At 44.0% G+C, this 60,948-nt stretch overlaps 3 protein-coding genes, 1 long non-coding RNA gene and 1 pseudogene across 12 annotated transcripts; 2 read left to right on the top strand and 3 right to left on the bottom strand.

Annotated features, from left to right (window-relative positions):
• Positions 1 to 1,096: 1,096 nt before the first annotated feature.
• On the top strand, positions 1,097 to 20,248 carry ZDHHC1 (zDHHC palmitoyltransferase 1). Of its 7 annotated transcripts, none has more exons than XM_039888979.1 (12): positions 1,099 to 1,380; positions 7,066 to 7,112; positions 8,489 to 8,731; positions 13,233 to 13,408; positions 15,002 to 15,103; positions 15,511 to 15,635; positions 15,735 to 15,893; positions 16,153 to 16,265; positions 19,045 to 19,127; positions 19,371 to 19,464; positions 19,597 to 19,675; positions 19,776 to 20,248. In XM_039888979.1, exons 2-12 carry the CDS (start codon positions 7,104 to 7,106, stop codon positions 20,057 to 20,059), a joined length of 1,467 nt encoding a protein of 488 aa, XP_039744913.1. In that variant the 5' UTR covers positions 1,099 to 1,380; positions 7,066 to 7,103; the 3' UTR covers positions 20,060 to 20,248. The 7 variants fall into 7 exon arrangements, with proteins under 7 accessions (XP_039744915.1, XP_039744918.1, XP_039744917.1 ...); XM_039888978.1 differs by having other exon boundaries at positions 15,717 to 15,893; XM_039888984.1 differs by lacking the exon at positions 19,371 to 19,464 and having other exon boundaries at positions 1,098 to 1,380.
• On the bottom strand, positions 16,259 to 21,027 carry LOC120623069 (uncharacterized). 2 transcript variants are annotated; one of them, XR_005658672.1, is made up of 3 exons: positions 20,877 to 21,027; positions 20,254 to 20,651; positions 16,259 to 18,440 (listed from the first exon to the last, which is right to left on the bottom strand). It is a non-coding gene; the product is annotated as an uncharacterized LOC120623069 (long non-coding RNA). The 2 variants fall into 2 exon arrangements; XR_005658671.1 differs by lacking the exon at positions 16,259 to 18,440 and having other exon boundaries at positions 20,250 to 20,651; positions 20,877 to 21,025.
• A 78-nt stretch (positions 21,028 to 21,105) lies between these two features.
• On the top strand, positions 21,106 to 24,896 carry TPPP3 (tubulin polymerization promoting protein family member 3). Of its 2 annotated transcripts, none has more exons than XM_039888986.1 (4): positions 21,106 to 21,312; positions 23,771 to 23,964; positions 24,079 to 24,232; positions 24,348 to 24,896. In XM_039888986.1, exons 2-4 carry the CDS (start codon positions 23,777 to 23,779, stop codon positions 24,534 to 24,536), a joined length of 531 nt encoding a protein of 176 aa, XP_039744920.1. In that variant the 5' UTR covers positions 21,106 to 21,312; positions 23,771 to 23,776; the 3' UTR covers positions 24,537 to 24,896. The 2 variants fall into 2 exon arrangements, with proteins under 2 accessions (XP_039744920.1, XP_039744919.1); XM_039888985.1 differs by having other exon boundaries at positions 21,162 to 21,302.
• Positions 24,897 to 28,898: 4,002 nt separating this feature from the next.
• LRRC36 (leucine rich repeat containing 36) lies at positions 28,899 to 54,843 on the bottom strand. The gene is given in 12 exon segments (XM_039888977.1): positions 28,899 to 29,259; positions 31,188 to 31,302; positions 33,484 to 33,607; positions 34,393 to 34,538; positions 35,480 to 35,645; positions 38,417 to 38,544; positions 38,547 to 38,705; positions 41,205 to 41,645; positions 44,516 to 44,567; positions 46,223 to 46,350; positions 51,770 to 51,858; positions 54,310 to 54,843. Coding segments are annotated over 12 exon segments (1,899 nt in total). The 5' UTR covers positions 54,435 to 54,843; the 3' UTR covers positions 28,899 to 29,033.
• On the bottom strand, positions 52,048 to 52,166 carry LOC120581132 (uncharacterized; annotated as a pseudogene).
• Positions 54,844 to 60,948: the final 6,105 nt, after the last annotated feature.

Below are 60,948 nucleotides of genomic sequence, written 5' to 3'. Positions count from 1 at the left end.
ATGAAAGAGATAAAGTCACTTGCACAAGACTCCCAACTGGCATGTGACAAAGCAGTTGTTATGTTACTTTAATTGGATGCTTGCAAGCATATATTTTAGAGATGGGGTGTTTTCTGTCCAGTCTTTTCTAAACAGGTAACCAGCCAGCTGCTTACCATTATAGAGCCTTGGAGATATGGATAGGACAGCGGGCAGAAGACGAAGTCTCTTCTTGTCTTTCAAGAAAGCCCGAGCTCATAAGAGCGTCTATTCTGAGTGTCCCCAAGGAGAAGGGGAGAGGGAATTTTCAGGGAAGCCAGGTTCGCAGGGAGGCTCCCCAGGCAGGGATCGAGAAGCGAGTCTACAGGTTCTGGAACAGAGGAAGCAGATGCCTGTCCTGTGGCAGCCCTGGAGCAGCAGGTTTAGCCCCATAAAGCCTAAAACTGAAAGTCCCTATGGATGGGACAATAGTTATGGCCTCGTTGCCAGAGAGGACCCATGGCCTGAGGGTGTTTCTCAGACTATTTGTTGCCGTAGGAGATCCTGGTCCTTGGAATAACCTGAGAAAGAGAAGCCCCGTGGAGACCACGATTGAATTTTCCACCAGCCTGGAAGATGCGGTCTCCAGGTAGGATTTATGCTTGATTTAAAGAAAATAAAGAGGGGAGTTATTTTGTGCTACGTATTTTAAGCTCTTATACTTCACATTTTTATATTATGGGGCACCTGCATATTTATTTGTGTACTTATTTCTCTAGCCGTCTTCCTCCTTAGCCTGGGATCTCCCTGAAGAGCAGGGATCTCCTGGGTGTTCCCCACAGTATGTCGAGTACACACTCTCATTACAGTGTGCAGGGGTCTCCCTGAGCTTCCTGAGAGTAGTGGTCTCGGGAGAAACTGGGAGGGGGCGCTTTTGAAACAAGTTAATTTCGAGAAGAGAAGCTGTGGATTGGGGTGGGGCGAGGTTTCTAGGAGAAGGGTTGTAAAGGAAAGGGAAATGGGCCGGCTGAGGCTCCAGGGGGTCCTTAGCGGAACCCACCTCAGCTGCGGTGCCCGCGCGAAGTGACGCAGCGCGGTTTGGCCGCTGTGGGGCGCCGTAGCCCGCGCCGTTGCCAGGGGAACGGGTCCAGCGCGGGACGAGGCCCAGCCCGCCACGGCCTGGCCCGTCTATACAGCCAGCCCTCTGGAGCGGGAGCCCGAGGACTCGCCGGCCTAATCGCTGCGCGGCCCGGGATGGGGCCTCGCTCCGGGGTGCGCCGCTGCCCAGTCCCGGGGGCCCTCTCCGCCGCTGGGATCTGAAGCGCGGCCGCTCCTGGGAGGGTGGACGGCCAGGCGCTGGGGGTGGTGAACCGCTGGGTGACCTTGGCAGGGCCGATCTGGCTCGGCCGTCACGACGCGCAGGTGAGGAGCCCCCGCCGCGGTTCTCACCTCGAAGCCTGGCCTGAGCCACCGGGTTGTGTCTGCCGCCGCCTAGCCGGGTTCTGGAGCCCGCAGCCTGAGCTCCAGGGATTGGGCAGAGCGCGGAGCTTCTTTCTAGTATTTATCAGGTTCACAAATCTGCATCAAGCGCTTACTGTGACAGTGTGCCAGGCGCGGGGCCTCCAAACACGCGGCCAGTCTCCAAAACCCACAGAGTGTTCAGAGGGGACCGGGGCGGGTGGTGGTGTTGGTGGTCGTGGTGGAGTGGGACAGGCACCAAATACAGGACTAAAGTAATTTTAGGCGGGAATAAGTGCTCTGGAGATGAAATGGAGGGAGGTGGTCAGGGAAGGTCTGCTGTCGAAGGCCACTCTGAAGCTAAGACCTGAAGGTTGAAAAGGAGCCAGCATTGTGAAGCAGGGAAAGGATACTTCTGGAAGAGGGAAAAACAAATGCAAAGGTCTGGGGGCAGCAAAGTACAATTAAAGAACAGAAAGAGTGAAAGGGTGAGGAAGCCTTGAAGGATGTGGTGGGAGTTTCAACTTTATTCTAGTAGGAAGAGGAAACCATTGAAGAGCTTTGATTAATTTCAAGTTTTGAAAAGCTCACCTCACTCTGGCTTCTATGGGCAACGCGGTGGTGACAGAGCACACCAGGAAGTCGGCTGAGGGTCATTCTAGTTCTGCCAGTCTAGTTGTGCCTCTTAGATGAGCTTACTTAGTCTCTCTGAGCCTCAGTATCCTGTGACATGCGGATGTTGTTCTGCATGTTGTTTATGAGAGAGAAAGTGAGGGGCCCTCCGCCTTTGAGACCAATGACTGGAGAAGTCTATGAGAATAGTTTGAAATGATAGGACCTAACTCAGAGAGTTGTGAAGATTTAATAAGTGAATTTCGTCAAAACACTTTGAGCAGTGTCTGGCACAGAAGTGCCCTCTAAGTGCTAGTGATAGTTATTATTGAAACACTGTAGGGGAGCAATGATGGAGGCTTGGATCAGGGTGATGGCATCAAAGACAGTAAGAAGTGGCTTAATTTCTCTTATTGAAGGAGAGCTGGGTTTAGAAATGGGTGAGGGGTGGTGGAGTTTCTAAACAGATAATCACCATGAGATGGAATAAAAGCAACATTGGTGCTTAACTAGTCAGTTTCTTTTCTTTTCTTTTTTTTTTAAACTTTGTTCTGTCACAACTTTGTTCTTAATGACTGCTTCTTAGTGGGTGTTCCTCAAGGCTTGCTCCTGTAGTCATGTGAGTTGATTTCCTGGTTAAAATCAACAACCCTTGCCTCTGCTCATTGGCCTTATTTCTTCTGCTCCATGTTGCTCACTCCTTCTTGTCCCTTTTCCTTGCCTTAACTTGAATTTGTTTGTAGCAGTTGCTTCAGGAGGGGAATGGCACAGAAAATGTTTGCAGACCACATCAACTCAGGAATGACTGAGATTACAAGCTTTTCTTGCCTGAGCATGAGACCTCTGCATGCTGTTTATGTGAGGAGCTCAGCCGCACCTGAAACCAGTGGCTGGGGAGGTCTAGGGGAACTGCTTGAAATTCCAGTTGGTTTTCTGGGAATTGTGATGTGTATCTTCTAGTCAAACTATAGCCACTTCCCGGAATTTTAAGGCCAGAGACTTCTCTGGCACCTGTGAAGAATTTTAATAAAGTACTTGCCCCCTAAGAGTTCTTTTTTAAAATGACTTTTTGTACTGTAAAGCAGTATGCACCATGTAACATTTCTTTCCAGCCTTCCTTTCAGTGGTTACATTGAGCATCTGTTAAATCTTGGTGAAAGTTATTTTAAAAGCAGATCCTGGGACAAAGCAGATAACTTATTTAGAAATATCCATAGAAAATCACTTAAATCCTCTAGCCAAAAGAAAAGATGTTTGGGAGCAAAACCTCCCTGTGGCGTGCACCTTCCCTTTGGGTTTGAGAGTCATGAGGAACTGAACTGGCCCTTTGCCAAGGACTGGAACAAGGTCCTGCCTAGCAACACCTCTGTTTTGCTGTCTGGTTGTCTGATTTTGGCTTGGACAAGACCCCCAGCAGCTTGTAGGGAGCTCTGCGGCTCTTCACAGCTTTGCAGCTGAACGAGTCAAAATTGTGTTCGAGAGTGAGGAAGCACTGAGCTAAAACCGAGCACTCTTGTTGCACGGTTGTTAGGCAGGAGTTCCTTGTTTGTCTGGTGTGGTACAGGGTTCTGGATCACATGAGCACATTTTGTCCACATGGCAGCCCAACGGCGCCAGGAGGGCAAGAAATGACACCACTCAATTACTTATTATTTGACATAAATTTTTTTTCAAAAGCAGTACATGCACATGGTAAAAAAAAAAAAAAATTCAAACAACACCAAGGAATATACAGTAAAAGCAAATCTCTGTCTTACCCTCAGCCACTAGATCTTCCCTAAGGCTGCCCTGTTTGCTTCCTTGCATTTCCTTCTAGAGAGAATCTGTGTATATAGATGTTTGTTCATCTGCCTTTGTCTTTACTCACTTGGTAGCGCTTTCTACAGCAATTGCACATCTTGCTTTTCTACCTAATGGTCATTTTTTTTTTTTATGTTGTATAGCATTGTTTTTTTATGTTGTTTTTGATGTTGTATAGCATTCCATTGTGTGGATGTGCCATAGTCTGTTTATATTGCTTTTTGTCCTTTATTATTACGAACAAGACTTCAATGTATCTCTGTTATACTTTGTGAGTATATGTATAAGATAAATATCTAGAAATGGAATGTGGCCCTAAGGGTATATGTGTTTTAAAGTTTGGTAGACATTGCCAAATTGCCTTCCAGCTAATTTTTTTGAAAGATGAGTAAAGGAGAGACCCAAAGAGGTGGCTGTATGAAATTTGCTCCCCCACCCCAGCTGGGTTCCTCAATCTGTGAGAGGCAGTGCAGGAACTGGAATCAGGCTCTTATCTCTGGGTCAACCCTCGTCCTTGGCTCCAACCTGTCTCTCCTTGTTGGTGGCTCAGGTCCCCGGGCCCTCCAATCCCTGATGGAGCCCCGTTACCTCTCCTCTGACCTTATCACTCTACCCTCCCAGTTCTGTGTCTCTCTCTACAAACCTTCTTTAATAACTGAGTTGATTCTTTCCCGAATCAACAGGAATCCAGGAATGCCCACAGCCTCTCTAGGGCTGGTACTTTTTACCTCGTTCTGGTTCTTTTGACAACCATGCATGAATCGCAGAACCACATTCCGAAATATTTTTTTTTTTTGGTGGGAGCAGAGATGAGCAAGAGGGAAGTGGATCAGTCATGCAACTATTCTAGAGTTCATACTGATAACTTGAAATGTAAGATTTCCCTCATTTAAATTAGGCTTATAAATCAAGGTAGCTTAACCTTATTTTGAAAATGCTATTTTAGGCATTTAGCAAGTAAATAGTAACATGAACACTTTCACCTTGCTGGGACAAAGGAGGGGCATACACAGTCCTTCCAACCTGCCTCAGAAGCCAGATGGGTTTGTGGCTTACCAAGGTAGCAGTTACCTTTGATTCTAACACTCCAGGGGGCCTCTTCCCTCTTGTGTTTGTCTCCACAAGCTTATCTCTGTGGGTTGTTCTGTGGCAGCAGAAGGTACATGAAGAATCTTTTATCAAGGCCCACATAGCTCTCAGCCCACCAAAGATGCAGCGGGGGACATTGGGTAGGCAGCGGGGAACTTGTAGGCTTGACCTCCACTTCCCTACCAACTCCTCCCAAAGTATAGGTCTGTTGCTATGGTGTCACCTCCCCCCAAGCCCTTTCTCATATCCTCCTCCTCTCTGTGACTGGAAAGCTTTCCAAAACCCCAATCAGTTCCTGGCACTTTCCTGCTTTAAACTTCCTGTGACTCACTGTGGCTCTCTCAGCATTGCCCAAACTTCCCCACCTGGCCTCCTAGGTCCCCTGTCATCTAACTCTGCAGCTCCCCAGGGCTCCTCTCTCTCTCCTTCTGTACTCTGCCCACCCCACCCTCCAAGCTCATCTACCCTGTGTTCTGAGTGGTTAGCCCTTTCAAGGCTGCCCAAATACGCATTCACGCACTGTCCTGATATCTGTCTAAGTCTGTCTGGGTCCCTAGAAAGCAAGCTCCTAAGGTCAGTAGCTCGGTCTCATTTGTCTTTCCATCCTCAGTGCACACGAGGGGCTGGGTCCCAATAAGTGCTGACTGGGCCAAGGTGTGCGTGCATAAGCTGGCCACGGTGTCCAGGGGCAGAGCCATGCATCTTTCCATCTATTCTAGAGAAGCGCTGAGAAGGAGAGATGGCCAGAAAAGTCCCTGGGTTTGGTGACAATGCTTAGTTCCATCTGTGCTTAAGGCCCTATCTTAGATTCTCTCATCTTAGGTTTTCTCTGCAAGGGAAAATGTCATCAGTTAAGAGTTGGCTGGCCCAGGCTTTGGGACAGGTGACATGCCTCCTGACCAGCTCGGGTATCTAACTCTAGAATACTACACTGCTGCAGGGGAGTTCGACCTAACTAACAGCACTGTCCCCTCATCCACGGTCTCATACAGTGGTACCTCTCTGGACCAAAGGTGCCCTGGTTTAGAGTCAGTGCCCCCCAAGGCTATTTGTATAGGCCTATGGTGACCCCTCTCACCTCAGGTATCTGGGCTGCAGCAGCACTGGGGGTGCTTGCGGCCACTGCTAGCCCCCTCCAGGCAGCAGGTACATAACAGGTACCTCTGCTTCTTTAGAAACTCCCTCAAGGTGTAGCTCTGTTAAGGTGTGAGGATGGCAAACAGAAAGCCAGAACTCAGGGATCCCAATTCATGGGTTCCCTTCAGCCTTCAGAGTCGTTGTCCTGATGATGATGTCACTGGAGAAGCGATGTGTGCAGACCACAGGGATTTGACCTCGCCCCTGCCCCCCGCAAAGAAGAACTACCCAGCTCAACTGTATTCACAGGGCTTGACCTGATAATTTTTGACTGTTTCTAAAAATCATGGATAAAGATTTACTACCTCTGGGGACATTCCATATAAAATGATGCTAGCTTTCTGATCATCTTTGCCACCTTTGATTGAAGGCGAGAAGGTTAGAATTGTGTTCCAGTGGCTCAGCCTTTATGACAATGTGTTCCTTGGGACCACTGACATAAGACAGCAACTTCGACCATCCCCGTCACTTTGGACATAAACCTCATAGAATATCAGGTGCAGTAGCCACAGTCTGGAGAGATGAGGACAACCCAGAGGGCTGTTTTAAGGATAATTATGACGTCTACTATTTAGGGAGCATTTATGTGTCAAGACTTTACCTACAGCATCGCTGATCTATACACAGCCCAGGACTTGAACCTAGATCTGTTTCTGCCAAAGCTAGGGCTCTTTTTTCACTGTTCACTGCTTCTTATTGAAGACAAGCAAATGACCAAAGGGTTCCAGTTGAGTCCCTGGGAGAAAACTAAGGTCACTTCATTTAGCTTTGAGATGAGGCTACTCAGAGGTGACTTCAGATATGCTAGGCTTGGCTTAGCGGAAGGCAGAGTGGCTAAGTGCAAATGTCCAGCATTTGGGGTACTAGCCAGTGGGCAGGGGGAGCTGGGGCGGGGGAGGGCTGGGTACAGGGTGCCTGTGCAGATTGAAGGCAGGGCAGAGTGGGCCAGGTAGCTTCGGGTGGACCAGGGTTCCACATCATTTACCATGCCCACATTTTCTTTTATTTCAGATGTTTTCAAGTCAGCAAACATTTACTGAGCACCTACTATGTACAAGGTATGTTTTGGGTGCTTGGGGGAGCAGATGTGGGAAACAGAAGTGAATGAATCACAGCACATTTGCTGCCCTTAGGGGAAGTTGGCATAACAGGGGGCAGACACAAGGATGGCAGAGTGTTCCAAATGGCAAAGCGACTTGCCTAGTTAAGACTGATCGTGAGGGCCCAGCTCTGCTGGGGGTACCCCTGGATGAGGAGTTGCTTGCAGTAGGCTCTGAAGGTCAAGTCACATTTTTAGGGGCCGAGAAGTGATGAAGGTGTTCCAGGCAGATGTGCCAAGGTGGGTTTGCTAAGACCTTTTGGCTTAATCAGACCCCCCGGCCCATGGGCCTGAGTTCTTGAAAGGAGAGTCCAGTTGCCAGGGTTTTGTCCCTAGCTCCTGGCCTTCCCACCAGGAGCTCCAAGTTGGCCTGTCTCCCTAAGTATGGTGTTGCCTGCCTGGGCTCTAGTCCCATCTCAGGCCCAGAAGATACTGGGGGTAGGGCTCTTCCTTCTGTAATGACAGGCTCCCTCACCACCCACCGCCCTGCTTGTAGCTTTGGCTACCAGACCAACTCTTGGGCCTGAGGACTGCGGGGTGAGGGAGTGCTGCCACCTGGTGGTCAACTCTGGCCAAGGCCTGGCCTTCCCTGAGCGCCCTTGAGTCAGTCAAAGGGCATCAGTCCACCAGACCCAGATTTTACTTAGAGAAACGTGGTCATTTCTGCTGCTAGAGGGAACCAAGGAGGAATCGTCCCCTCTCCCCGTATGCTGGCTCCTCCCCAGCCAAGAAGCCTCAGGCAGCCCTTCTGAGGCACAGGAGATACTGTTCAGGGTGCCCCCAGTCCTGAAGGGATTGCAAGCTTACTGACGGGCAGAGGCCAGATCCCCCTTCTGGGCAACCCGACTCCCTGTTTCCCTTAGCATGTGGTAAGGGGCCCTCTCTGACACTTGTGTTGTGGCTGCAGGACAGGAGTGACTAATCCTAACAGAATCAGCATGTGTTCTCATCGCTCTGGCCCCAGCCTGATATTGTTACCAGATGAGAACATGTCTTATTGGGTTTAACTGTGATGGTTGTGGAGACAGAACACTTTGAGTAACAGGCAGCCGCTCTGTGTCCTGAATAAACCCTGGACCTTCCTACCTTGTACTGGCCTGCGCCAGGGCCAGAGCTGGCTCTGGGGCTTTGAGACCAGCACTCTACTACCACCCTCCTCCACTGCCCAACTCCATCATGCTACGGCCCTGGATTTTCCTGCACAGTAGCCAGGAGGTGGCTTCATGTCCCAGGCTGCTTTCTCTCCCTTGCTGAAACCTAGCTGCAAGCATGGGCTCTGGGTTCCAGCCTGGGCTTCCTCAGGCTAAAGCTTTCTCTACTTTTCTCCCTATGGAGATGAATATCTGCAACAAACCCTCCAACAAGACAGCCCCTGAGGAGAATGTGTGGACAGCACCTGCACAGGCTAGTGGACCTTCCCCGGAGCTGCAAGGCCAGCGGTCCCGCCGGAATGGGTGGAGCTGGCCCCCTCACCCGCTCCAGATTGTGGCCTGGCTGCTGTACCTCTTCTTCGCTGTGATCGGCTTTGGGGTCCTTGTTCCCCTCCTGCCTCACCACTGGGTGCCCGCTGGCTATGCTGTATCCTTGGGGAAGTATGGGGCTGGTACATGGAATTATGGGGGCAGTAGATGGAAGACATGGTGGGGGCCTGAAACTGGGCTCCAGAGCCTCAGCACAGGAAGGCTCTGTCTCTTCCCCACGGGGTTCAGCTACTTACCTGCCTGGCCTTAACCCCTATCTGACCCTCTACCTTATAGTGTGGGTTGACAGGCCTAAAGGACCTTAGATCATTTAAAGCCCCACACAAATGGGAACCTCATCAACTGAGGTACAGCAAGAATGATTATAGAAGAGAGCCTGAAAGCTCTCTTTAAGCTAATTGTGTCCAGAGCTTGAGATACATTAGAGAATAATTATTTCAATTACGAAAGAATTTTTTTTCACTTTTCAAAAAGAGTCATGGTAGAATTCTTTTACATAGTAAGTTTCCTGGTACGTTTAAAATGTGGTTTTATTAATGGACAGATTATTATGCTGTACCCAGGATTGTTTAGAAACTCATTGATTATGTAAATCAGGCCCTTTTAGGGTGAGGTTGAATTGACAAGAGGAGAGTTAAAGATGTCCTGGAGGCTCTTGGGAACCGTGACAGATGTGAACTTTGATGAACCTAGTATTGTGACTGCCTCAGCCCTGGCCACAACACTCAGGAGTAGAGGATGTGGCTTCAAGGCTGGAAATTGGAGTGTAGCAGGCGGCCACATGCCCCTATCCAGAGGGTGCCCGTGCAAGTACGCCCTGGTGTGTGTGCTTCATGGAGATGCTTCCTTGTGGAGGAGAGCTAGGTGAGCTAGAGGAGGTTAGCAGGGATGAACTTGAATGCCTCAGACATAGACTTAGCAGTGGAGCTTGGTCTCAGCTCAGCCCTTTCAGAGCTGTACAAGGTTGAGCAGCTTCTGCCAGCTCTCTGGGTGTCGGCCTCCTCCTCTGTCTGACAGGAATAGTCCTGCCTGCTTCTCAAAATGGGGCCACGGAGCATGCAAGGATATGTGTGTGAGCACCAGAACACATGAGCCATAGGTATGAACATGCTCTCTTGAGAAACCACAGAGCCCTGGGATGGTGAGTGACAAGGGCAGGTATGTGGAGAAGGGCTCTAGAGAAGGTTGCCATCTTTGGACACCAACTGTGTCACTGGGGGATCTTCCTGGTTCACTATGGGCCAGAGCCTAGTCATCAGCACTGTAAGTGGAAAACAGGGCTTTCCTTGAGGTGACCAACAGGTTTCAGTCAGGGCTACTAACTAGAATGTTTCATGGAATATTCCTCTCATGATCTGGAATGGGCACACCCCTCACTCGGGATTACCTGAGTTTCTACCATCAGGGTACCTGGGAAGCCAGGTTAATAACTGTGTGGTTTGGAGTGAGTAGAATCAGAGCAGATAACAGTAAACAAGAGTAACTAGCTTTTATTGAGCATTTTTATGAGCCAGGCACTGTGCCAACCCTTGTACTTGGATTATCTCATTTGATGCTCATAATAATCTATAAGGAAGGTATTCTCCCCACTTTACTAAGGAAGAAATTGAGGCTCAGAGAGATTAAGTGACTTCCTGAGGTCACTGTTACCAGTGAAGCCGGAGAGCTGCTCAGGCAGGCCAACACTGAGGCAGTGGGGCAGTTGGAGGGTTTTCTCCCTCTCCACATTCATTGCTTTAGGCAATATGAAGGCTCACAGAGCCACCCTGTCTGACACTCCCTTTTCTGGGCCTGGATGGTTCTCTTCCCTTCCGTCAAAGTCCCCTTCCTTCTGTAGGCTCCCTCAGGACCCTGAGGAACAAGGTAGGGTAATGGTGTGTACCCAGTGCCTGTCTTGTCCTGAAACTGGCCTGGGACTGAGGGTTGCAAAGACAAACAGGACAGGGTGCCCTGGGGGTACTCAGCCTCCAGCTGGAGGGTAGCCTTGTAGGTTGGAGATCATCACATGGTAAGTATGGGGCTCAGGGCTCATACAGCAGACTGTGGGTACAGGAGATGGGCCATCTAGACCAACAGCACCAGGGGCCCAGACGTACACCTGCTGCTCACAGCTCCCCTCCTCTCCTGTGCCCAGCGGCCTCTCCAGATGCTCTTGACTCCACCCCTTTGCTTTATCAGCTTTATCTAGTCAGTCTTCAAGTTTCCAGCCTGTCCCCACATATGCGCTCACTCCTACCAGTCTGTGTCCCTGCAGCCAGAGTGCCCTTTCAAAAAGCAAATCTGATAAAGTTGCCCCCCAGCTTAACACCATCTAATAGCTTCTTCCTGCCTGGAGGAATGAGGTTCAAGATGCTCAAGGCTCTCCGCATTCTGGCCTCAGCCCTATCCCCAGCCTCTTCTTATATTGTTTCCTGTGTTCTCTGTTGGGACAACACTGGTGTCTGCCAGGAAGCTCCTTGCTCCTCTCTCCACCCCAACACCTAACTAAATCAGAAGTCAAGAACTGACAGCCCATGAGCCAGTTTAGCCTATGGATTTTTTTTTTTTAATTGAGGGATAATTAACAACAAAATGGACAGATTTCAAGTGTTCTTTCAGCTGCTGGGTTTTAAAATTTTATTTATTTTTTTGTCACATTTAAAAAATGAGAGACCTCACATAAAAATCCAGATTTCTGGTTCCTTTTGAAAAGCCAGAATTTGGTGACATGGGCCATCGTTCTTGCATGGCAGCCCTGAGCTGAACTAGAACCACCTTTCTGGCTGGGACTCTGCTTGCTCCCAATAACCAGCCAAATCTCCTTTCCTCTTTGTGTTACCTGCTGGGTCCCTGTTATCTGTTCCTCTCCAAGTCTCAGCTGAGGTGATACTTCCTCAGGGAAGCTTTCTGGATCCCTTCAGACTAGATGAGGTCACACAAACTCACATAGTTCCATGAACTTTCTTCATTGTAATCAACCCATTATTTCAGTGGTCCCCAACCTTTCTGGCACCAGAGACTGGTGCTCCTATGAGAATTTAATGCCTGATGATCTGAGGTGGAGCTGAGGTAGTGATGCTAGTGCTGAGGAGCAGCTGCAAATATAGACGAAGCTTCATTTATTCACCCACCACTCACCTCCTGCTGTGCGGCCCGGTTCCTAAACAGGCCATGGACCAGTACTAGTCTGCAGCCCAGGGATTGGGGACCCCTGTATTATTTGATTAACATCTGTATTTGCCACCAGACTGTAGGCTCCTTGAGTCTAGGGACCAATTCCATCTTACTCCTGCCATATCCTTCAGTGCCTGACGTAGAGAAAGATCTTAGAAAACAGTTGAATGAATGAACCAGGGTATGGGGGCAGTAGAAGTGTTGGAGCAGGCAGGAAACTAAATGTTTGCCCACATTCAGTGTGTCTGAAGAGAGGCTGGGAATGGTGAAAAGTAGTGGTTGGTGATACCAGAGAGGTTTGAGAGGAGCCAGAGCACAAGGGGCCTCAGCACTGAGCCAAAGAGAAATTCTAGCTTGAGAGCCATTGAGAGCCAGTGTAGGAGTTTAAGAAGGCAAGCCTTTCACTTTAAGCTCTTCGAAGCTCACTTTGGGACCAAATGAAGGGCAGACTCAAGGGGTCCCAAACAGGAAGAGCAGAGTTGAGAAACTATGGAATAACTAGGCAAGAGGTGATCCATAGCCAGGACCATAAAGTGGTTTTAATGGGCCACAGGATTGTCTTTTTCAGCTATAGCACAGTACATTAGGGTAGAGCCTGGCTTGTGTAGACATGTAGGAAAATTTGGCTGCTGGGAGGAGGAGGAAGGGAGAAAAGGAAATTGGATAGCTGATGGATGGAGAATGAATGATGGAGCAATGGTATCTGCCTGGCTAGCAAGATGATGGATGGATGGAGGATGGATGGCTGTCTAGGTAGAATCTACTGGTGAATTTTTACTTTGCAGCAAGTTTTCAGCATATTCATTTCTAGAATTTGGTCCAATCACTGAGCAGATAGGTCCTGTTTCAGCTCTAGGAATTAGACATGCTGTCCCTGGTCAGGCCCTAAATGTATCAGGCCATCCTAGATGCTCAGCCCCAGGGCTCCAAGTACCTTGATTCCAGGTCAGAGAAGCAGTGGATGTACTAAAGCCCTGTCTGCAAGTGGTTTTCCAGCTGGCCTGGCTACTGAGAGAGGATGGCTGCTTCCCTCTCACAGTTGACTTCCCGTGAAAGCAAGACAAACAAGCTTAGAACTTATATTTCGGGTCCCTTGACCTTAGAGGATGGTCTCTTTCAGTCTCGCTTCAGCATTTAGAATATGAAACCAGATCAGATTTGGAGGTCAGACCAGCCAGGGCTTGTGCCAGGCCTGGAGCCTGAGGCCAGGGCCCCTCGGCAGCAGCAAGCAATGCTGGCTTGTTAGCTCTATTGCCAGACGTCCCCTCTCCTCTTCCATCTGGGTCATTCCTATGCTGAGTCTTGGAGGTAGGAGGTAGCACAAGCTAAGAGTCTCTGTACAAGGGAGTCACACGGAGGTGGAGAGCAGCTCTCTCATCACAGGAAGCAGGGGTGGGGCTCCCAGCCGCCAGAATATGGAGTGAGTCTTTAACCTGCTGGGCCAGTGCATGGGCGCCATCTTTGCTGGCCACCTTGTGGTACACCTGACTGCTGTCTCCATCGATCCAGCAGATGCCAACGTACGGGACAAGAGCTATGCAGGGCCCTTGCCCATCTTCAACCGCAGCCAACATGCGCATGTCATTGAAGACCTGCACTGCAATTTGTGTGACGTAGATGTGTAAGTGCATGTGGTCAGAGAGTGTGTGTGGGCAATGAGTGTGCCTGGGTAACTGCCAGAGGGAGCTCAAGGCAGAGAGGAGCATGCCCAAGGCTTTACAGTCATCCTGATAATGCCTGTGTTTCACACAGTCAAGAATCTTGATAGAGTGACAGAGAATTGGGTGAAGGAGAAGGTGATTGGAAACAGAAGATGAGGACTAGCATTTCCAGCAGTTAAAATAGGAAACATTTGGACTGCCGAAAACATTTCTAATAAACATTTCTAACTCTGCCAGTCACCCCGCCACACACACATACCCCCACTCATTTCACAAGCTTTCTCAGATAGGGTTGGGGAGAGGAGTTAACACCTGAGTTCTTACTGTGTGCCTGGGTGCTTATGAACACCCTTGCAGGTGGACAGCATCTTTCTCATTCACAGAAGAGGAAGAGCCCAAAACTCTCTTGCTGAGAGGCCTGCCTGAGATCATATGTCTATTGGGCGGCAGAGCAAGATTTACCAGCAGTGTGTCTTGTCCCTGAGCTGATACTCTTACCCTCATTTACCCATGAGGACTCAGATGCAGAGAGGCCAAATGACTTGCTTCAGGTCACACTGCTGGTAGCGAGAGGAGGGAGAACGCGCGGTAACCCCCTTGGCTGGTCCAGACAGCCTCCCCAGACCCCTTCCCACCTTCCTGGAGCTTTCAGTCTCCCAGGCTCAGGTTGGGGGTTGGGGATGGGGGTGTGGTCCAAGGCCAGCTCCACACTTCTAATCTGAAGACCCAGGCAGCCTGGAAGGGTCTGTCCACAGAACAGAGAGTGAGCCCGGGGCATAAAGGCCATGAGGACTTCTGCATCAGACCACCCTTTCCTTCACTAGGCACCAGTCTGTGCTGCTGTTCCTCAGTGGGTGCTCTGGCTTTTGCTGCCCATTCCAGGGCTCTGCCCTTTGCTGAGGGAGCGGCTGCACCCCACTCTCCCTCACTCCTTTGGGCTTCCCTGGTCCCTCTCTGGGGCTGGGAGACTCACTTGCATTCCTGCCTCACCTTACCTGTGGTGAACTTCCCCGACGTCCACCTAGATGTCAGCTTGCTTCTCTTTCTTTGGATGAGCTCAGACAGACGGAGGTTTTCTGGAAGAATGCCAGTAAAATTCCCTTAGACTGACAGGGAAACAAGTACCCCCAAAATGGAGATGTCAGGAAGAGCAATGCCTCACTCTCTCCTGCTCCTTGGCTCCATGCCTTCATTGTCTCCTGGTCCAGCTCAGGGATCCTTGCTTGGAAAGGAAGCCCCAATTCTGTTTCACACCACCGTCACCGGTGTGCAGTCCCAGAATGGAACAGTGTAATGTCCCCTACTTCTCCTGCCTCCGGGTCCCCAGCTCTTCAGAAGCACTGCCTCCTCCAAGTCCCCTTCCCGCGTTCCCACCAGAGGGCGCGCACGCTCCCCGTTGCGGAGCTCCGCGGTCCCACGGAAGCGCCGGATGGGTAACCTGCTACAGGCCCGGCGCTCGGGTCCCTCTGCCGACTCCCGCCGCTCCAGCCAGACCCGGAGGCGAAGGGGAGGACGAAGCGGCCGAATACGCTGTGCTCCCTCCTCTCCCGCAGGAGCGCTCGCTCCAAGCACTGCAGTGCCTGCAACAAGTGCGTGTGCGGCTTCGACCACCACTGCAAGTGGCTCAATAACTGTGTGGGCGAAAGGAACTACCGGTGAGAGCGGACCTGGGGCGCACGGGGGCTGGGGATGCATGGGTCTGAGTGTGAGAGCCGGGACCTTGCGGCTGCACAGAGGGCGGGGTGGGGCCGGGGCGTGCTTGGAGAAGCTGGGCGCTGGTGCGCATTCGCCAATGTGCTGCTCTGAGGTTGATGCTCTTGATGTCTGCCCCCTGGGACAGCTGAGGGTGGGTTTGAGATCTTCCTCCAGCTGGACCAGGGAAAGGTGGGGACCTGATGGAGCTGTGCCAGTCTTTACTTTTGCCCTAAGCCTTTGGCTTTATGAGGAGTTAGGGCTGTTGGAGAAGCCTGGCTCTCCATCCCCACCATGGGTCCTTCTGAGGTCTGGGCTTTTATCCAGCCTGAGCACCCAGGTGCTGACAGTTGCCCATGGCTGGGCCCAGGCTCTTTCTACACAGTGTGGCATCTGCCTTACTGGGTGTCCTGCTCCTTGTGCTGGTGGCCACTTATGTCTTCGTGGAGTTCTTTGTCAACCCCATGCAGCTGCGCACCAACCACCACTTTGAAGGTCAGTCTGCCAGGCCTACTCCTACCCCCTAACCCTGGGCCTGTTCTGGTCACTGGTCACAGCCCAGTCAAGTGAGTACAGTCTGCCTGTGTCTTGCAGTCCTGAAGAATCACACAGATGTGTGGTTTGTGTTCCTGCCTGCTGCCCCCGTGGAGACCCAGGCTCCTGCTATCCTAGCCCTGGCTGGCCTACTCATCCTCCTGGGCCTGCTCTCCACAGCCCTGCTCGGCCACCTACTCTGCTTCCACATTTATCTCAGTAAGTGTCCCCCCCCCACACACACACCTGCCTTGCAGGAGATAGGGGTCCCTAGGCTTCAGGGAGGTACCCACTTGGGCTCTAGAGCTCTAAAGTCATGTCCCTTCCCATTGCTGGCTCTCTGTGGTGGCCTGGTCTCACCCCATGGGCTTAGTGTATTCGGGGACAGTGGTTTCAGCCTGGGACTGGGTACCCTCCCTCACCTCTGAACTCTAGGGTCCCCTTTCTACTACACTGAGCCCTCTCTCACCATCCTCAGTGTGGCACAAGCTCACTACCTATGAGTACATCGTGCAGCATCGTCCGCCACAGGAGGCAAAGGGGGCCCAAAGGCAGCTTGAGTCATGTCCCCCCAAGATGCGGCCCATTCAGGTATAGAAGTGGCCCAGAGGGCTGAAGGGGTGGGAGATGGGGCCTGGGTGTGGGAGGGGTGGTGGGCTGTACGGCGAGCTACCAATGATGAGACAGGGAAAAGGGAAGCAGGCCTAGATCAGCAGCTGGGGTAGGGAGTGCTGGGGACAGTGGGGTGAGGCCGCGCCTGTACTGAGAACATGCCACCTTGCATAAGTGTGGGAACAGCACAAAGAGGCCCTGCATTTCCCAGTCCCCATGTATGCTCTGGTCCAGGCTGCAAGCATGTGCTGGAGGGTGTGAAACATGGGAACCTGGAGTGGGCAGATTGGGGCTGCGGGAAAGAGGGAGGGACGGACCAGAGACGGGGTCACCAGTTTTCTCTACCTATGAACCTGAGCCCTTATAGCCAGTATCCTATTTAATCCTTAAAACAGCCCACGAGGCAGGTAATGTTGCCACACCCATGTTGCAGATGAGCATATTGAGGCCAAGAAAGGTTAAACGGAAGCTGGGTCTGGGAAGAGTTAAGGTCTCTACATTGCGAAGCAGGATCCATCCAGGCTAGTAGTGCCTGCCCAGCCCAGCTGCTGATCAGCCTATCCCCAATTCCCACGCTCTGTGGCTTCCTGAGGTCAGCAGCTGGGGGTGGGGGTGGTCCAGTCCTCAGAACCCCCAGGGACTGGGGAGGCAGGGGGCCCAGGCAGGCCTTGTTGGGAAGTCTGAACCCTGGATCCCAGATCCCCGTGGTAACAGGACACAAACACAGGCTAGTGGGCGGGTTGGGGGAGGGCTTGGGACCCTGCCTCTCCTGTTCTCATTGCCAGGGGTGGTCCAGGCTGTCAGGCCTGGGGAAATGCTGGCTGTTTGTAAAGACCCCTTGCCACACCACTGTATATCTGCCCTGGTGCTGGGCACTGACCCCACGTAAGCACAGTGGCAGCCCCTAGGGAGTGGATATCATCCCCGGCTCCACTTCACAGAGGAGTCTGAGGTTTAGAGAGGTAGGCAGGAGACTTTCTCAAGCTGTACAGCTGGTGCCCATTGAGATAGGGCTGGCCATGGGATATCCAGACTTAAGGGCTCTGGGTCCCTGCCCTGTAGTCACTGCCTGCCTAGGCTTTAGGGCCAGATGTTCCAGCAGCAAGGACATTTAATATCATCTGCAAAGGACTGGAGGGAGGCCTCCCCAAGGGAAGAATGGTGTGCAGAAGAGAGAGCTGAGGCTGAGAGGTGCCACAGTACCATTCAGGAATGTGCAGATGTTGAAGGTGTCTGAGGAAGGATCCTAGGGACAGCTCTGATGTGGGGAGGGAGTTTGATTGGGGATACCCTGGTGATACCCTCAGATTTCCCCAGCGGGCTAGGACCTGTATCTTGTCCCATCCTGGCCCCTCATGCTTCTGGAACCATTCTCTACTGCTGTCAGCTTCCTCTGCCCCACCCATCTAGAGCCCAGGGGCACCAGATAGACTTTGTCCATCTCTGCTGGACCCTGGAGAGGTGCTAGGTCCACACTAGGGAAGAAAAAAGGTAGGGGAGAAGACTGCTTTGAGGCCCCAGTCCTTATGCCTGGCCTCTGACCCCTTCCTGTTTCCCAGGGCTTCTCTGCTCAGGCTGGCACTCCCATGCTTCTCCCCAAAGGGCTAGCCTGGGCAGAGGTTGGGCACAGGTCTTGCTGGAGCTTCAATCTTTGCATTTGCTCAGTCAGCCTGTGGCCGGCTGGGCTCTGTCCCCTAGATCTGCCAGGGCCTCAGGCAGCCTCCCCACCCCCACCCTGAGCAGGAATGCGGGAGGGGCCCCACTCTGGAGCCGTTGCCCCCAAACATAGGCTTGTTTTAGAGACGGCGTTTGCTGTTACATTGTCCTCTCTGCATTAGTCAGGACGCTTGGGTCTCCATAGAAACGGCTGCTGAGCAGGCGACAGCTGTCCGGGTGCCCTCTCCCACCCCGCCTGGTGGGGGTGGGGCCTCTGAGTCCTAGCTCCTGCCCACATCCTCAGCACGCAGGCCTTCCTGGGCTGGCTTTGTCAAGGTTTTTCTTTTCTCACCTGCAGTCGTTGTGGGTGTAGCTGGAGCCCATTCTACGTGCTGGGGCACAGGCCTAGGCCACTCCTGTGACATCCCGGCCCCAGGCCCCCTTCCACTTTCAGGAGTTGAGCCTGGGACTCCCAGGGGTCACTGTTGGGATCTGCGACTAAACAGAATTCACGCCTAAGCCTGGTTCCTCAGTAGAGCTGCAGTGATGTTTTTTCCACCACCCACTACCTTCCTTTACAGGGTAGGGGTGGGGGAGACTGAGCATTGCCCTGGTCCCCAGTTGTGGCTGGTACTCTGAGGATTCATCTCTGCAGGAACCCTCAAGCCATGTACACAGCCTCGGTGCACACACAGCTGTGTGTGAACAGCTGCCCAGCTAGGGAAAAAAATCAGTTCAGAGACTGGAGCCCTGGGAGGGACCAGGAACAGAAGGGGGCAGCTCTGAGGGCCTCTTCCACACCACCCTCCTCAGCCAGAGCAGCTCTATACTGGGTACATTGGACCTATGAGGCTGGGGACTTCCTGGAAGAGGTAGAGTTTGACTAGATAGAGTAAGTCCCAGAAATGAGTGTTTTAAGACTCATCCTGCAGGGGGGTTTTCCCAGCTGAGAGGCCTGGAGGAGGACAGCCCTAGACCTCTGTACCCAGACCTCCCACAGAGGCCATTGAGGGTATGTTGTATCCAGGACTGGGTGTGCTCAGGACTCAAGGTCCTGGATCCACACCTGGCCACCTAGCCTCCTGACCCCCACCTTCCCCAGGAGATGGAGTTCTACATGCAGACCTTCAGCCATGTGCGCCCAGAAGCCCCTGGCCAGGCCAGGCCTGCCTCAGTGAATGCCAAGTGAGTGTGAATGCCATGTGGCAGCTGGGCATCTCCCATTGTCATGGCAGGGCCATCTGAGGTGGGAGAAAGGGGGTAGGCCAAGGCCAAGGCCCAGGTCTGAATCCACCCCTATCTGGCTTTGAACAGATCAGTAACCCTTCTATTGTCTGCTAGGAAGGGAGGCTTATTTGAGGACCTTCAACTGGGTGGGATTTCAGGGATCAGTGGAATCCAGCACTTACCCTTCCACTTCCCCCTCAGTCCCTCTGGCTTTCTTGCTACTGGCAGCCAAGTGGAGCCTCCACCGCCCTCATCCCCAGAGACTATCGCTCTGCCCCCAGGAATCCGACCCCAGGTAGGGGGGTATTGTGCTGGGCCCCCACCCCAGATGGAAGGGGATGGGAAAGAAGCCTGCCCCACTCTTCTGCTTCTTCTGGCGATGTGGGGTCAGGGGAAGGAGTACTCAGGTTCTCGGCTATCTCTGCAGAAAAAGAGGAAGCGGCGTGTTTACAAGGTGCAGACCTCTGGGACCTTGGATCTGGAGCCCCAGCTGCCCAGGCTGCCAGGTGAGCGCCCTTCCTGACGGGATCCTGCACCGGGAGCTCCGAGGGAAGGGGCCCGAACGAATCGCAGCCCCTGGTCTCACCTTCCCTTCCATCCCCTCAGAGCCCAGGGTGCCGGGCTGCAGCTCCAGCTCGTCGTCGGATTCCACAGGTGCCAGCCCAGTGCACGCTGCTGGCCCTGCAGACGCATACCACTCGGCGTCGGCAGAGTCCATGGACGAGATTCCGGTGGCTCAGACGCGCCTGGGTAGCGCCGCTCTGGCCGCCCCCGGGGACAGGTGCCGAGAGTCCGGGCTGGCGCTGCAGGCGCGTGTGCCCGCAGTTTTCGTGAGTCCGAGCAGTGGCAAGCCCAGGGCGCAAGACGGCCAGGAGGCCGGTCTGGCTTAGCTGGGCCGAAAGGCCGAAGGGCCGAGGAGAAGCGGCCGGCCCGACTCTCTATGCAACACCCAACTCTCGCCGTGGGAATGCACTTTAGGAGACCCTAGGGCTGCGGGATCGGCCCCCTCCCCCATGACTCAGCAATACCCGCCCCACCGGCCATGATGCTCCAATAAACCTTTTTTATGCTTTTGCGGACTTACTGCATACTTTCTTAATGGCAAGCGGCATGGGTCCTCCTGGAGTCCGATCATTGACAGTTGGCCTAGGGGCAGAGAATGGGGTGGACCCCCTTACAGTGGGTGACCACCCGGATTGTCATATGGAGGTAAACGAGGACCTGAGGAGCTCAGGTACAAGCAAGGCTCCTGGTTAGGTAAGATCCTAGAAGACTGCCTGGAGGAAGTTATTTTTTTTTTGAGGATAAGTTTGCACTTGGAGACAAGGGGAAAAAGACTTTCGGTTCTGGAAGCAGCGGGAGCAGAGACCCGGGAGCTTTTTCCTGGCGGCGAGATCTCCATCGGTGTACCAGGATGCTGGAGCTGGGCACTCCTCATTTGCTCCTTGTCCCCTCCCGTTCCCAGTGATCCGGAGTTGTAACCTGGGGACACCACATGTTCTTTGGAGAGCTGTGGTCTTGAGCCAGCTCTAGACACCACTCTCCACTGTCACTGAGGGTAGGCATCTTCTGGCTCCTCTGCCCCTCCCCTCTCCTTCACCGTCCTCTCGTCCTCCCAACCTCCTTCCCCCCCACATCCCCCTTCCCCGTCTCAAACTGCCTTCGCAGCTCTGGGAAGCTGGATCTCTCCTGGAGGCGGGGACCTACTTTGAACTTTGGGTGGAGCCCAGGAGGAGGGTCTTTTTTCCCCGTTTGGGGGCCATCCGAGAACGTCCAGAACTACAAAGGGATAGTCTACCCGGCCGCAAAGCTGCGTCGGGCGCTGCAGAAAGAGGCTATCGTCGCAACTCCGCCTCCGCCGAGAGCAGAGCGCGGATAGGCCGGGGTCTGGTGGGTGGAGCCAGCGTGACCTTGGTCACTCTCCCGCCCGCCGAGACAACGGGGGGGGGGTGGGACTCGCTGTCTCTATGGAGACCGAGAAACAGGGGATAATACGGTGGAGCCGCCGGGGCTGCAGTCCTGCCCCAGAGCCGGCAGGGAGCAGAGCTGCGGAGCCGCCTGGTCTCCCGCGTCCGTGGGTCCATTCTTGCGTCTTTCTGTCCGTCGAACGAGCACTGCAGGAGCAGTCACGAGGTAGAAGTCGGTAGGAGACCCGGGCGCCGACCACCCACCCTACATAGTATCTTGCACAATAAGGAAGGGGGGTGGGGGTGAGAGCGGCCTGGAAGGGGTCCCAACCCTGGGTAGTACCGAGCTGAGGACGCCGGCTGAGCGGCCCCTGCCCTGGACCCAAGTGTTCTACCCCCTCCCCACCTCCTTGCCCGGCTGATTGATGACTCCAGCTGTCCCAGCGAGAGCAAGCGGGTGGCCTTAGTTCACGGGCGTGGCCGCTCCATCCACGGCCTGCAGACTCCTGGGACTACAGCCTGCGCCCTGGCTTTACCTGATCGGCCCCTAGATTACCAAGAATTCATCTTCCCACATACAGGAGTGAGCACTGGGTGCAGGATACAGCCAGTCTCCTCCTCCATAAACCAAGCGCTGGGTCTCCGGTCGAGGGTGGGAGGTAGCAATGTAGGGAGAGGGTAGTGGACTGAGATTGTGGGCCCACAGAGTCGCTGCAATGTAGGAGCTGTGGATGCTCCCAGTCCCCAAAACTGCAGCTTAGGAATGAGTGTGGTCACTGGTCAGTGATAGTGAGAGAGGGATAGTTGGGCAGAGGCCCAGGCCGCGTTCACTGGAGGCTCTAATATAAAAGGCAGAGGTAGAAGATGGTTGCTGAAAACACAATCAAGTGTGTAGTCAGGAGGCTGTAGTGGAGACTGGGGGCCATCCGAGAACGTGGAGGAGGTGGATGTGCTTAGGGAGGTCTCAACACAGGGTGATCAGAACATAGTACCTAGGAGTCTGGAAATGCAAGTCTGTAGGTGTGGACACTGGTGGGCTTCAGTGCAGGGCTGAGAATGTGGCCAGAAAATTGTATGTGGACAAGGGGGCTACGAGGGTGTGTTTAAGAATGAAGGTGTGTGGAGAGGGGGTGAGTTGTGAGGCTCTGGTTTGGGTCTCAGTAAGGGCTGCAGGTGTATGGATGGAGGTGGCTGCAGTGCAGGGCTGAGGGTGTGGTCAGGGAGGCCTCAGTTTGAGGCTGTGCTACATGGTGGGGTTTCAGTGCAGCGCTGTAGGTGTGGTCAGGGGACTACTGTGGGGGCGTGGGGGCCCTTCAGTGCAGGTCTGAGGGTATTATTGAGGGAGTCTCAGTACAAGGCTCTTAGTATATGTGTCGGGGGCGGATGCTGAGAGAATGGCCCAGGCCCTCAGTCTCAGGGCTGCAGATGTGGTCAGGGGACTGCAGGGGGGGCTGTGGGGGCCACTTCAGTGTGGGGCTGTGGGTGTGCTCAGGGAGGTCTGAGTACCAGGTTAAGAGTGCGGTCAAGAGGAATAAGGCTGAGGGTGTGGAGGGCTGTGCTGAGTCTGTAAGCTACAGGAGTGTGGGCTGGTGTGGTAGTGCCCAGGGTGTGGCCAAGGGGCCTGAATGGAGGGCTGAAGGTGTTAAGGAAGGGTGCTTTGGTGCAGGACATAGGTGTGAGGATCACAGGGCCAAGGCCACAGTCCCACCCACAAAATGCCTCTGAAGGCTCGGATTGGAACTCTACAACTCCCACCTAGGCTAGCCCCCCAATCTCCTGCTCCTCTTACACGCCACAGACTGGGAGGTAACAGCCCCAATGGGTGGCAAGGGGCCAGGAAGCCGTAGTTGTGCCCCAGGCACTGGGAGTGCTGGTGCGCCCCACCCAAGGGCCCTGGTTTCCCAGCCCAGCCCAGCCTAGCCCAGCCCAGCAGCACTGGGAGCTTCTCCCTGAGCTGCCCTGACACCATCCTGCCCTTAGCAACATTCTCCAAGAAGCACCACCCTCCCTTAGCAACCGTCTCCAGGCTTCACAAACTGTGGCCAGGCCAGCCCCAGGCTCCTGCTCCCCTTATGTTTTTGTTTAACAGCAAATAGTAACAAGGTCCTAGCTGGGCCAGCTGCACCCCTGCCTAGGGCATGCACCCCTGCCCGTGCTTTGGCTCCTTTCTCAGCCTGGGCTGGGTCTTGCTGGGTCCTCATGACCCTGACAAAGATACTGTCCTTACTAAATACCTAATAGCAGCTTAGCCCAGCCCTGATCAGCTTGGCATGGAACTCCCTCCTAGGGAGAGAGGCCTGCTCTGCCACCCTTACTTCCACCCAAGCAGGCCTTGTGCCAGGGCCAGACAAAGCCATGGCCCAGCTGCTGCCCTCACAGCCTTTCTGGACAGTGCCACTCTGTTCCCATCCTGATATGAGCATCATGATTTCATCTGAACTCCATTCCAAGCCAGGGCTGGCATTAGGCAACAGGACCTTTCATCTTGGGGCTCTTCCTCAGGGCTTGGGGGCCCAGGGAGACACTGAGTGCTGGCCCCTCTTCCCAGGCAGCTCCAGCTCCAGCTCTGAGGGTATGTAGCCTACATGCCCACAACTCAGACCTTGAAGTTTTTGAGGTAAAGGCATGATGTTCTGTGCCTTGGGGAGGGGAGGGACAGCTTGGCTGGGAGGTGACTAAGATGGATTCCTACAGAGTGGCATGGCAGCGAGCACAGACGTGGCTGGGCTGGAGGAGAGCTTCCGCAAGTTTGCCATCCATGGTGACCCTAAAGCCAGTGGGCAAGAGATGAATGGTAAGAACTGGGCCAAGCTGTGTAAGGACTGCAAGGTGGCTGACGGAAAGGCTGTGACAGGGACCGACGTCGACATCGTCTTCTCCAAAGTCAAGTGAGCCCCAGGGGTCCCTGCTTCTGATGTTCCCAGAAGGTGGGGAATTGGGGGGCTGGAAGCAGGGAGGACATCAAGAAAGGGGAAAACTCATGGTGCCCACATACCTGACAGGGGGAAGTCTGCTCGGGTCATCAACTATGAGGAGTTCAAGAAGGCCCTAGAAGAGCTGGCAACCAAGCGATTCAAGGGGAAGAGCAAGGAGGAGGCCTTCGATGCCATTTGCCAGCTGGTAGCAGGCAAGGAACCAGCCAATGTGGGCGTCACTGTAAGTGCCCTGATGATCTCAGGTAGCCATTGAGGGGATGTGGGGAATCTCAGCTGGGGGTGGGAAGGGCTGGGCTCCCTAACCAGGTGCTCCTGGGGGAACTCTGTCCAAACAGAAAGCAAAAACAGGGGGTGCTGTGGAACGGCTGACTGACACCAGCAAGTACACGGGTTCCCACAAGGAGCGCTTCGACGAGAGCGGCAAGGGCAAGGGCATTGCTGGGCGGCAGGACATCCTGGATGACAGTGGCTATGTGAGTGCCTACAAGAATGCAGGCACCTATGATGCCAAGGTGAAGAAGTGAGGCCTGGGGAGGCCCCCCAATGCGACTGCCCCTGCCAGAGGCTCAGGCCTGGGCCTAAGGGGCACGTGGAGCAAGAGAGTCCGGTCCCCTCCCTGCTGGACCTGCCACCCAGAGCTTCCTGCCCAGCCCCATGGGGCCAGCTCACCAGGCCTCTGACCCAGATGCACTGTGTCCCCTTTCCTTTCCTCTTTCCTCCATGACTTTTGTCCCTCTGGGAGAGTCTGTGCCTATAGCCTCATTGCCCCAACCTAGCCCCAGGCATGGCTAACCCCTGCCTGCTTGTCTCATATTTAAGCTGCTGCTCTGGCCAAGAGCCTAATTCTTACCCAGACCTCAATAAAGCCACCTTTTGTATCAATACGGCCTGGTCAGGTATCTGACATTCACACCTCCTCGGTGTTATCACCCCTTTGTGTGTCACTGCTGATCCTTCCACTGGCAGCCCTGCCCAGAAAAAGACAATAGTCTCTTCCATCAGCACAGAGCCAGGCTGCCTGAGGATGCTCCTTAGGGAAATCCAAAGCCTTTTGCCTCAGCCCTGACCCTGGGTGGTCCTAATGGCACAGTTTGCCTTCCAACAGTTAGGGCCTCTCTGCTTTCACAGCAGGAGGAGGGATGAGACAGCAGATTTGGCCTGGGCCAAATGTTGGCAGGAGTCCAGTGCCAGGCCTCAGCTCTCAGCCTGCTGATAGTTTCCCACTTCTGGGGGCTACCAAGGCAAGTCATTTTGGGCTCCAGCTCAGAATATCAAAGAAAGGAGGACCAGAATGAACCTTAGAGAGTACATAGTCCAACTCCCTAATTTTACGGCTGAGGAAGCAGACCCAGAAAGTGGGACTTCTGCAGACAGAGGCCAGACCATGTCTCTTGTCTCCCAGGCCAGGCTCTTTCTAACACATCGAGCCCTAAAATGATTTCCAAAAGTGAGACTGGATGGTCAGCCTTTGGGAGGCAAGCAGGACATCTAAGAGTGCCCCAGCCTCTTATCACTGACTCCTGTTTAACATCACAGGTTGGAAGGAGGGTAGGGGCCTCTCTGGTCCTGAGGACTCCTGGGATTTCCAGATTAAACTTTTCTCTCATAGGCTCTGGGTGTTAGGCCAGAGCTATTCCCTAGGCACAAGGCTTACGGACCAACTCTTCTTCCTTCTTGCTGACTAAAAGGCTGGACTGGCCTGAGGCCCTTCCCAGTAGAGGGCATCTCCCAAGGGTACCTAGAAAAGGCTTAGAGGCACACACTCACAAATACCTTCTTTCCCAAGCCTGTTAACAAGGCATAGTAGTGCAACTGCTTATTCCCTCATCCCACAGGCTCTTCTGGGATGTTCCTGCCCCAGGTGGACCCAGAGTCCCTTGAGCCCAAGTTTTCTTGGGAGTGGGGGTGTAGAGGAATAGTATGGTTCAGGAACAGGGATGCTGGGGTGGTAAGGCGGGAATTAGAGGGAGGATCAACGCCTGGCCACAGCAGAGCCTTGCCTAACAGCTGACAGCTGGGGCCTCCTCCAGACTTGGCCAACCACTTCCCCTTGCTCTGCCCAGAGAAGAATTTCAGAAAGTTCTACCTCTCCCACCAGCAAATAGAGGAATGATTCCTCTAGCCTTGGGGAATTTTGTCTGAATTGAAAGCTTACTTAAATGAGCACAATAGGAAGGAGAGAAACACAAATCCTTCTGGCTTTCACTTGCTAAATTATCCGCTTAGAGAAAAGAATTTAACTGGATTGCAAATTGATCCAGCAGTTCAGTGATTAAGCTGCAGGTGAGCATATCTATTGTGTAGGGGAGCTGTGGCTGGGCCCCAACTGTGACTGGCAGTGAGGCTTAGAGGAACCCAGAGAGAGAAATGGCTGAGCCCCAAAACTCTACCATGTAGGAGTAAAGCCCTACTCGAAAAGTGGTCATGGAGCCTGAGGGAAATCAAGGCCCGCCCAGAGCCAGGACCAGTGGGTTTACTAACAGAATCCGGTGCAAGGCAGCCATGGACCAAACAGTGCATTTCAGCCCTTCAGTCATCACTGTTCCACCCCTCATAGCCTCCTCATTGTGGAAAACTTTGGGTACCCTTGCTAGCAAAGCCAGTGGGGCAAGGAAGAGAGGTTAAGATCTGTGGGATGGAGCCATTAATATCTTCTATGTATAGCTGGTTGGCTCTGCCCCTCCTTTTAGGCACAGAACTTTCCTGAGGACCCAGCCCTGTTTCCTTCTTTCTCCCAATAGTGCCAGGCCTCGAGTGAGGAATCCCTCTCCACTTGTTTTCTGTTTGCTTCAGGAGCCTTCCCTCTTCCATGTTGAGCCCACTTAGCTGCACAGGGCAAACGATTCTTTGGCAACCTTCCCTTGGCACTCCCAATCCCCACCCCTGCCCTCTGGTCCAAGGGCCACACAGAGAAAATCAGAAACACAGTCAACTTCCCTAGGAGTGGCCAGCAACTCTAGAGAGGTGCCTGACCTGGGAGAGGGCCAGCCACTTTCGGTGACAATAGGAAATAGGGTGAAAGGTGACTCAGTCTGGGTCAGAGTCTTTGTTCCTTCTCAGAAGTACCCTGAAAAGGTTCTGGGGTTGACATTAACAGATGTTCATAGGGGAAGGAAGGGAGGGCTGGGGTTGAAGAAAGAAAGAAGTATGTTATCTCTCCCCGACTCCCTGCGCCACCTCGCTGCCCCAGTACTGTCTGTCCAGTAGGTTTGCCCGTATACTGGGCTGGGACCCTGAAGTATGACAGTTCAGGGCTGCAAGGTTACTGGCTGAGGCTACCCTACCTGGGCAAAGCTTAGGCTCTCTGGAAGACAGGCCTAGGAAAGTGTTGGTAGTGGTGGGGTGCTTCCTATTGACATTGCCACAGAGCATGAGCTCACTCTAGCTCCCTCAAAGCCACATAGCTCAAAGACACTTATGGCTCCTCTGTGAATGCTTCTTTGGGGAACCCACATAAAATCCAGCAGTTTGTGGATTTGATTTATAACTTAGAAATGTGTGGTCTTGGTTGCGATCTTTGTCTCATTATTATCTCAATAGCTCTCCTGCCTGGCACAGCACCTGGATCAAAGGAACAAATAAATCTTTCCGCCTGCTTCTCTCTCTGACATGCCCCTAAAGATGAAGAAAAGTACAACATGGCATCAGGCCAGCAGTCCTTCGCCCTCTATACACTCTCTGGCAGCATTAGCTACCTGGGTGACCCTGAAGCAGAAACATACCTAGAGCCACTTTCATTATCTTTTCTCACTTTAAGATACCCAATCGATCGGGATTAAAAGAAAGATTGTGCCTCTCTCGGAAACACAGAGTACTCATGTGTAAAGTGGATGCCAAGCTTAAAGCAAACATCCAGAAGCTCCATCTCTGGTCTGGACTGCAGCAGCCTTCTCTCATCTCTCTAGCTCCTCACTGGTTCTTCCCCACTCCACACAACTGTCAATCCATTCTTACAGAGAAAGCGTCTCAAACACAAATCTGCCATTCCTCTGCCTTCCCAATCTAAAATTCTCAAGGAACCACGCAACCTACCTCCTTCTTACCTCCTCTCAGCCCCTCAGTTCTCTGAAAAGACCATGTTTCTTCCCATTTCATGGCTTTTGCAGATGCTGTTTCTCTCTGTAGCTCTCTCCATTGCTTCTGCTCTCAGCCCTATGCTTGCCTGGTAATCTTCTATTCAGTCTTCAGATCTCACTTGAAAGATCATTTCTTTAGGGGACAGTTCCTGACACCACCCCTCACAGGCTAGGACCAGTTCCCCGGTTATATACTCTCATGGCACCATGACTTGCATCTTCCTTGCCCTACAGTTCCTCTGGGGGCTCCAGACTCTTCTACTCTGTACTCTTGGCCTAGGAAAGCTCAGCCTCTCCTCCATCTGCTCCCTTTCTGCTCATTCTGCAAGCTTCTACTTGAACACATCCTCACTGACATCTTCTCCAATTCCCCAGAGCAGGAATCCCCCTGACCCCCTTCTCTCTCTCTTTTCAAGACATTTTTAGGCTTCTGTTTAGACTTGTTTGGTCCTAATGCCAACCTCTGAATTCCACACAAGGTTTTGCTTTCCTCCCTGATTAAATCTCTAGGGCAGACACCAGACCTTGTCACCTTTTTACTATGGGTGGGAGGAAACTCAAAACATGATTGATGAACCAATCAATATGGATTCTCTTAAGTTTCTTCTAACACAGAATATACCTGGCCATGGATGTTCCTTTTTAACCTCCTACCACACAGTTACAAGTGACACGTGGGAAAAATGTTTAGTGTTTTTTCCATTTCTATATTTTCAGCCAAATGTCTCTATGTGATACGATGCTAGGACTGAGTGCCAATTATTCCTGTGGGCAGAAGGAAAGAATGACTTGATGGGAGGAGATTAAACAAATAAAGAGAAGGACCAATGCAATGTAATCAGAATAAGACTTTTTCTTAATCTTGTGGGTAAATACCACCATACTGGTGGCAATGGCATTGAGGGCCCCCCATGGCTGAGAGAGAAGCTGCAGAGGTGTTCAGTGCTAGCTCCATAAACTAGTCTCTGGGACAGAGTTTGAGATACTCTGTATTAGATACTGACCCGTGTCATGTGCCACTGGTGAGGAGGAAGACAACGTGTTTTTCCCGAAGGGTGATGATCTCCCCAAATGATGACTCTTCTCAGGAGGCAGGAGTGCTTTCCCAGAATAACCTTTTTGCTCTTTATTCAGCTGCTGCAGCAGATACTCATTAGTTACCACCAGGGACCTGGGACACAGGAGAAAAGGCAGTCATGAAATCATGAAAGCAAAGTAAATGCAATTCAGACCTGAAGTGTTTGCTAAAGACACATGTAAAATGAAGTAACATCTTTAATCAGAAAGAACTGTAAGATTTATGAGTTATTTTAAAAGCGGGTTGATGGTTTCTTTCTTCATTACAGTTCTATTTGATTATGTTCCAGACTGACCATTGCTGTAACATAGTTCTCATTTTATAACAGTGATCGTTCTGTTCTTTCCAAAGCATTTTCGTGATGAGGTAAGTAGAAGCCCTGGGAGATTGGCACCTGATCAGGCTTCCAATTTCTATCTCAAAATCTTAACTTCTACATCTTCTAATCTGTCTTGCTTCTGCAGTTAACTAGTGGTGCTAGTCATGGCCGTATTCTTGGACTCTGATTACCTGTAATGTTAAAAGTCATCAGAGGCTGGCCAGAAAAAAAGAAAGAAAAAAAAAAAGATGCATGCAAAATGCTATTCATTGCAGCAGTATTTGTAACAGCAATATACTGTCAACTTAAATGTCCATCAATAGAGGACTAATTAAATAAATACAGTGGAGTCCTACACAGCTATAAAAAGGAATGATAACTAACTTTACACACCACTGTGAACTGATTGCTTAGATAAAATGTTAAAGTACTATTATGCCTATTTTTATATAATAGAAGGGGAATACAAATATACACTCACACTTATAATGGAAGGCTAGTGGGAGGAAAGGAAAGGATAGAGGAGACAGGTAAGGAAGCTAGAATCGTCTGAATTTATCTCATTTTGTAGATTTGACTTTGGGACGATGTAAATGTTTTACATAATTATAAAACAAGATAAGCTTAAAATAATAAAATTTCCCTGTGAATCAAAAGCAAATTGAAACAAATTAAACCTGTATATTGAATTGATGGCTTAACAACACATAGAAAAATTATTTCGAGTTGCTTTAAAATATAGCAATTTGACTGTACATGACTAAAGAGATATACCCTTATGTTCTCAAAGTGTGGTCCCAGACCAGCTGCAACAGCATCACCAGGAAACTTATTAGAAATGCAAATTCTTAGTTCCCAGCCCAGACCTGCTGATTCTGAAACTCTGGGGGTGGGGCCCTGCAATCTGCGTTTCAACAAGTCTTTCAGGTGATTCTGATGCACACCCAAGTTTGAGAACCATGATTATGCTACCTGCTCTACTTTTGTATATAGTCGAAATAATTATAATGGAAAAAAAAGTAAAAAGCCAACCAGAATGAATCTGGGTCTAATCCTCTGAATATGAAGTTATTCCAAGGAAAATCGGGAAGTGAAGTTTGGGGCTGAAGGTTTGGGGATTGGGGGTCTTATATTTAAAATTCATGGAGTCTTAGTATAGATGTTTGGTAAATCAAAACGTCCAGTGCTTCTCTAAATGTACCAATAATCTTGAGGCCTTTTCTGCGTTGTCTACTCTGCATCCCGAGGATACTATTTTTTGAAGAAGCTGAAGCTATTGAGCTCCTCTGAGGAGAACATGCACATTGGATTCTTTCCCTATCATTCTCTCTGAGTGCTTGAAGTTATCTACTGTGACCAACAGCAGGCAGGCATTTTCCAAAAGAGCCAGATGAGTGATTTTAGGGGTACATAGTGACCAAGACAAACTAGCTGACTCAAAAAGGGTCCTGTTAGAACCAGAGAGAAACTATTTATTATTCAGGTGGTGCAGACCACCAATTCCAGCAAAGACATTTAGTTCCTGGTTTGTCTTGGAAAGCAGTACTTTGATCCCTGAGTTAACTGGCCTAGATACAAGTGGTTTACACACAACATGGAATTAATTTGGAAAGTATATAGATATTAACTTGCCTGTAAAACAAAGGAGACAAAGGGAAGCAAGCATCTGCTTCCAGAAGCCAGCTAGATAACCTATTCCTACCTCTGACTTTCATGGAGAAGGGCCACTGTCTCCTCCAACTTTTTCAGCTGGGCAAGCTCCTGGTTCAGGCAAGCCACTTTCATGTTCAGCTGTTGGTTTTTACGCAGAAGATCATCTACAAAGAATACAGTAGCCAGGGGTAAGCACGATTCCAAGCAGTTAGTCTTTGAGCAGAGCTTAAGTAGTCAGGTGGACATCTTGAAGAACTGGGGGGCCCCTTGTTGTACCCACCTCTACAGTCCATTCACCATTCCCTTCTTTTGAAACCTCAGATATGCTGGCAAGAATATGGAATTTAGCAATAAACAGATCTGAATTAAAATTCTATTACCTAATATCATACATGTTCATTTCTCTGAGATTCACTAGCACATTAGCACTATTTATGAGGATTCAATGAGATAGCAGTCCTCATTTAGTATAGGAAGTCAACAAATATTAGATCTCTTTGTGTTCTCCATTTTAATTTATGAATGTATGTCCTTTGCTACCTATGGAGTATGTGAAAACATCTAGAACTGTGTCAGGTACATAGTAATAACTCAATGAATGCTTGCAGAAACTGAATTTGTAACCAGGACTCTCATACCTAGCTCTCCAAATATGTTACCACTGCCTGCAATAATGAGGTGGTAAAAGCATGGGAACTCTGGTCCTAAGGAAATCAGTCTTTTAGAGCAGTACTTCTTTAACTCCAATATGCTTACAGATCACCTGGGGATCTTCTTAAAAAACAGTCTCTGATTCAGTAGGTCTGAGGTGAGGCGCAATATTCTACATGTCTAACAAGCTCCCCGGTGATGCTAATGTTGCTGATCTGTGGATCACATTTTCAGTAGCAAGGTTCTAGAATGTGGAAAACAGGGCTGAAACAGCTGTTTTATCACCAGAGCCAAAATCCAGTACTGGGCCTCACGGCTGATTGAAAGTGGGTGTCTAGTGAACAAACAATGATCTATTTTCAGAGTAAGTAAGTGGAGATGCCTTGATTATTCAGGCTTGTAAAATCAGATTGTGATGAGACCGAACTCTGTAAATTCAGTATTGACTTTCAAATCAAGTTTTTTCATGTAAATCAAAATGCCCATAATGTTTGCTTAGGGGTGCTGAGTTAGTTATAAAGTCAAAGGTAGACTGGTCTAAATTACGCTAATAATAAAGTAGTACAAATCAAAACTTCAATGGGATATTATTTTTCACTTATCACTATGGCAAAAAAATTTTTTAAAAAAACCTGGGGGAGCAAGGGATGCAAAGGTAGAGTGAAAAGGTCATTCAAATGCATTCATTGCCAACGTGAGTGTTAATTGAAAAACCTTTCTTGGGAGAGATTTAGCAATGTGTTCCAAAAGCTTCAAAAATGTCCACATCTTTTGACCCACTAATTCTAGTTCTCGGAATGTCTCCTAGGAAAATAGTCTGAAACACAAAGATTTATGCACGTAGATATTAATAGCCATATTATTTATCGTAGTATAAATATTAGGACTCTCAGTTCCATCAGAAGGGAAGAAAGACAATCTTAGAAAAGCATTTTCACTCTAGGGTCTTTGCTTTCATTTCAGGTCTTTTGAATGTTTAGAAATTCTTTAAAATTATTTATATCACAAATGGCAGCTTTATAATAGCTAACATTAAAAATAACTATATAGAAGACTAGATGAATAAATATGATATATTCATGTGACATTATAGGAAATGCCTATACTAGTAAATTAATAACACTAGGATGCAGAAATCAGATTGATGATTGCCTAGGGTAGAGTTAATAAAACTGACTGCACAGAGTGTGAGGGAACTTTCTAGAGTAACAGAAATATTCTGTATTTTGATTGAAATGGAATTAAATGAGCATATATATTTGTCAAAACTTAAAATGTGTTCATTTTGTTGTATGTATTATTTTTTAAAAATCAAGACAAAAATTTCGAGTTAAAAATATATGTACAGGAGTATGGTGAACAAAAATATACCAAAAACACTAATGGTAGTTATTGCTGGGTAGCAGGGTTATATTTTTGTGTTTCAAACGTTCCCTAAAGAACACGATCTTCTGCTATAATCAGAAAAAAACAAGTGTCATTCTCAAAAATAATAATGACATTTGTACTCGCTTTACACAGACAAAGAGGTTCTTCTGGTAACTCCAGCCACCTGCCTCACAACTCTCTGAGGCAAGATGATTGTTTCCATTTAGGAAACCATGTGAGCTCTAGATGATGAAGCTTATTAAACAGGTCATCTATAAACAAACAATTGTCTTGGGACACATCACACGTTGCTTTCCTGAACTTACCAAAAGTATGGGACTGGTGACCACTCACGATCTCGGTGGCAGCACCTTCCTCCAACTGCTGGATTTTTTCTGATAAAATAAGGTTTTCCTCCAGCACTCTGACCAGTTTTTGCTTCAAACTTTCCTTTAGATCAGTAAACAAAATACAAACACAGTAAGAATCTGAAATTCTGAGGCATGCTTTTAGAAGACTAAAAGAATAATTCTTCTGTTTAGTGGTAAACTGAATGGAGGTCAGCATCTCTCCTTCTCACTAGAATTTTAAAGGATCGGTAAACATAGTTCAAGTACAACAAACAAATTTATCACATAGAGTTGCTATCTTTCCTGTGAGTTATCCACTACTCTTGCTGAATTAGTGGCCATTTTGCCAAGTGGCCAGCATTCTGAGTCATCTATCTGAAGTTGCTAGAAACAAACTTGATGTCTGAAAGCCTCTAATGTTAAGAAAAGAGGAAAAAGCCTTAAGAATATGAGTCCCTTCTGCCTCTTCCCAAACCAACAGCCTGATGCTCCAGGACTGGCTCCTGACTCAATGCTCTCTGCTCCAACAGAAGGGAGGAAAGACAATCCCAGAGACATCATCATTCCCTCATCGGAATCAAATGCAACCTTCAAGAACATGATCTTAAACATTTTCACTGTAGGGTTTGTTTGTTTGTTTGTTTGTTTAGCATTTTTGAATGAGGGCTAGGATTAAGGAGTCATCCTTGTAGAACCTGTAAGTTGTCCCTGTCCTGGCAAGTTTTGTGTCCCTGATTTACCCAGACTGACTTTTCTGTATTTTTTGGTTCAGGAACATCTAGGTGTTTGTAGTGATGATGATCTCTGTGGCATGGAGCTGTTCTAGTCTTGCTTCTCCGTCTTCTAGTAAAGGAAGGGTAGGAAAGGAAAATAAGAGAGGCATACCATGTCATTAGGGACCACCTGCCCAGCCTCCTTCAATTCCATCTCCCTCCTGCGGAAGGCTTTTGATGTGTCTTCAGGATGTGAGCGACACCATGCCGGAGGAGGAGCAGGGACTACCAAAGTCAGAAGCAAATCTCGGGCAGGACCTGCCAAAAATTCAGGTTGGGCACATAGGCCAATCTTAAAAGCTAAAGCACAGAATGCCTAGTCAATAATTACCAGCTCTGTAGGACAAATAAGGTAATCCAATATCTTCCTTTAACTAGAATTTATTAAAGGGCTGTAAAAAGTCTTTCATGATGGATAAGAAATTATATCCCACATCCTCTATGGAGAAACAACAGCAGACCCTCGTGAATGTGGGTCCTGCACTATTCTCTAGTCACTGAGGAGTGGCTCCTGGGGATAATTTCCTACAAAATGAGAGCAGAGGGTCAATGCTGGAAGGAAGGTAATTGGGTTAAGGCTTCTTTTCCTGCGTGTCTCTTTATAAAATAAAAAAATAAAAAAGTTAAGCCGAAACAACTCTGAAGTTTCTAGTTTTTACTTAAACTTTCTACCACCAAAAGCTCCTTGAATTCTCCCATTAAACAACAACTAAACATATGGGGTCAATGTTTGCAAAACCATTTTCCCCCAAGTTCCTAAACAAAGAAGCCCTAAAAAGAGTCCAGGTCATTTGGTCATTCAAGTTTTATAACTCATAACATTTCAACAGGCATCTCGGAACTCTGATGATCAAACCCAATTTCTATTATATTTTTATTGGCACTTTCCCAAGAGTCATAAAATCCTTTCATAATCATTAACATGACCATGCTGTATTTTACATATCTCATCACTCTACATATTACCCAAAGGCTACCAAAAAAAAAAAAATCACAAGAGGAACAAAACAATTGGTACACGAGGAAAGCAATGATAAATAAACAGAGAAGATTATTTTAAAAATGCAGTTTTGTCAATCACTGTGTTATTGAGAAGTTTTGGTAAGTGATCACAAGAACAATTTTCCTTGCAGAGCAGAAGCAAGGTCAGATCCCTTCTCCAGGAACTGAGAAAGCACTCACTCACTGCAAGCACTTACCTAGAAACTTCTTATTAAGGAGGAGGGACCCGGAGCCAGTCCAGTGCTTATCCACAAGCTCCAGGAGCTGTCTAAGAACAGCGGCCACATGGGAGGTTCTGGCTGAGTTCGGGGGACTGTGGTTTCCTGGCAAACCATGCAAACTGCCCAGGTCACTAGAGAGAGGCTCAAGAAAAAAAACAAAAAAACCAACCATGTCATTCTTACACAATAAGGGAAGTAAGAATCCAGATGTTTAAAGTGTTAACATTAAAAAAAGGGAGGAAAAAAAAAGAAAGATAATGTCATCTTTCAGTTTAGATTCAAAGAGAATATTATTTATGTCCAATGCAAGTACAATAATATATTCAAGGATAATTTCACAGGTAACAGTATCTTATATCATAATTTTCTGTAGAGATTTTTAGAAGAAAACAAAAAATGTTTTGATATTTACATCTATGGCTCAATATAATATGCTATTTAATATGGAAAGATTAAACCTGCAGAACACTTTTTAAAGTATTATATATCATAATATAAAATAGGGAGTAATTTCATAAAATTATAACTCATAATAAGCTTATATTTAGTATGTCCATATATATTAATGCATATTAATATATACTAAATGTGTCCTATAACATTTTAAATGTTAAATGTTATTGTTGGACCCAGTACTAAAGATGTTTTATTCAGTAAGAATCTTATATATATAGGTGTATAGGTAGATCTGTCCAGTAAAATTCACAATTTTAAAAATTATTTAGATTTGTTTATATATTTATTTACTCATGTCTGAATGAATAAAAGAAATTGTGAATTTTAATGGGCAGGCCTATCTATCAATCTTTTCTGTAGGGTCTCATAGACTTCAAGAAAGCTGATATATATAAAAAACAGCCAAATTATTTCTCAATCTTTGGCTCTCTTAATATAAAAAGCTATAGATGATTAATTAACTAATGCTGTTATATCTAACAGCTGTGAAGGAGACCACCAAAGGTAGTGATATGTATGACTTGAGTTACACATGTGGCCTATGATTAATAGGGAAAGGCATTACAAATGGGACAAACATTTATTCAACAGATCTACTAAGCATTGATCATATATGTTGAAAGTTCTGTATGTAAAGGGACTAAGAACATATGAAGAGGTAAAAGATGAGATCCTTTAAGAAGTTAACAATGTGACTGGGCAGAAAAGTCATAAAAAGTCTGGTTATACCACGAGGCCACTTTAGAGGAATTTATCAACAATGAATATTTATTGTGATTGATTTTCATGTATTGGTAATTCTGTGTGTACATCATAGAGCAACCTGGAAACATATGCTTTTATGTATTTTCTTTCAATTATCACAGTGTGGTAAGAGTTGGAGATAATTTTTATAAATTTTGGAATAATTTTGTTAATTTTTATGAGTATTAATTTTCAGCAAATTATGGCATTTTAAAATAAATTTTAATAATTTGTTCTAAAATCAGTTGTTAAAAATAAATTTTCTAATCATAAATTCATGATTTTGTGTATCATGGGATTATTTAAAATAATTTTTTAAATGCTCTTTTTAGCAATTTTCTGACTTATACCTTTCTAGAAACTAAACAGTGTATTCCTTTCATATTTATATTCAAGTGACTCTTTTATAGATTTTTCCCCTAAAAGGGAAAAAGAAATGGGAGTTTTTAAGATTGTCCAGAAAAGTGCATGGAGATTTTAATTGCTATTTTAATAATATATATGAAATAGAGGTGAAAAAATTTCCTAGAACATGTCTTATGAATATAGCACCCCAAACATCCTAAGTGATGCTGTACCTTCATCCTAACTAAATACATTAACACACAGTGCTCTTGTCTGGAAAAACAGGCATCCATAGCTGAAAATGGAAAAAAGGGACCGAAAAGCCAAGAAGTATTACAAGACTGCCCTCTTTGGTGCACAAAAATTATAACCACCTCTGAAGTTTTGAAAACTGAATAGAAAGTATTTAAAGTGTCAAAAATAATTTTTTAAAAAATCAACCTTGTAAACCCATGCTAATGTGCAAAAAGATTTCCCACAACTGAAAAATTAGTGACTAGAAATAGTTGTTTTTAACCAAATCTCCTGCTTCCTTACAGGGCAGTAAATGATTCAATAATAAATTATTCATTTGACAAAAGATCATGGGTCCTAGGAAAGAAAGGTCTCTGAGAACTGTGATTCTTTTAAATAAAGAGGAGGTGGCTTCATGATGAATGGGGGGCATGAAGAAAAATTAATGTTCAAACAAATGAAAAGAGAGTAGAACGCATTCTTCACGGAGGGATGTATGCAAAGGCAGTGACAAAACTTAATTACTGAGTACAAACTGAATAATAACACTACCATACTACAATTTAAAAAAAATGAATTATAGTACATATGTGCGAATGGTTCTTGATTGTTGTTCATTCTCTGAACCACTCTCATCTAAAAATATCTTGGATAATCTAACTCATCTCTGCTTGCTGGTACTTCAGAAAAAAACTGTAATAATTTTAATTTCTAGACAGAAAAGCAATGCTTTTAGAAGAAAGGTCTCAAGCAAGTTTGTCCCTTGTGGTCGAAGCAAATGTGTAAACTGATAAACATTGGTGCTACAGAGATCATTCTTCAGCCAACTTCTGCATCTCTTTCTATGGTAAACTGTCTACCACTTTTTATTATCAAAATACTTCCCCACCATGTTTATGCTCTGGAAGTAGATTCTCCCTGTGACAAAAATGAAGAAATGTGGCAGAAGGGGAATGACTTTCCCAAGGGCAGAAGAATCACAGGCTTTGGACTGGCAGCATTAACCACTGGCCTCTGAAAATTCTTTGAATTTCTAGCACTCTTGGTCAGAACCACCACCACCCGCAACTCAACACCATTCTGGTCTTGCATCTGAGGTGTTTCCTGCACAAGCACAAACAAGCCAACACTTGCCTCACTGCCTGTAGCATCTCTGAAACCATGCTTTGGATTCAGGGTGGCAAGGATATTGTCCTTCCGTTTGAATCCTCTCCTCGATGGGCTTAATGACCTCTTGGTCAAACTCTCTCTGTTTTCTGAAGTCCAGTAGGCAACAGCAGAGTCCGTAGAGTGTCTCCCAAGGCGGAGTTGTTTGGGAAAGAACCATGTGCTGGTGTTAAATCCCCGAGGCTGGTGGATAATTGTTGCTCTACATTGACCAGCAGAGCAGGGTCACTGTTGAAATGGGTTGTGGCATACAGATCTGTGAAGAAAACAGGCTGAGAGATGAACCTGCTCTTCAACTCATGTCTCACTTTCATCTTTATCCCACCTAGAGTCCAAGGGTCATAATCACCTCTCTCCAGTACACACCCTCAGCTCTCTGGATCCTTTCTCTCTTCCTGCATCTGACAAAACCGTAACTCTGGTTAAATCCAACTGTCCACATACTCCTTGCCTATACCAAGGCAGTGGCTGGAGAACAATATGCATCTCTTCTCACCATCTTCACTTTAAACTCATGACCACTATCTTAACTGGGCCCTTGTACTGCACAGCTATCCTATACATTTTTAGTCAATTTACTCTTCAATTCTCTGGGATGACTATTTCACATCTCTCTTCTCCTCCTTCCTCACTCTCAGGTGCTGATCTTTTTATTTCCCTAGGAAAAGCAGAGGCAATCAAAGGAAACATCTATGTGATCCCATCACTAAATCTACCAACTCACCTGTTTTTGTATGCATAAATTCTCTGACTTCCTTCTTGTTATAATAGATGAGCTGTCTGTGCTTCATCTAAGGCCAACTTTTCCCCTGGTGGACTGGACTCCATCTTCTCTTGACTACTCAAGGATTTTTTTTTCTTGTAATTGTCTCTTTTCTCTCTTGCATTATCATTTTCCCCTCTACTGGATAACTTTTATCACGATTTCCTTGATCCCATCCCACCTCCAACTACAATTCCATTTCTCTGCTCCTCTTCACTGCAAAAGTCCTTGAAGGAAGGGATTGTTTTTATTCAGTAACTCTATTGCCTTTCTTCCAATTCTTTCTTGAACTCACCTCAATAAGGCTTTTGTTAACCAGTCTCCTGAAGGCACTCACTAACACGCCGCCAAATACTATAATCATTTCTCAGTTGCAGGCTCACTCTCTCTCATTTAAGAACACCTGACACTATATTGACCACTCCCTCTTTCTTCAAACATATCCTTCACTTGGCTTCCAGAACATTATTCCCTCTTGGCGTTTTTTCTTCTACTTTACTGGCTGCTTCTTTCTTGCTCTCCATGTGGATTTCTCTGCATCCACTGCATTTCTAATTGTTGGTGGGCTCAGGATTAGTTGTAAGATTCCTTTTCTATATAGAGTTACTCCCCAAGTGAGATCTTATCCAGTCTCAGTTTTAATGCCATCCACACACTTTTAATTCCCTGAACTCAATACTATGTCTAATTGTCAAATTGGCATCTCTGAGAAGTTTTAATAGGTGCCTCAAACTTAAGATGTCTAAGACCAAACTCTTGATATCTACTGTAAAATCTATTCATCCCACTTTTTTCCATCTTACCAAATGATAACTCCATTCTTCCAGATATTTAGACTCAGAACCTGGAACGACCTTCTTTCTCTAAAATTTCATCCTCAATCTATCAGCCGATCATGGGATGTTATTTTCAGAACATATTCATAATCAATACTTCTCACCACCACCACCACTATCTCTCTAGCCCAAGGTATCTTCATCTCTTATCTGGATTCTAACCTCTTAAATGGTTTTCTAAATTTCTACCCTTGCTTACTATTTTCTATTCTCAACTTAGAAGCCACAGGAATTCTTAAGTTAGATCATGTTACTCCTCTGCTTCAAACTGCCCAATGGCTTTTGGTCTTACTCAGAATAAAAGTCTGACTTCATCTACACACTTCACCACCCTCACTCTGCTGCAGCTGCACTGGCCTCCTTGTTGTTCCTTGAACATGCTGAGCATGTTCTAGGCTCAGAAACTTTGCACTTACTATTTCTACTGTCTAGAAAGTTTTTCCCCTCTTATTCACATGGTTTACGCTTTTACTTCATTCAGGTCTCTACTTGTATATCTCATCAGAGACACTTTCCCTGACCATTCTGTCTAAAACATCACTTCTTCCTTATTGTACTCTATACTCTTATTTTATTTTTCTTCATAGCACTTATCATAACCTGACATATATTTATATGTTAACTTGTTTATCATATGTCTTACCCCTTTAGAATAGAAGCTCTATGAAAGTAGAGATTTTTTATTATGGTAAAATATACATGGAATTGTATTTTTATTTGCTCCTTTATCTGCAGGGCTAGAACATTATCTGGCACATAGTAGGTATTCAATAAATTTTGTTTAATAAGTTAATAAATAACTGGAGTGGTCTCCATCACTTACACTGAAACTAGCTTTTCCTGAAAAAGTAACTCAGAATAGAAGACTAAATGCTACTAGAAATATGTCCTGGGATGCTATTTAACTAAAACAACATATATGAAGCTCACATGTCTACAGTATATTTTTATAATATATCTCACATTTCTCTAATATATTTGTCATGTTAGACTCATACCCTGTAGATTTCTGGAGGTTCCATGGACCACTGGTAACTCTGAAATATAACTTAAGAAATGCTAATGGAAATTAAGAAGTGTTTATTCAAAGTTTCCAGTTATACATTCCATCTTCATGCCTATAGAAAAGACCTATAAATTGACAGGCAGCTATTACCTGAACTAAGCTTCAAAAGCCTTCCAGTGCTGGAGTCAGGGTTCGACAGAGAAGTCAGTAAGTCTCCACAGGAATGGGATGTGGCAGCCTTCATGTCATTTGAAGGCTTTATGCTATATTCTCGGTAGTTCTTGCTTCTCTGAGGTCTTTTACCAAGACTTCCATGCAGGGATAGAGTTTGAGAATGATGACTATCGTAGTTTTCCAGACCAACATCTGAAGGTAACTGATAGGGATGAATCTGGCTAGAATCACCCACATCCAGGCGTTTACCTAATAAGGCATCATGGGTAAGCTGATAAGTATCAGGTTTTGGTATCAAGTCCTTTTCTGGAGAGGAACCTGAAGACTTATTGTCCAAAAAAGATATTCGGTATCCTTCTCTAGCCATCTTCTCTGGGGATCGAACTGTGGACTGGCAAGATGAGTAGTGTCTGAATTCTAACCGCCACCGAGGGAGTGAAAAAAAAAAAGAACAAAATACAATGAGAAATCTTCTTGGCCCAGTTAGGGTACCTCTGTACATTGGACATACCTCTGTCTACCAGAAAAAGTTGTCAGGAAGAGATGGCTTACAATTTTGATAAACAGTAGCATTAAGTGATGAAAGGACTTCTACATGGAACAACAAAAAGTATGTAGGACATTGTGTAAACGGTGAAGAATCTGTAATATTCCGGAGATAAATTTCATGCTAACTTAATCCCCTAGAAATTTGCTCCTAAAACTGTAGCATCAGAGTTTTCTAGACACTATTTTCATATAAAAATTTGGTGCACCCCACATAACAATACTTGTTTTCTTATGTATTCGGTCTATAGTCCATAGTTGGTAGGTCTATGATTTCATAGATTCCCTGCAGTAAAACTAAGCCCACTCCCATCCCTAAACTCCACCCAGAGGTTCTAGGTTCACACATTGGGAACCACTATTCTAAGCCAATTAAATGGCAGGGAAGGCAAAACCTGTGAAATTCCTAACCCAGCCATAAAGCATTTCTCTCAGATAGCTGGATCTGTCATCTCCAAAAAGCCTCAGAGTGGGGCAGGTAGAGCAGCAGACAAAAAGAGAAGTCTTTGTGTTCTTTGGGGCTTTCAGAGCTGTATATGCTTAAAGGGCTTCCTTAGAAAATAAAAAAATACTATATCTGAGTTAGCCACATAAACTTAAAAAAAAAGTGGAACCAAGTATATAGATTTTTATAGGTCTTATATAGGACCTATAAGAATATCAATGTTTTACCCAGGATGAGCCTATACAGGGAGGGAAAGGTTATAGAACCATATCTTTACATAACAAAAAGGATCTAAGAACAAGTAATAAAACTAGATAATTCAGCCCATTCTTCCTGTTGAAGACATTAACAAAGTGGGGTGATATAGGTTCTTAAAAGTATTAAAGGGCTAATGAGCTGGTGAGGAATTTCTAGGCCAAACTGTAGGGAACAGCCAGAAATCACATAGGTAAGTCTAGCACTTAAAGTCATTTTTACACTAAGGAGTCTTAGGGTGACAGGTATAAAAGTCCAAGTCCAGGATCCATCCACGGTAAAGAGTATGATAGATCACTGCACATTCCCACTCCTCCCACTCCACATTAAGATGGAACCCTGAGCAACATACAACCTTCAGAGTAAAGGTAAACTGGAAATAAACCAGCTCTTATATTGACTGGTAATCCAAATTTGCATCATCTGGATGGTCCAGGGACCCTCAAATTTTGAGTTTGGATTAAAGTGATCCCAGACTAATAGTGCCCCAGGCTCCTAGTAGAAGCAAATGAAAAACTGACCTGGAAAATATATCTTTATGCATGACTTTGAATCATTCCTACAAATAGTTTTTCAAATACAATAGCCAAAACAAACAAACAAACAAACAAAATAAAACAACATGAGCAAGAATGAGTAGAGAAAAAATAGACAACACACACATACCCACAAAAACTTCAGATATTGGAATTAACAGATGTGACTAAACAACAGCTATCCTTACTATGTCTAAAGAAATATAAAACAGGCTGGAAATTTTTTACTTATAAAAAAGTGATCCAACATATTTGAAAAAAAAAAATCAAATTTATAGAATAAAAAGAACTAAATTAAGAATTCAGCAGACAGCATATTAAACACAACTGAATAGTGAACTTAAAGATGAGTCTGAAGGCATTATCTAGAATGCAGATCAGACCAAAAAAAGATGAAAAATATAAAAGAATAAGAAATAAAATGGACAATGTGAAAATCTCTGACATATGTTCACTTAATCAAGGGTCACAAGAGGATAAGAGAGAAAAAATTGGACACACAATATTTAAAACACTTTCCAGAACTAATGATACACAATCATAGAGTCAAGTGTAATAAATACCAAACAAGATAAATAAAAGAAATACACACAACATAGTAAAACTACGGAAAACCAAAGCCGACTAGAAACTCTTAGAAGCAGCCAGAGAGAAAAAAAGACAGATTATTCTTGCAGGAGCTGACTTCTCAAAACCAACCACAATAGATAGAATATAGTAGAATATCTTTAATATTCTGCCAATCTAGAAATTTATACCCATCAAAAATACCCTTTAATAATGATGGTGAAATAGGGGCATTTTCAGAAAAAAACTGAAAGAGTTCATCACCAGTAGACCTAAACAAAAGGAAATTCTAAAATATATACTACAAGCTAGAAGAGAAAATAGTCACAGAAAAGAAATCTGGGGTGAAAGAAACGAAAAGCGAAGTGGTAAATACATGGATAAATTTAAATAAACATTGACTCTATAAAAATAATACATTATGGGTTTTAAAAAAGTATAGAGAATTAAAGTTTATAATAGTAACATAAATCAGAAGGAATTAAAGGGAATAAAGTACTTTAAGGTGTTTGAATTATCCAAGAGAAGAGTTATGGTATTGATTAATTTTAAAATTGTATAAGTTAAAGACACATATTGTAGTTTTGGAAATGATACTAAAAGTGTAGAAAGAGTGTATAACTTACAAACTAGTAGAGGGGAAAAAATGGGTGAATAAAAACAATAATAAATCCAAAAGAAGGCAAGAAAGGTAAGAAACAAGGAATAGTCAGCCAATACAAAAAGTCAAGAACAAAGGAAGTCAGAATATCCACTCTCCAACTAGAAAAGCCTCATAGAACACTAAGCGTTCAGAACACCCCTCACAAAAGCAGAAAAGAGTTAGTTGACCACATAGGGCCCCAGGGCTGAGACATCTCCATCTTCTTTCAAATCCCATCATATCTAGATTTCTCTGATTAGTGTGGTGAAAAATACTCAGTGAGCAAAATATTTACCATCTTCCTGATGATTATCACTTGGCATCTCCCTTCTTGCCACTTCCTGCATCTAAAAAAAGTTTGAAAGTTTAGGAGAAGGTGAGCTTACTACACCAGAACACTTTCCTGTTAGTGAGCAAGTCCATCTTTGCAAACTAGAAAAACAGACCTGCAAGCAAAGCTCCAGGTTTTAGCCTATTTTTAAACAGCCAAAATGCAAAGTTTCCAGAGTTGCTTTGGAGTACGTAAGGAGAATCCTTGAAAATACAAAATATCCTTAGCTAATAAAGGACACACCAGTGAAATACTCTATTTTCCCTGAAATACTATATTTTCCCTTCTATATTTTAGAATTTTCCCTGCTTCTAAAACATATATCGGTATATATTTTAACTCAGCATAGAAGTTATATGGCACCACCCTTTCTACCTTTTTTTTTTTTCCCCCATTTGAAGAACACTCATATTTTTTTACTTTCTGGTAAAGCTGAGTATCAACCACAGGAGCTACTGGGAGTTTTAATAGGCTGAAAATTAATCTAAGGCACAATTAAGCAAGGATTGATACAAAATGAGAAGCCATCTAGGGTTTCCTTTTTCAAAAATCATCTTAAAATATTTAGTGTCTTTTTGGTAGTTATGCAGGGAAAGAAATCCCACTTCCTATTTCTTAAATGAAAAGGATACACAGCAAGCTATTTATTTTCCTTTTTTCTTTCACTTCAAGAAGTAATTTCAAAGAATTTTTTTTTTTAATCTAAAAAGAGCTCTTTAACTATGGATTGGTGTATCCTTTGTCTCCATTTTCTTTAAATCAATACTAAGATATTAAAAATGGTAACAGATAGTTTCTATGCCACCCAAGTAGAATCCTTAAAACAAACAAACAAAAAAACCACAACTAAATGCTAATCTGTCTTTTTACAAGATGAAGGTATTATATACTCAAACTGAAAAAAATCTTACTAATGTTTTACTAATAACAGTGTTGATTACCCAAATTGTGAATTAATCCGAGTCTTTGCTTCTTTTTTTCTCTTTCTGGCTATTTTCACCAATTTCATTGCTCAAAATTTATCAAAACAATGTATAGAAAAGAAGAAGTTGAATATAAAGAAGTCAGTTCTGCATTATATTCACTAATACAAATATGTCTCACATAATGGTTGTATCCCCCCTCCCACCAATTTTTTCACTAAAAACCTCTTTAAAAAATTCCATCTTGCATGATCTCTACTTCCCTACTGCCTACAACTTCTATGCCTTCTTTATTTTTTCCTTTCCTTTTATTTTTATTTTGTTCCAATGAAGAGGTAGCTTTGGGAAAGCAACCGCTAAGATGTAAGATTCAGTTATTAAAAGACAAAGGTAGAAAATGTAAGAAGCAAAGTAACAGGAGATGGTGACATTGGGTAGAGAGGAGAATCTTTAAAACCAGCCCATAATTATAATAGTTGCATTCCTGTTTGAGGGCCAAAATACCTAGCATAAAATGTGCTAAAGCTATATGTATAAATATACTGCATTTGATGACAGGTTAGTGGGGGGAGATTGAAATTAATGAAGAAGGTCCTCTGCATTTTGTCCTGCCTTTCTCTTTTAAAGGATCTAAAATGCCTTCATCAAACAAGTCCTCTTAGACCGTCAGAAATAATTGGAAGTCCACTGAATTACTAATATTAATCACTGACTAGTCAACAGATTAGCAGGAAAGTGAATACATTACCTGTGTCCCCAGTGGGAAAGTGTCTAATTTCTGATCTGGTATACTGTTGCCTTGGGTTGCAGAAGTGCCCATTAGGGAATCCTTTATTTCCCGGTTGGGGAAGGGAATAAAAAGTCCTTTGTTTGAGTCTGTGTTAAAAGAAAAAGCACACAATGAAGCACTGACCAGATGTCAAAGGCAACATGTCTCATGGAAAGATACTAGAAGTAAAGTCACAGGATCGAGAGCTAGTTCTGGTGCCATCACTTGGAATCCATGTGTACTTGGGCAAATTGCTTAACCTCTCTGAATCTCTCACTTAGTTTGTAAAACAATGATAACAACACCTAACCTGCTTATCTCTTAGGGCTGAAGTGAGGTTAAAACAAGATAATGGTTATGAAATGGCTTCATAAAGTATGAAGTGCTCAAAAGAAATTAAGAAAAAGGCAAATAGTTTGCACATTTCCTAAGTGAATAAATAATGAACTTTGAGACTAATTTAACACTCTCCATCAACAGAGGAAGATAGCTGGGAACAGACTCCTGACAGCATGTATGTCCAGGGCTCTCATCAGCAGTCTACGGTGACTTGTCATTTAAAACCAACATCTTTTGCCTTGATTTCCTTATTTAAAAAAGAGAAAGACTAATCAGGACCTATTTTATAAAGAAGAATGCTAAATGCTTAGGTATCCTAGTATTTTTTTTTTTGCCTATGATTAGAGCAACAACTTAAAAAAAAAGAAAAAAAGAAAAAAGAAAAGAAAACTTCATTCTAATCCTGGCTACCCTGGAAACTTTTATCAAAAAGAGCTAGTTAGGATTTCTATTACTTATATAACATTTGCACAAAAACTTTTGCACATTCTTGATCAATACTTACTAATTGTAGAATTCTGGGATTGGGGGTTTTCTGGGGGAACTTGGATGAAAATAAGAGTTTTCTGTTTAGGGAGGTTTTTAATCTAGCAGGATTGCGTAAGAATTAAATAGTTTTAAAAACTTGAACCTTAGTCAAACAGTGTGTTCTTCTGTTAGTTCTCATCTGCAGGCTCTGACAACAGAAAGCCCCTAGAAGCCAGGGCAACTGAGAATACAGAGTGAATAAAGACAGCCTTTTGAAAATCCAAAAGTCCACTGGGGCTCTAAAATGTATCCAATATCCGAGCTGCTTTCTGAGACTGAAACGTCCTATTATTTCGTCACAAGATGCTCTTCCACCATTGTACTCACAGACTACTTTTCTCAAAGTAACACAAACTCTCAAAGTTTATGTTCTCTGGTTCTTATAGTAGTAGTAATAGGGAAAACAAGGTGAAGCAGAAATTTCTGGTTTTAACCTTATTCTTAGTAGAGAATGAGAATGGTTACTAAGCTGTGACTTTGGGTTCAGGGTTCCTCTTACCCTTATTCTACAGAACAACACTTACACTCCCATGTGTCCCAGACACTAGCTGCTCCATCCTGGTTTTCCTCCTACTGTATCAGTGCCATGGTGCTCTTCTAGATTCACAAGCTTTTTCTTTCAACCTACTTCTTGTTTCAAGCAAATTACCCAAGGTCTAAACTCTTTGCTGAATGCTAGCATAACTTCTCTTTGGTTTCAGCTATCAATAAAATTTGGATGACCTTAAGTCTAAATTTCTTAATTCTGATCTCTTTTGCTGTCCTGGCCTAGGTTTCTTGAACTGCCCCCCAAACAGTGCCTCATAGACAACTGAAAAGTCAGTATTTTCTAAACTGAACTCATTATCTTCACTACCAGGCCTACTTCTTCTAGTGGCCCTCACCTCCACCCCCAACCTGCATCTTAATCTTGGCATTATTGCTCACCTAGTCCCTCAAAATAGAAACTTGTTCTTTGACTCTCACTCATCTCAAATCTCAATTAATTAACAAGTTCTTTGGAGGGGGGAATCTTTATTTTAATTGAGATATAATTCACATGCCATATAATTCACCTTTTTACAGTATACAATTCAGTGACTTTTAGTATATTTATAAAGTCGTGCAACCATCATCACTATCTAATTTCATCACCCCAAAAGAACCCAATTAGCTGTCACTCTCAATTCTCTCCTCCCTACCGGGCCCTGTCAATATACTCTCTGACCTAATATACTCTCTGCCTATTCTGGATATTTCATGCAAATGGAATAATATTATATTTGCCCTTTTGAGTCTGGTTTCTGTCATTTAACATTGTATTTTCGAGATATACATTGTAGCATATTTAAGCTGAATAATATGACTTATATGGATATGTCATATTTTGTTTATCCATCAGTTGGTGGACTTTTCGGCTATAATGTTGCTTTCATGATTGTACAAGTCTTTTTGTAGATGTGTTTTCATTTATCTTGAATATATACCTAGGAGTGGAATTGCTGGGCCAAATGGTAACTCTATGTTTAACTTTTTGAGAAACTGCCAAACTGTTTTCCAAAGAAGCTATATTATTTTATTTTCTCACCAGCAATATGTGAGGGTTCTAATTTCTCCACATCTTCACAATCACTTGTTATGTCCTTTTGATTCTAGCCATCCTGGTGGGTATTGAAGTAGTATCTTCTTATGGTTTTGATTTGCATTTTCCTAAGGGCTAGTGATGTTGAGCATCTTTCATGTGCTTGTTGGCTAGCTGCATATATTTTTTGGAGAAATGTCTACTCAATTCTTTGCTCATTTTCTAATTGGGTTGTTTGTCTTTTTGCTATTGAGTTGTAAGAGCTCTTGTCAGATATATGATTTGCAATGCTTTCATTCTGTGAATTGTCTTTTTGATAATGTCCTTTGAAGTACAAAAGTTTTAACTTTTATGAAATCTAATTAATCTATTTTTCCTTTGGTTGTTATGTTTCTGGTATCATATTCAAGATACAGGCTCATACCTAACAAAGAAAAACTGATGCATTGCTCTGCTGCCATTATGACCAAGTATGTCATTTACCACAATTGGGAAAAATAAGGAAAAAGAAGCAGTTTGCATTTTGAGATAATTATTTTTTTGTCTTATACCACAATTAATTTTTTTCTGTAAAAGAAATCCAGCACTTAATTCAAAAAGCAAATGTAATTATGAAATTGTTGTCTAGTCAGGTTTTTACACCCTCATAACCAGTGTGATAGAACCATAATTCAATATATTTTTACCACTGAAAATTGTTTGATATTTGTAATGGCAGAGAAATAGCTTTAAAATGTTGATACAGGTACAAATAACTAATAGTTGGCTACTTAACTACCAGTAATCATACCTGGATAAGGCCTTGTTTCATACATTTGGCCAACAACCTTGCAATTCATGTAAAGTTGAAACAGAGATGAACTGTCCAGATCCCCTCCAAAGAAGGACTTGTTGCCCAGATATGGGCAACAAAAGCTGTTTTGCAATTCAGAGTCTGCCTCAGCTATAGAGAACTACCTCTTGATGTCATGCCTTTTCCACAGGTAGTCTACATCCAGTGACTGAATGAGGCCCAGGCATTTGCCTGGTATGAGCAGTCCTTGCTCTAGAGCTCTTACTCTGCTCAACCTTCCTTCCTCTTTCCTTTCACTGTTGATCTCTAATAAACATCTTGTACTCTAGATTCTGCTGAGACAAATTTTTAAGAGCAGAAATGACTTGTCTAGCACTAGTCTCCAAAATAAGTAACAACAATGAAACTCGGAGCTATTTTAGGGCTGGAGGAAAAGCGTTCGTTTGTGTTTAGCTTGAGGGGCTGGAAAGTTATCCAGTGGTGATTCCAGGTGTATATTACTAGTTGGTCAACAGAAATGGGGGACTGGTGCAGAGAGACTGGTACAGGTTGTCAAAGCTAGACCAGTATATTTAAGAGTCATCTATAGGGAGAAAATAAAAGCAAGCTATGGAAAGAGATGAGATCAATAAGGGCAAAAAAGAGAGAAAAAAGACAGTCTGAAGACATAGTCTAGGTATGCTTTTTTTTAGGGGTACGAGGAAAGAGAGAGGAACCTTTGAAAGAGACAAAGATTATGTGGTTAAGAGGCAGATCCAAGACAGTGGAGTGTCCCTGCCTATTCTAAATAATTGGTGAGAGAGTACTGTTTTGCACAACTGAGCTAGTGAAAACTGTTCTCTAGTAAGTTTTCTCCTAGCCTACGGCAAGACCATTAACATGGCATAACCACTTCAGTCATATTGAATTATTAACAGTGCTTACAGGCCACACTCCCCAGGGATCTAGCGCAAACATGATTTTCAGTGGAAAGTAAAGCTCTTTAAAGTTTCAAAATAGCAAAATAAATTTTATATTAAAAAAAATCTAGGCAACAGCTGGAGCTTCTAAGAACCTTTAGAAATGGGCCCTGTGTTTAGTAAAGCAGTTTGTTCTTAGTAGAGATTGTGTACTTTAAAACATTTTAATTCATGGAGTGAGTCTTTGAGTGCACTAATGACATAATATAATATAAATGAAGTTTAATTTCGCTCATACAAAAAGGCAAATTTTATTTCAATGTATCTTTGTCTTTCTGAAAATGGATATATAAATGCTTGTACTGAGAACAAAGACAGGAAGGCTATATACCAAATTAACTGAGATTCTCTTTAGGGGACAGGCTTATGAGTAATTAGAATGTTATTCTTCATGCTTTTCACTATTTTCTAAAATTATTGCAATAAATTTCAAAATACAAAAGATGCTATTTAAAATGAAATAAAGCAATGCATGGTCCATGACCTACATGCATTAAGATTTTCAAGAAAGAGAAATAAAAATCATACCTCACCGTGGCCTATTTTATCATGAAAGACTATGAAAATGACCACATGGATAAAAAGTCAGGAAAATAAAATACTATATGTTATAAAGTGAAAACCCTTAATGTCTAAACTATGCAGTCAATCTAAGTTTTTGCTAAAATTTTAAAGGATTGATTTTTAGAGTCTGTATATAATTTAGTACATCCTTCAAAGGGACAGAGGCCTTGACACAGAAGAAAGTTAGCTCAAGTAAAAGGTCACCCGATGAGTGCCAGGTTAATCCTTAAGGGTCCATTGCCTAATGGAAAGCTTTCTCCTAGCCTGTGGCATGACCATTGATGTGGCATAACCACTTTAATCATATTAGATTACCAACAATGCTTACAAGCAACACTCCCCAGCAATACAGCACAAACATAGGAGATTCTGCAGCTGCAAAAGCTCAAGGTAGAGAAGCCCAGAAAGGCCTGGGTGTGGGCTGCATTGATGCAGATGAGTCATGAGTCTCTGGCTAATGAATCAATCACCTTAGCAATGCTAAAGCATCCTTGGGGATTGGCAGCGCAATTTTCAGGATGTACTAATGATGTAAAGTGATATAAATGAAATTAAACTCTGAGTACAGCTTGTGCTTTGCTGGGTTCTGGCTTAGGCCTGCTCAATAAATGGGGCCCTTCTGGCAGTGAGAAAAAGGAGGTAAAGCACAGTCAGTAAATTTTGTACTTGCTTCAAATCTATGTTATTTCTCAACTATTTTGTCTTCATCCTACCCAAAATTGGCCATGAAAGCTGAAACAACTAATGTTTTAATCATCTGTGATTAGAGAAAGAAAACGTACCAGTTTCGGCCCTGTTATCAACATCAGCACTGACTTTTGATGCAGAGCTCTCACTTGTCACACAGTTTTTCATTGTCTTCTCCCTAGAGCTGCCACATAGAATAATTTATTTAAAATTCAAAAGGTTTCTGAGATCACCAGTAAATGCTATTTAGGAAACACTAATTCATGGTGATCACATTTTTTAAATGCTCTAGAACATATTAATTTCATAAATATTTCAGTTAAAAAGTTAAAGCCACTTTTTAAATTAATCAATTAATTAATTAATTAATTAATGCCTACAGCTCCTGGTCTTCCTAGGTGGTCTCCCATCCAAGTACTAACCAGGCCCGACCCTGCTTAGCTTCCAAGATCAGATGGGATCAGGCATGTTCAGGGCAGCACAGCCATAGACAAAGCCACTTTCTTAAAGTCATATTTTTACTGGTAATATGAGAGAGAAGGATGATGCAGTTCAGTCTTTAAAGTATGAAAGCCAGAAAATTCAGAACTTAGACACTCTGTTTTCTTGACACCAGCTTAAGTCTGAATGGCTGAGACAATAAGATATTTTCTTTTGAATTAAAAAGTACAGGACACAGAAAGGAAGGTTATGCTGCCAAGAATTATACTGGAGACAACTATAGCCATTAGAAAAACAGATAAAAAAGGCAAGTGTTTGCCCCTGACTGATGTACTACAGCTAGATTAGGAAGTACAGTAAGTACAGACAACTTAGATTATGAGCCAGGCATTTTACATCCACCCTTTCATTTAATCATAAAAGTACCCCTATTATCTATTATCTCCATTTTATATGTTGAGGGAACTGGAATTCAGAAAGGCTTAAAGAAAAAACAACTTTCACCCAAGGTTAGAGAACTTTTAAGATAATACTGGGCACTTGAGTAACATTTTGCCTCTAGTTTTGCAATCATTATATGGTAACTAAACAGAAACATGATGATATTATTTGCCTTATCAGAAAGTTTATTAAATTATACATTAATTTGTCTCTATTTCTGTAGTAAACAGGGTACTCCAATGCATTTAAAATTGGAATTAGTTTATAAAATATATATACAAATAATTTTTAAAGAAACATTCCATTTTTTTTCTACTGCAGGGTGAATTTTACTCTATGTAAATTAACCTCAATAAAACTGACTTTAAAAATAGGGAACTAAAAAAAAAAAACAGAGAACTAAAAAAAATAGAGAACTAAGGATGCTTTCTGAGCGTTACATTATAAAACACCTAATGGATTCAGAGCAGAGATAGGCAAAGTCACTGGAAAAGAAAAGGATCTCAGGCCTATAGGCATTGACTCCACTCATTCATCATTCAACAATTTATTTCTTAGTACCTTATATGTTCCAAACACTGTTCTAGGTATTAGATACTGCATAAACAAGACAAGCAAGGTCTTTGCTCTTAAGGAGCTTATGTTCTAGTGAAAAGAAAAGGCAATAAACAAGCAAACCAATAAAAACTCATTTAGGGGAAGAATTTTTAATGTTGTGGGGGTATGTTCATGATATCAAATTTAAAATGAGGAAGCAAATTACTATAAAATAAATGTTATATGTATTTGTCAATTTTTATTAATATATTTATATGTAACATATAATGTCACATTATTATTATATATAAATACACATACATACACATATATATATACCTAAGACTTGGATATTTATCATAATATAACTAGTGTGTATTTCTGGGTAGCGGGATAAACATGAGTTACTATTTTACTTTTTGTGTTTTTTTGTGTGTTTACTTTCCAAATTCTCAACGATAAGCGCACATTACTTTTATCTTTAGAAAAAAATACTAATAGATACATCTATATGTGTCTCTAGGTACACAGATGTAGTTAACTCTTGGTAGCAAAATATGAGGTGATTTTGACTTTTTTCAAGTGTACTTTCCTGTATTATTTAAATTGCTTGTAATGGATTTCTATTTTGCAAAAATAGTAAAGCTACTTTTTTTAAAAGCATGTGTTTTGGGGGTAGAAGATACTGTACCTTATTTTGATAGGATTTTAGTAATAAGGAATAGAAAAGTCTACCATTCAGATACTTTAGAGCTTCAAGGTCTGTTTACTTTTGGTTTTGCAAATGTTTCCTTTATCATCCTTTAACAAATCTATCTCTAACAACCCTGCCCATGATAATGTAATCCTCCTAATTCAATAGGAAAAGACAACATACTGATTTATAACTCTACCAAGAAAGGGTTTGTAAGCATTTATGGAGATGATAAGTTATCTTATAGTGTCTCTGTCTATAAGCTTTGAACAACTTTAGAGAATTTATAACAATTATATACAAAGCAGACCCAATAGTTTAAGAAAGCAGAAATGTTCCCACTGAGGGCTAGATTCTTATTCCAGATAAGTCTCAGTATGTTGAATAGATACTTCTATTCCTGATCTGAAGATTCTTACAATTTGTGGAGATTTCTGCTGGAAAATGAAGAAAGTTAAGCAGGAATTCACTACTCTCTAAGTCCAGACAAACTAAAAAAAATTCTGTAAAGAATCTTCTTACCTTTTTTCCACCTCTAAAAGAAAATTTTCACTGTTACCCAACTGACTAAAATGCAGCTTGGCAGCTTTTCTCTCACTTTCTCGTACGGCTCGGTCATCTGGAGGCAAAAATGGTGATTTGAGCATGTTTCTTTTTTGGAGTAAACAATAGTGAGTCAGAAAACCAAATTCACAGAGTAAAAACCAAAGACTAGTCTTATCCTTTGTTAGAGACAGGTCACAAAATAATGCTATTATGTTGTCACTACAGTAAGTGGTAACTCGGGGAGACTACACAGATACCATAGCAACAACTGCCACATAGGTGTAACCAACTCTGCAGGAAAGTAGAGCTTAGGCAGCAAACAATCCAAATGGCCGAATCTGAAAGCTGAAAGTCTCACCATTTCTGAAAGACTTCATTTAGTCTCCCTACAATAACTTTCCCAGGAGCATATGAAATCAAATTTTATATCAGTAAATGTATACTGAAGAATAAAATTATAAAGAAATACAGAGTAGCTCATTTGAAGGCATATTTATTGTTCCTTGCCAATTAAGCCCAAAGAGTTGTTGTATTTATTTTCTATTGCTAATATGGTTGCAAAGTTGGGGCACCTGGAAAAATAAGTCTCAACCTGGAAATTTTTGGCGGGGAGGAAGTGGTGGTGAATCCATCAACTAAAGAAAACTAAAGCTGGAAGTGACTGATAAAATCATAGATTGTTATTCAATAAACAATAAAAGGACTTGTCATACATCCTGCCAACAAAAGGGTTACATAAATATTGACTAATAAACAAATATATCCTGCCAGTGCACACTCTGGGCTAACATCCAAAAGGTTAGGAGGCAGCTGGTTTAAAGTAAGATTCTGGGGCAAGGAACAGAGGAGGAGGGTCTCACCCAGTTTCTCCAGAGTTTGTAGCGTGTACACAGCAAAGAGCCTATAATCTGTATCTTTCCTGACAACAGGATTGAGTCTCAAATCTAGTTCTTTGAGGAAGGGTAAAGGCTGTAGGCGGGATACCTCCACTAATGAAGGAATGTTGTTATAATATAAATTCAGGTCTTGGAGTGAACATAAATACTGGATGCCCTGCAAGGAAAAGACCACATTATGAAACTGCACACTGGTAAGGACTAGGAATCCCACAAAGAAATGTGAAAATATATCTATTACTTTCCATCTTTAAACATATCACTCTCTATTCGCTCATGAGAAAGGCAGAGTTGAAACTCCCATTTAGTTGCCTGAGAAAAAGAACACTGCAGCCCATGGGCAATGGATGTTCTACACATTAAATAATTCACAGATATCATACATCTCCTTCTTTAGAAAATCTGACAGTTAAATGTCCGCAGTCAATTCTCTACTTCTGTTACTCCCTAATCACTTTCCCAGTCCAATCCATCCCAGTAGTAGCCAGGCCAAGTCACTTTTGTACTTCTCTTACCCTTACCACAACCATTCTCCTGACCCCAGAATCACCTCAATTTATATAAGAGGTAGGCAAAAGAGATGGTTCTGGGGGAAAAAGGCATGGTGAAAAAAAAATATGTGTGTGTGTGTGTGTGTGTGTGTGTGTGTGTGCACGCGCGCACACGCATGTGCACGCACTGTGTCTTTATATTTCAATGCTTCACTTTTAGAGTCAGTGGATTATATGGGAAAATAAAACAATGCTATCTCCAGGTCTTCCCTCCTGGACCACTCGGGAACTCCTCTTGTATTTTCTTCAACCTTCAGAGTTAGTGCCACAAAAGCAAGTTATCCTCCTTCAGTTATCTTTCTGTGGATTGAGCAACCCACCCCTCCTCTCCATTTATCTGGCAACAATAGAATCGGGTCTGGAAAATTCACGAGGAAAAACCACAATCTTCCTCTTATGCTGAAACCTACTACTGAAAATAATTGTTTACTTTTCATGTATTTGGCTAGTTAGTTGTTTTGCCCAACACTAAATTTCAGGACAATACTTCAAAACATATACAGATATGTATAATCGCATACTTTTAGTAGTAAAAATGCCTACCATAAAAGGAACTGTGTCATTGAGAGTTACTTCGGAAAGGTAAAATTATTTTCTATCATGTATTTATAAAATAATGTTTTTATTTTTCTCTCATTTAAAATGACCATTTTCTCATTGCAAGAAATTTAGAAAACTCAAAGATATATACAAAACATTTCCAGTAGAACCCTTTTACACTTTGATGTATTTCTTTCTGGCTTTTTCAATTCTATTAACTTTTATATTGTGAAGGAGTCAGTGGTTAGAATAGTTATCAGTGCCTTTGGCCCCACTCTCAGGGCAGTATATCATTAGGACTGTCTTGAAATGTGTCTAATGCCCCAGTTCAAGTAATCTTTTAATGTCTTTCAGTGTAAAAGTCAAGGAAATGACTTCTAATCTCTTCTCACTTTTCCTACTTGGCATGACTTCATATATTCCCCAGAGTTACACTAGAAATAATCACAAAACATTTTGCCCTGGGAAAACTAAGTAAAACAATTCTGAGTGGCTAGAGATGAACATATGCAGATAAATCATAATTGCAAAAAAATGTAAAAAACTAACATTTACTAAGTGCTTCCAATATGCCAAGCACTGTACCAGTGCTTGGTATATGTTATATGTAACTACATATGCTAACTTGCTTCATCCTCACAACGTTTTTTTATTTTTTTTTTTTACCCATTTTATAGAAGTGAAAGAAAGGGAGTATAAAAACAATTACAGCAATGTTCACTCAATTTCTTTAGCCTGAAAAAGAACAAATAAAAATATACGTGAAAAAAGGAGGCCTAAGCAATTCTAAACTAATACTTTCTAAATCTGATGGGCCAAATACAAATGGCTGCTACCAAATAGCAAAGAGTCCAAAGTCAGATTGGAGTTTTTGCTTTTAGAGTCCTAGTTGGAAATTTTATCTTGGGCTTCCTTTTTTAGGGCCCTTAGTTTTTGAGCTTGATATTGGGTCTGGCTCATGTTGTTGAACAAATATTCCCTAAGAAGTGCAAAACTGGCAGAATAATCTAGGGGATCATGAACTTAATCCTAGATAGCATCTGAGAGTCTTTTACCTTCTTCAGTCTTGCAAAGAAGGGCTTTATCAAGACAGGTACATTAATTTAAAAAAATAAATAAAAAATAAAAATAAAAAGATTCCCCCCGTCCACCGCCACACACACACACAAAGACAGGTACAAAACTGGGCAAAATGGGGACATGTGGAAGAATCACCATTTAGGGGTATACCACAAAGAAAACAAAACTTCCATCTCTCTGTGTACATGCTTATGTCTGTAGAGATCTTTGTGTGTGTTTACTAATCCTTACACTGTTCAATCCTGCTCCTGCTTACTTTTCTGCATTGCCCTCTGCTCTACCATCCTCTGACCTGGAAATTTTTGTTTTTGAGACAACCATTTTCTCCTCTTCCTTTTAAAACTCCAGAGTAACAACCTAGTCCAGTGTTTTTCCATGTGCCAACATCTTCAGAATCCCCTGAGTATGTCCTGAGCCCAACTAAGACCTACTAACTCAGAAACTCTCTCAGAGTAGGGACCAAAAATCTATACTTTTATAAGTGCTCCCTATAATTCTTTTACACACATTAAAATTTGTACTATTGCCCTAGACCGTGATAGTTTAATAGAGTTTTCCCTGAACATAAAAGGAATTTTTCTCAATATTTTATAATAAAAAATTTCAAACACAGAGCAAAGTTGAAAGAATTTTATAGTAAATAATAAAATTTAGTAAATATTAAAATTTTAAAAAAAGAGCCTATATTCCCCAGACTGACATTATTTATCTCTTATTTCTTCCCATCGAAAAATAAATACATTGGGATGAACTGGTTGGTCAAAGAATACAGAACTTACCTTCAGACTAGTGATCAAATTTCTTGATAAATCTAAGGATCGGAGGTTTTTAAAATTTCTGAAGGCGTCACCAATGGAATGGATTTTTCCAGCATAAGATCCCTGCAATGAAAGAGACTCCACCAGTTCTGAAAAGAGATCATCAGTAGATATATTATGACCTCTGCTTGGATAAACAGCAGAGTCAGTGAACACAGGCCTTCCTTCCTCCCATATCCCACTTGTGAAAGGCCCTACATCCAAGGCTCATAAGATCAGAACTCCCTTTTAAAAGCAGCAATATGGTTTAATGCAGTCATACTAAGCATTGGTTTTACAGAGCCCTTGAGTTTCTCTAATTACCCTGAAGAATGTAGTATAAGTCTCCAAAAGTTCTCAAAACAAAATTTAAAAAGAAATTCAGAAATTCCACTGCTAGAATTTAGCTGAATAGATAATACTCACAAAATTTTGCTGGGATATATAATATATACCACAAGGATGTAAATTGCAGAAAAGTTTTAGGATAGTGAAAGAATGAGAGAGAGAGAGAGGAAGGAAGGAAGGAAGGAAGGAAGGAAGGAAGGAAGGAAGGAAGGAAGGAAGGAAGGAAGGAAGGAAGGAAGGAAGGAGAAGGAGGGGAAGGAAGGAAAGAAAAAGAAAGAAAAAAGAAAACTGAGTCCCATCAGTGAAGGGAATTTGAGACAGATCTCTCTGTCAACACACTACATTGATGATGTCTGGACCAATGTGTATGCTAGATCAGCATGCCTTACATCATCACACGCCTTAACTACCTCTGCTGATGGTTTTCCTCATCTGTAAAAGGAAAATAATAACAGTATTTAACTCATAAGGTGTTGTAGGATTAAATACATATATATACAAAATTTAGAACAGTATAAGATGCAAGGTGAGTTGCTACATATATGTGTTAATTACCGTTATGCAGTCATTAAAGAGAATGAGGTAGATTTGTAGATGCTCATATGGAAAGATCTCCAAGACATTAAGTGATGGGAAAGTGTGATTGTGTATGTGCGTGTAACTGTAGATAGATAGACAGATGAGTGTGTCAACTAGACTTCTTTTTTTTAAATTTATTTTTATTATTGTGACATTGGTTAATGAAATTCAGTAAGTTTCAGGTAGACAATTCAACAGTCAGACATATACATTTATACATTGCATTGTGTGTTTACTGCCCATAGTTAGATTTCTTTCTGTCACCACATATTTGATCACTTTTACCCCACCTACCTCACCCACCCTCTGGTAACCACTAGTCTATTGTCCATGTCCATGAGTCTCTGTTTGTCCAGTTAGTTTGTTGCTTTTAGGTTTATATCCCACATATAAGTGATATCATGTGGTTTTCAACATTTTCTGTCTGGCTTATTTCACTTAGCATGATTATCTCAAGGTCCATCCATGATGTTGCAAATGGTAGTATTTCATCTCTTCTTATAGCTGAGTATTATACCATTGTGTATATGTACCACATCTTCTTTATCCAATCATTTGTTGTAGGACACTTCGATTGCTTCCACGTCCTGGCCACCGTGAATAATGCTGCTATGAACATCGGTGTACAAATATCTTTTTGGATACGGGTTTTCAAATCTTTGGGGTAAATACCCAGTAGAGAGATTGCTGGATCATATGGTAGATCAATTCCTAGTTTTTTGAGGAAACTCCATCCTGTTTTCCATAGTGGCTGTACCACCAGCAGTATATGAGGGTTCCTTTTTCTCTGTATCCTCTCCAACACTTATTACTTGTCCTTTTGATAACAACTATTCTAACAGGTGTGAGATGGTATCTCATTGTGGTTTTGATTTGCATTTCCCTAATTGCTAGTGATGTTGAACATCTTTTCATATGTTTGTTGGCCATTTGTATGTCTTCTATGGAGAAGTGTCTGTTCAGGTCCTCTGCCCATTTTTTAATTGGATTGTTTGTTTTCAACTAGACTTCAAACAGCACTGAAAAGAGAAGAATCTTAAAATTGTTAATAGGAACTCACTGGCAAGTGTGTGGTGGGCCAAACAAAATAACAATCAAAACTAGAAGGAGATTCTGCAAGATCTAATTTGCAGGTGAGTGCCAGGGGACTGTATTGAAATAAGGTCTTAAGGCACTGGAGCAGGCTGGGTCCTGTAAACTCTAAAAAGTAATAAACTGAAGATCTCTTTCAAGACAATACACACACCAGAGAGAAATTAGTGGGAGTAGAGTTCACATTGACTGAGACAGAGAAATAGGTCAAAGGAATGAGAAAGTCCAGATACAAGTGTGGGATGGAAGGCAAGACGGCAGATCTCAGGAAGCATATTTTTAGTACTTTGTGAACATAACAGAAGAGGAATCTTCAAAACTTTGAAACTAGAAAAGCTATTTTGCCCACTCTTCTCATTTAAAAGTACAGGAAAATTTACTGCACTTAAACAAAGAGCCAAGAAAAGGATTACAGTCAAATTTTTATGAGGTTATTATTAAAAGAAAAAAGAACAGAATAACGTCCCTAAAGAATTAAAGCACTACAGAAAGTTAAATCCACAAAACAAATTAAAATCATAACTTAATATTTCCCAACAAGCTAAAAGACATCATAACAAACTGTAGCAGTTCTCAAAGTGTGGTTGCCTAGGCCCCTGGAGGTCCTTAGGACACATACAGGGGTTCACAAAATCAAAACTATTTTTAAAAATTATTTTCATAATAATATTAAAACATTAATTATCTTTTTCGCTGTGTTGGCATGTGCAGTTATGGAGCAAATGCAAAAAC

Source organism: Pteropus medius, unplaced genomic scaffold (assembly GCF_902729225.1).
Source record: "Pteropus medius unplaced genomic scaffold, Ma_sr-lr_union100, whole genome shotgun sequence".
In the NCBI taxonomy this organism is placed as follows: domain Eukaryota; kingdom Metazoa; phylum Chordata; class Mammalia; order Chiroptera; family Pteropodidae; genus Pteropus; species Pteropus medius.
The sequence above is the reverse complement of the archived record's forward strand: the minus strand, read 5'-3'. Positions and strand labels throughout refer to the sequence as shown.

What these genes read in the sequence shown, in the direction of transcription:
- ZDHHC1 (XM_039888978.1), top strand. An exon ending in GGGTGCCCGCTGGCTATGCT is followed by an intron (nt 8,732 to 13,232) that starts GTATCCTTGGGG and finishes CTGCTGGGCCAG; the next exon opens with TGCATGGGCGCCATCTTTGC. An exon ending in CACCAACCACCACTTTGAAG is followed by an intron (nt 15,636 to 15,716) that starts GTCAGTCTGCCA and finishes AAGTGAGTACAG; the next exon opens with TCTGCCTGTGTCTTGCAGTC.
- TPPP3 (XM_039888986.1), top strand. Translation starts at nt 23,777, where the DNA reads ATGGCAGCGAGCACAGACGTGGCTGGGCTGGAGGAGAGCTTCCGCAAG. An exon ending in ATCGTCTTCTCCAAAGTCAA is followed by an intron (nt 23,965 to 24,078) that starts GTGAGCCCCAGG and finishes CATACCTGACAG; the next exon opens with GGGGAAGTCTGCTCGGGTCA. An exon ending in CAGCCAATGTGGGCGTCACT is followed by an intron (nt 24,233 to 24,347) that starts GTAAGTGCCCTG and finishes CTGTCCAAACAG; the next exon opens with AAAGCAAAAACAGGGGGTGC.